The sequence below is a fragment of the Adiantum capillus-veneris genome, chromosome 6 (assembly GCF_014529385.1).
Source record: "Adiantum capillus-veneris isolate H3 chromosome 6, ASM1452938v2, whole genome shotgun sequence".
Classification (NCBI taxonomy): Eukaryota; Viridiplantae; Streptophyta; class Polypodiopsida; order Polypodiales; family Pteridaceae; genus Adiantum; species Adiantum capillus-veneris.
The window spans coordinates 12,261,532-12,333,620 of NC_140936.1; the positions used below are offsets into that span (position 1 = coordinate 12,261,532).

The window sequence follows — 72,089 nt, forward strand, 5'->3', positions numbered from 1 at the left end:
AGACAGTTCTCTTGTGCAGACTGTTCTTAATGCCTTGCCAGATACTTACCAGACTTTTGCTAGTACTTGGAGACTTATGACTCAAGGAATCCTGAAGTTGTCAAGTTTGATGCATTATGCACATTTTTGTTGCAAATTACTGTCACGCAATGTATGCACCAACCATTTTGGCATACCTCTAGCCCGCTCATTTTCAACCCTTTCCTCATCAAGTACATCATGTACATCTACATCAGTAATAGGTTGATCTGTAACTTTTTCAGAAACCCCCATAGGTTGTTTATTTGCCTCATTGGAATTTACATTCGAACGTCCACCACTTACAAGAGGCAAAAAAGTGTCATAAATGTTTTGTGAGCTTACATTACTGTCTCTAGTACATTACAGCAAGGGCTGAACAGAATCTTCAACAAACACAACATCTCATGAAACCAGAATACGCTTTGTTTGTGGATGATACATCCTATAAACTTTGCTTTTAGCAGTATAACCAACAAAAATACATTTAACAGCCTTATCATCCAATTCCCTGCGTTGTGTTTGTGGCACCAAAGCATATGCCAAACAACCAAAAACATGCATGTGCTCAATAGAAGGCTTTCTATCATGCCATGCTTCATATGGAGTAATAGACTGCAAAGCATTCGTAGGACACCTATTTAGTACATAAGTGGCACACATGATGGCCTCAAGCAAAAATGAATGCGGCAAAGCTTGACTTTTGACCATACATTGTGCCATTTCTGTAAGTGACTTGTTCTTCCTCTCAGCAACACCATTTTGCTAAGGCATATAAGGCACTATGCATTGGTGTTTTATCCCATGACTAGACATAAATGCATTAAGTTCATGAGACATATACTCCCCCCCTCGATCGGAACGGAGGGTGTCCATAGTACATTTCGATACATTTTCAGCCATAGCCAGAAATTGTTTGAAGCACATAAAAACTTTGAACTTCTCTTTAAGCGGTTACACCCATGCATGCCTGGAGTAATTGTCAATGAAAGTTCTGTTTTTAAGCTTATACTTATACACAAAAGAACATAACAGTTCAAAAGACAGCTTCCTTTAGACAAAGGTCAAGGATTAGCACAAAAACAACTCAATCTTTGATTCGGTTTTGTACATCATAGTGAGAATGAGGTATCATTCTAGTGATTTGTACATAAGATAGTCAAGAACAACTGATACTAAACTGACAAAAGGCCAAGTTCAACGGCGAGGGACAACAGCAAAGCCAAAAAGATCCTAAGTAAAGATAGAGGCCTCACTTGCATCCATATATACAAGACAACAAATTCTTTAGCCTTGAATATGTTTTATAGGTGTCAAAAAACCCTATCGGTTGTTATCCATGTTCTACATAAAACCTTTTTTAACTTATACCTACCATCCATGGAGTTAAATACACCAAGTATCTATTCTCTTGGAAAATATTACGAGGCTACCACGGTGATATATGGAGGCCATTACCCCTCTTTATCAAGTATAAAGTTTGTTTCTTATTTAAAAAGGTCATTTTAGACTTGAGATTAGAAGGCCATCACCCCTTCTAATACAAGTTGTGTCTTTATAATAGGTTTGTAAAAGTAAGTAGTTACCCCACCCCATTTCCATCATCCCTTCTGATCCAAATGTTTTACCCATTTTTATCCCATGAAGCCTTTTTGTCAAACTACTTTGAGGCTTTAAGATGTTCTTGTTTCCAATGAAATCAAAGGTCAAAAAATGGTTTAATCACTTCTTAGCCAAAAAATCTATGGTTTAAGCACTTCTTAGTCAAAAAATGGTTTACTCACTCTCTATGAAAAACAACTGACTGGTTTTAAGACATATAGTTTAGGGGTTACAAATGTTAAATCATTCCTAGTCAATATCATTAGTACAAGCTAGGTAGTAGAAGATATTATCAACCAAGCATTAGGCAAGTTATGCACCAATAGTCATCAAAGTACGGGCCATTGGTAAGCTAGGTTTGAGATGAAACTCCCCCTTTATAACCTAAAAGAAATAAAGTGAACAGTTTAACAAGTCTAACATTAAAACATTACCAAGTAGGAAAGCCTAACATCCCCACATCAGTCAGGTATTCCAAGCCACAGCAAGTGGCCACTAATAGGTAATCTGAGCCAGCAAGTGGCATTATTTTGAAGCATCCTTTTTGCTAACCACGTACAGTCTAAAGTGGTTTTTGTAATCCAGAAATAGGTCTAATATTTTACATGTGCAAGATCCTCAACCAGGTAATATCCACCCCATTAGTGAGGTCCACTCTCTGTCAACCAAAAGGTATGTCAACCACTAGTGACCCATTAGTTTAGGCAACAGTTTATGCCAAGAAAAACCTATTTTTGAGGTAAAAATCTCCCATTAGAGTCAGTAAAACCGTATGCTAGCATCCAGCATGCATCATTTCCAATAAGCCTTCTTGCCAAACCACTCACAGTTTATAGTGGTTTTTGTAAACAAGTCATCTTTATAGTATGCACAAATATGTGAAAACGTTTTTGTCAGTAGCCAGGTATCACAACTCCATCAAGATACTAAGAGAGTAGATGATCCTAGAAAACCCAAATTGAACCTACCATAGGGTATAGTATTTCAAAGCACAAAAGTGGGAAATCTTAATAACACCATATCAGCTAAGCATTCCGAGCCAGCAGATGGCCGACATCACTTAAGCTACAAGGAACCAAAGAGACAATAAAATTGTATGCTAACAACCAGTAGGCAACATTTCCAAGAAGCCTTCTTGCCAAACCACTTACAAGAATGCCTTGTATCAGTTCATAAATATATAATCAGCTTCAATTTTACAGTAATAGTCAATTCAATCAACCATTTCAGGTTAAGATTGGTGAGTTCTATCCAAGTACAGCCAAAACGTCCCCATGCCTGGTGATATTAAGAGTCAAAAAAGGTTGCATGCAGCAATAAAATCCTTTTATCAAAACTGGACCATATATCTAGCTTGTATAACAGTAAATAATATCCAAGTAAACAATATCCACTGTGCCTATTTATGAGAATGATCAGTAAAAGGAAATGTCCTAACACTAAGTGACTTCATCAACCAGGCTTCTTATGCAATCTCAGGAAATCTTTATAAGATTGGGACAACCTAAACCCTACAGTAAATCTTCAACAGATGATTTACAAAATCCCATGATATTTTATTATGAAACCCTGCAGTAAACAACAAGGATTGATTCATAAAATCACCATAATATTTGATCATGCATGCTCATTTAAAATCGTCAGGCTGAACCTTGCAGCAGATAATCAATGAAATTTTCGCTAATCCGAACCAAGTAAAAACAACTACTCAAGAAAATATAAATCAGCTCCATACATCGGCAACCTCGTCAAATGAAAAAGTGAGTCTATGAGTAATATAGATAACTAAAATTACATCAATCAATGGTCATAGGGAAGGAGCACATATTGCTCAATCAGTCTCAATCACCAAAGATTTTGAACAAAACCTGGTTTACCACAGCTAACTAATGAACGACAGTCAACAGAGATTTAGAAAACCCCTTTTTTGTAGATTTGTAATCATCAAAGTGCTATTTTTCTCATACTCATAAAGTATCAAAAGCTCAACATTGACAAGAACCAAAACCCACATAGTTTGAGGGTAATACCCTATTATTAACAAATCGGCAATAACTCAACAGAAATCAAATATCAAAATAAAACAACAATTTGCATGTATCTTTTAAAAACAGAAATTCGGCACCGACCTGAGATGTGTTATTTTGTTCAACCATCTCCAAAATTTGAAGCTTTAGGAGGGTATATCACATCACCCAACAGTAGTTGTGCAAAACCAGTGCATTAAAAAATTTATCCTCAAGTAACTTACCAAGAAATACACGATGCATATCAAGGTTAAGTGAGGGGAGGAACAACCATCACCTTAGTTTAAATAGTTGAGGGTGGATGGTTGTCCAACTAGAGCCCGACAGAGATTCCCCAAGTTCAATTGACACAATTGGCTCAAAGACCAAGTATGCAGCAATTTTGTGAGGCTTTTAGGAGTTGAAGGCATAGGGAGGAAAGCAAAGGGAGATACAAAAAACTTGAACAAGCAATAGGCAGGGCGGGGTGGGGGTATGCAGAGAGGGCTATCACGCTCGGGAGGGGTGAAACCCATCTAACACCATGTACCTGACTCTGCCAGCAATTAATAGGAGGTTTAAAGGAGTGTACCCGACAGTGCAAGGGTTAAAAACCCATTGACAAAAATACCTTAGAGGTTTGTTCACACACCATTATTAAGTAAAGGTAATGTAGGTGTGTTTAGAGCTAAGTTCTACCAATAGTTATGCCAATGGGTTGTGCCAAAGCCAGGAAGGTACAAAAGAGCTAGAGACTAAATGCATTAAGTGATAGGTCCCTAGGATTAAAAACTTAGGTTATGCAAGGGTGTTTTAGGGTGAGGTCAACCCCAATGTTTAAACAAAGGTTTAGTCCACATTGAAGTGTTTAATGGTTTAGTCATATCCAAAGTAGACCATCTTCATCATTATATTCAATCCAAAAAAAAGGTGCAGAAAGGGTATTAGCCCCAGAGGGGGACTCTAGTATTACAATCTTTAATGGGAGGTCCTTCAATTCATAGGCTCAAGTCTAGATTAATAAAATAGTTAACAAGTTTGAGGCAAATATTTCAAGGTGCAAGATAAGCCAATAGTCTGAAACAAATTGATAGTGGGGTGTGTGTGTGTGTGTGTGTGTGTGTGTGTGTGTGTGTGTGTGTGTGTGTGTGTGTGTGTGTGTGTGTGTGTGGTTGTTTGTTTTAAGCCGATAGAATCCCACAGCTTGTGGGTGATAGAAAACAAATGATCCCAAGCAGACACCATATAGGTCAACTACAATCAATACACTTATTTGATTCTATAGCCAAAACCACCCATTAGAACAGTTTGGGTAAAATATGCAAGGTGTGCACTTCATTAAGACTAATATAACCATATGTTCCATCTAGTGAGTACATGCCAACAAAAGTGGTTGTAGAATAGCAAGCTGATTTAGTTATTTTGTGTAAGTATAGTGACTATAGTTGTTCTAGGGAGCTAGGTTCACCAAACATAGCCAAAAATGTAGTTTGCCAATAGAGACCAAAAAAGTCTTTTTCATATGAACATGTCTTGGGGAGACCATTCAAGCTAAACATGGGTTCAAATGAAAGTTTTGAAAAAAACATTATTTTTTTGCCCTTGACACGTTATTTATAATGTGCCATGGGAAAAGACAAAGGTCAAAGTCAATGCCACCCCACCTTTTCCCCCTTCTTGAGAAAAGGACTCCCTACATCCTCTCTTTACAAGGGCTTGAAACAAGGCTAAAGAAGCATATGAAAAAGTAGCATAATGGATTCCCTCGACCCCTTAACCATACACAAGATCAATCTTTCCTTTAAAAGTAAGGATACTTGCATGGCTCATGCAAAGTCCAATTTTTCCTAATGAGTCATTTCATTTGTCTAGTCTCTGGTTAGACTTTCATGTGTAAAACACTTATGGATCACCCTTTGCACCAGTGTAGTCTTCATCTTATGTGGTGCTGCAATCAATATTTTAGTTAGTTATGGAGCAAGTCAATGTATCTTGCCAGTAACATCTTCATCTCAAGGTGTTTTCTCTACAAGCAATTTCTTGGTAAACTATGTTTGGGCAAGATTATCATGAAAAACTCTCTCAATCTACAAGTTCAAATAGCCATTTAGTATATAAACCCAACAATGCACCCTTCCTTGATACTATACCTTTCTACTCAACAAGCCAAATATGTTTTTCCTTTAGCACTTTCACTCTTAAACAAGATTGCACAAGAAAATTTGGAGAATAAGGAGAAGCCCAAAGGGATGCATGATAAAAAATGGTACTGGTGTGCATGTACAAAGGTAAGGGGTGCCCTAAGGCTATGGGACAATTTCATGATAGTCCTAAGTGTGCTGACACAAATCTCTACCATGTCATGGTAACAAAAACCCAATGAGCGTTGGTTACATGAACATGAACTAATGTAGAGAGAACTACCACCCCCTAGGGATGTGATCAATCCGAAGTGGAGTAAGTCCAAAGCTTCAAATGTCTCATGACGCAAAGCTTTTGTGAAAATATCGAAAGGATGTTCTTCTCCAAAGGCATATAAGTTAAAAATATCCCCTACAAAGAATCTCTCCCTAAGATAATGATAATGAACCTTACTGTCCTTGGTGTGACCAACAAGCACTAACTGCCTCACAATCACGTTGTCTGATTATCATTGATAGACATGGCAAATTGCGATCAAGCACCCAAATCATTTATAAGGTATCTGAGCAAGTTATTCACAATCATAGCCAGCAAATGTGTCTCAATTTCATAGCTAGAAGTGGCCACAATAGATTGCTTCTTGCTCAATCGTGACATGCATGAGTTACCAAGCATAAAGCAAAAACCGCTTTGGATATCGGAGTGTCGTAGCAACCAACCCATCTAAGTATGTAATCTAGCAGTAAAGATCCTCCCCTAGGATAAAACAACCCAAGCTACATACAGCCACTCAAGTAGTAAAAAGATCCACTAAGCTATGCAAAAATCAAATACTAAATAATTTGTTATTAATGTGAAATAATCATGTATCTGCATAAGCAAACCATGAAGCACGTAGCAGATTTTTCCAAGGCACGTCCATCAAAACAAGGTAGAAAGCAGACAATATCCTGCTGCTACAGATAAAGACTAACATCCAAACGCTGATTTCAGTGACCAAAAGAGATTTCTATAGTCAGCTTCAATAAACGAGGCCAATGAAAAGAGAGCGAGAGAGAGAGAGAGAGAGAGAGAGAGAGAGAAGAAGAAGAAGAGACTATGGATTAAAGAGAATAAAATTAAAACATACCTTCTAAAATTTGAAGGGTACTCCGTTGTACACGGGCTGAAACACCCTCGGCATACACCCTCCCTTTTTGCCGAAAGGCAGTGCCAACAAAAAGAGACACATCAAAAGAATTGGATTTGTATGGGGTGATAATTCAGACAATCTACACAACTTTCCATGTTCACTCTTGCACCCAAGTCCATTTTGCCCAACCATTTGACCCTAGATACATCTTGGTGTAGAAAAAAACTAAACCCTTTCCTTTCACTTCACCCTCCGCAACCTTGGCAAGGTTGTAGAACGCGTAACTCTCTTGCCTCAGTGGGGCATGCCCCTTATTTATATTACAATTCAGCTGGGCTGCTCAAACTGAAACAATAGAACCAAGTCTCTGTGATTGTAGCAAATGTCTTCTGAAGACGGCAAAGCCCTTCACTTTCACCAAGGTGACATAATATACCACCAATTCATCAGTATGCTGAGGTAAGCTACCCACATCGCCAACCAAGCGTGATGCTGTTCTTCGACTGACAGAGGTGGGACAAATTAGTTGGACAAAGCTGACTTTTGGAATCCTTGTAACGAGTTCACCTCCAACATCCCTCACCCCAGTTGTGATCGGGCTGGGCATGAGGCTATGCTGCTCTTCGACTGACAGAGGTGGGACAAATTAGTTGGACAAAGCTGACTTGGAATCCTTGTAACGAGTCCACCTCCAACATCCCTCACCCAAGTTGTGATCGGGCTGGGCATGAGGCTAGTAAAAAATTCTCTCTTGTGGTTACCAAGAAATGCTATGCTACAGACTAACTCAGAGAGGAACTTCTTTTGTGGTTAGACTGCCTTGGATGTGTCAAATGTAGGCCCCGCGAAGTCCCCCCTCCTACTCGTGTCTGGTCCTGCACCGCACTCTCTCTCGTCTTGCATATATGAGATTTGAACCGGCCTCCCAGAGTTTTTGAGACCAAATTCCAATGCCCTCTCACTCCTCTACCTATCTTTTCAAGCTCCTCACGCATTCCAGAGCACTCTCTTTCAAGATTGTTTACACGCAGATTCATGTGATCCATGTCAACCTTCAACGCTTGATTGTTGCGGATGGCATTGGCCCACCCCTCTCCTCTCATCGAGGCAGCAGCCGGTGGCATGGTTTCAGATGCTGACTGATGTTGTAAAGGATGAGAACTGTCCGAAATCATGAAACAGCTTGCAATAGCGGTACGAAGCTGTAGCTGCTCAAAGAAAAGAACTTGCACGATGCATCGCAAGGGAAGACGCTCATTCTGTGCTGCATGTGCGCACGCTTCCAAAGAAAGCTTCCGACAGTCCATCAATCGGCACAGTTGTTCTTTCTCTCCCTCTTTCAACCACGGATGTGCCTTTAAAAGCATCCAACAAAGCAATTAAGTCAGAATTGTTACTTCAAAAGGAAGATTGAGCAAGCAAAGCAGGACCAAGAGTTGACACCTTCAAGTAAATATCTATAGCCCTGTAAAGGGCGTCATCAGAAACTCTGGCAAAGTCTGGAAGTGCTTCCGCAAGAGACTGGAATTTAGATGGTTTCAAGTTCACATCTGGAGCGACCTCCCCAAGATAGCTGTCCATTAGCCTTGCGACCATCGCCATGGGGGTCAGTGAGGGGGAGCTTGCAGCCTGACCATCATCATCAGAGTTTGGCGATGACAAGGTCCCACCAGTTGATTGATCAAGCAACAGGAAGTGATCCAAAATTCGTTGAACACAATCGATATCATAGAGAGTCTCCAAATTGTACGTCAAGTTGGGCAACAACAAGTCTTCCAAGTTCACTTGTTCAAGCTGCAGACCGATTCTCCTTTCAATCCTATTTCTACAGTCAGGGCTTGCATTCAGAATAAAAGCACTTCGAAGTAAACCAGAAAGAAACCTTGATGGCACTACCGCCTTTTGCACGGGTAAAAGCCTTTCAATAGTTTCCAAAATAACCCTTTGTTCATCTTCTGACGAAGCCACAGAAAGAGAGAGTGATCCAAATCTGCCACTCCCATCCTTAGTACTCTGACGCTTGTTAAGAGCTGGCAAATACCTCCTTGCCAAATGCATCAATGCACCTGCAACGTTCTCAGGTTTTATACCCCGGTGCTTCATCGCTTCTATGACTCTCTTGTAAAGAGGAAGACTCAGCATTGAAATATCTTCATACCACCAATCAGACCGGGTCCTTTTGGGCCTCGCCCCTGTACTTATGCCATTCCATAAGAGGCTTCCGCCTGGACTCTGCATCACGCTATTGGGCATTGGCAATCCCTGCAGGCTGGGATTCGTGCAGGCCTTCAGTGTTAAAGCAACTACACATCTACTTATAATCCCAAGCTTCTCTGAAGCTGGAAAAACTGTTTCACAGCTTTGTAGAGCCCGAATGCACTCTTTCCAATTGCGAAGGACAATCTGACTTAGAAATCCTTCAGTGACAGCAATCAGGTTTGCCTCACCAAACTCCTCCGTCATCTCAAGATATTCTGCTGCACAGCGTAATGGAACCACATTTGCAGCTGTCAACTCTAATCTAACACTATAACAGAACTTTGCTGCGAGTTCAAATGCATCAGGACCCCCAGGAATTTCTCGAAGGTGCACATGAAGCAGCTCATCCTCCAAACACTCTTCCATCAGACGAGCAAGCTTCCTACTCCTTGAAACTAGCGGAAACTGCCAGCAACAAGCAGCAAAACCGTTTCAAACCATTGTTTTAGAACGGCACAATTTGATCAGAGAACATTTGTGATGTCCAGCATTATTACTCCACCTCAAACCAAATCCTTGCTCGAAGGCTGAGTTAATAAAACAAAACACTCACCTTGTGAAGATGGAATGACATTTGCTCAACATCAATCACAACATCGCTTGGCAGTCCAGAACTGCAGAACCTGTTTTTAAAACCTCGTGTGTTTTAGAATGCAATAAGCGAACTGCATTGCTTAAGCCCTATTGTAGGTAAATTCAAAGAGCATGTAAACAAAGTGGGAAAGATATACATGAACAAAAAGCCAGTATGTCAATATGCATAAATATCCTTTAAAAAACGAACAACAAGAATCATTAACTCTAAAAATGCTAGTTAAATGCTCACATTACAGTTTCGAACTAGGTTTCCTGCACAAATACTTCCACATTATAACAAAAATTATCACATTTACATCATGAAAAAAAGTTGTTCTACATACCTATTTGAATCTTGTTGCCTGACCTAATACAATCATGCACGTAGTGTCACCTGCTGAGACCCTGCGACCTCTCGGCTCGAGGTGATCGACACCGTTGAAGACAATTAAAAAAAATATGCCTGATTGAAAAAATCCAAAGCATTAGCCTTCTTATACTAAAGTTTCGCACTGTTGTGGAATCAAACGAGGCCTTTGTGGTTGACTTTCATGAGAATCCCGGAGAGTTGTTCGTTGTGGGCAAGGATTTTGATTATTTGCAAGGGGCTCTTCTATAGTAAACTCCAACTTCCCTTTCATAAGTTTGTATCCGACCGCAGTATGGTCCATAGGTTCTTGCATTGTTGATACTTGTTTACAAAGAAGTATTCCTATAAAGGTGATGGTAGTCCAATTGTATATTGCTCGCATTAGTCCTCCAAGGGAATCAGCTTGAAGAAAGACATCGGAAGGTAGACATCGAGAAACCTTTGGTTGTAGACTTCCATGGCCTATGTGGCAAGCATTTTCAAGTTTCCCCATTCTGAAAAAATATGGACTTCGAACAAGGAGGTCATATAACTTCGTGCAAAAATAGTCTTGAAAGCCTGCCAAGTCCTTGGAGCATGCAGTTGGGTAGCGATTGAACTCCACAACTGCATAGCATTATCCTTGAGAGATCCCGTAGCTCGAGAAATCTTTGATTCTTCTGTGTAGTTCCCCAAAGCAGCATAGATGTTGTCAAATTGTTGGAGGAACTGCAAGGCTTTCTTCCTATCTTTCACTCTCGAAAAAGTGAAAAAATTTATCGTAGTCCCACCATCCTTGAAATCTAGAGCTCGTCAAGAAGAAATTGCAGGTACTCTATAGAATCCAAAAATGCCACCTTGCTTTGTCTATTGTTGTAAGGACCGGTATGCTTCACACGATTGGAGCTCTGATACCACTGTAACGGGACGGCACCACATGCCAACGGAAAAGAACAGACAGAACAGACTTTAGATGTTGCAAAACAATTGAACTGAGAAAGATGCACTTCACACGAAACACGGAGTAGCAGAGTTCCACACCAAGAGAGCCCAAATTGTGGCCCCCCTTTCAATATTTCCACACCGTTGGAGATACTCTGCATCTCCCGCAGGAAGGATGCCAGAGAGTGAGCCCTTGGTTCGTATGTAAAGGCCCTTGGCCATCAACAGCAGTTTACATGAAAAGCTTAGAGTCTAAAAGCATCTCGTCTCCAAAAGCTAGCGCCTCAAGGGTTGTCCGTACAGCTGCGCCACATCAAAAATTTCAGTAAAACGCAAGACTGTTTGTACAACTGTCATCGTAATTTGCAGACGTCCATACAACTACCACATCATCATGTTTTACGCTAGTTAATACTCTGTGTGTGTGTGTGCGTGCACGTGCTTTATTTTTAGGTCCCATTGGCTGGTGTCCCATAAATTGTTGCAGGTTAGGATTTTAATCCTAGCCCTCCTTGCTATTTGGGCCACTCGACGAGGATCTGTAAGTTGGTAAGAACTTCATCTTCTTCTACTTCTGCTAGGGTTTAGGCCCCTCGGCAAGCCGGGATCTGAAGGTTGGCTAGGGTTAGAGCTAGGGAGACCTAACCCTCTGGGTCTTTGGTGGCTTGACACGTCAACAGTTTGTGACAACTCCACCCACTCTGAGCACCAAAGATAAGATTTTTGAAGCTGATCGGTATACATAGGATCTGGACACTGCTTTTGCCTAGGTAAGGGAGGCTTTGGAGAAGTCTCAAGCACGGCATAACAAGGCAGCAATCTAGCATGGACATAACTTGCCGATGAAGGAAGATGATTGGGTGCTACTCAGGTTTGAGAAACCATGATTACGAAAGCAAAAGGGTAAGAAGAGGCTTTTCCAAAGCCAAGTATGCAATACTATAGACCTTTCCAAATACAGGAAAGATAAATGATGTATCCTTTAGACTGAGTTTACAAGATACTTGGAAGATTCACAATGCATTTCAAGTGAGTCTATTGAGATCTTTCAAAGGTGAAGTGCCAGTGGACAAGGAGCCAAACGAGCACCAAAAGTGGAAGAGACAGAAGAGATACTGAACAGGTCCTTGCTCACAAGGAAAGGAAAGTGAAAGGTAGCCTGACACAACGGTATTTGGTCAAGTTCAAGAATTTTCTGGCTCTTAATGCCGAGTGGATGGAGGAGGAGAACTTAGCAGACACTCCTCAAATACTAGAACTTAACCTTGAGGCTTTTGGTTTAGCAACGACTATTCCAAGAGTTACCGATGAATCAACATGTTAAATCTCGTGCGGTGCAGACTGTACAAGAGGGGAGTTACCCCACTCCTTTGTCACAGGTTACCTATGGGAATAAAGTCACTGATTTCTTTTGAGATTTTAGGGATACCACCAAGCTGAGAGCATGTTACATGTTACATGTGGTCTGTCATGTCTGTATTGTTTGAGTACGTGTCTTAAAGATGAAATGACTGCAACAATTTATCTTAGTCACCCCTGAGGGGTGATGTGAATGTGATAGTAACAAGATATAGTAGATCTAGGCATCTGTGAAAAGATCAGCGTTGTCTGGATGTGATTGCTAAATAAGTTACAATGATCATGATTCTCATCTAAGATCTTAACGGGGATAGTGATCTGAACGCCAGTGTTGTTGTAGCACAGCTCCTATGGCGATGTTGCTCGCATCCGTCCATACCTCAAGGGGTCATCCCAAGAGGCAAGGATGAGACACAGAGCCTCAATCACCGCAACCTTGAGAGCATCAAAAGCCTCAATGGCTACCTCGGGCAAAACAACCCGCTGTCGGCGAGTTTTCACCCCTTTCAACATCAATTATGGGTATGGCACACGTACAAAATTCTTTATATGCGAACTATATGCTTGACACAAACCTAAAAACGACGCACATCATATGCAGTTTTGGGCAAAACCCAATTACGAACCTGATCTACATTTGCGGGGTCCAGCCTGACACCGTCTACAGAAATGATATAGCCCAAGTAAGTAACTTCAGTGAGAAAAAAAATCTGACTTCTTAGTTGCAATGCACAGCTGACACTCATCTAAAAATAAAAACACACGCCAATCATCTCTCCAAAACGACCTACCATGAAACGGTTGGACATACCCACGGCACCTTTCAATCCAAAAGGCATAACAACATACTCCCATTGCCCCCGCTCTGTGCGGAAAGCCATCTTGTAGATGTCGCCCTTGAAGACCCTTACCTGATGGTACCCACTTTTGAGATCGACTTTGTTGAACACCTTCGCGCCATTGAGTCTATTGAGGATACAGTCAATGTGAGGCATGTGAAACTTGTTCTTCACGGTCATCTTGTTGAGTGCCCTGTAATCTACACACAAACGAGACGACCCATCTTTCTCGTAAACAAACAAAAAAGGAGCAGCAAAAGGACTTACACTAGGGCGTATGTGTTAGGTGCAGCGGAATGAATGTTGAACTTTGCTCAAGATGAGTGCTCCGAACTGTGCTCAAGGATTCCTTTTACTTACGGAAGGGAGAGCCTTCCGTTCCTTTAGTGAGAGAGTGCAATGGACACAAACAAAGTGGATGAACACTGTGAATGAAGGTGCTGAGGCTGAGAGATAGAGAGAGAAGAGTACGACACCAGAATGTTGTCAAAACCCTCCTCCGAAGGCCCCACTCTCTATGGCGAGAGCGGTCTACTTATGATTGCACAAATCTCTACAATGCTTGGACTTGCCGACGATGTCGACGACGATGAGGACGACGACGAGACGGGCTGAAATCTGAAAATGCTAAGGGCTGAAATCTGCAAATTCGTATCTGCTGAATTCTGACTCTATGTCGATGACGACGGTACGACGACGACGCGCTGAAAACACAGATGCTGAAATCTGCGTTTTCCGGGCTCAATCTGTAAACCTTGCGAAATCTGACCGTGCGGCGAGGAACTGCTGCGGGAAGGTGAGATTTGCGAGGTTCGGGGGTTCTACTGTGGAGTCTGACTGCTGAAAACTGAAAACGCTGATGCTTGTGGGGATCCGTCGCAAAGATCTGCAAAAACGCTAAAGTGTCTTGCAGATGCAAAAACGCTAGGGCTGAAAATGGTCTTGCTGTGGAGAATCTGCTAATGTGGGGGAGTCTGCTGCTTCTTGCTATCGCCAGGATGTTGTCAAAGCAAAAACGCTGGCTGATCTGAGGTTTTGTCCAAAAACGCTAGCCCATCTGCCAGGGAGCAAAAACGCTAGGGTTCTTGGGGGTTCTGCTGAGAAGTTGCCTGTTGAGCGAGTGCTCCTGCTACCTCTTCTGCCAGAAAGTACTAGCGCTAGGTTTGCTTATATACAAACTTAGCAAAATTACTCTACCTACTTTCCAACAAAAGTCACTTAAAAATAATAAGTGGAAAATGTCAAAAATAGGGAAAATAGGTCTATGCACTGTAAAAATGCTACTGATGGGATCTGACTCGAATCTGATGGTCATGATGTGTGCAATCAAAGGATATGCATCTAATCTAAGTGTCTGGACATGCACGGTCTGCGAACAGACTCACAAAAGTGCCAGATCACTTCCTATTCTAGACTGACTTGACTGAACTGAACCCTGGTCATGCTATAGCTTGTCCACGGACACATAGGGTTAGATATGTCACATGACATCCCCTTCTTTTCAAAGTGAGGTACTGATACCGGGCTGTATGGCGTCGAGGGAGATCGCCAACAACGTCTGGAATCCTAGAAAGGACTCTTCGTCGGCTCCACTCAGATGGGTGGGTCATGCGATACTTGAACTTCATAAAGGTCTGCAACGCTTGCTTCTTTGGGCCGCGCCGAAAGCGACACAAAGTCTTCTGTGGCTCCTTCAATGCTTCAACTTCGTCTATAGTCATGCGTCTACCTTCTTCAAGAATCTCCGAGGCTGAAAATTCCTAAAACCACTTCCAACACAAAAACATGAACATATCCATTCCATGTAAAGTGACTGGAAAACTTCTAGTCTTCTCTAAAGACTGTGCATGCAATGTAGATGAACAAATAGACGGAGTGCCAAACCGTTCACCACACACACGCAAACAATGAGATTGAATCTTGTCTTTCTGATCTAAATCAATCAACAGTGGCAAATCACAATGGACATGCCCATACTTGATGCTCAATCTTTCTTGTGCTCTTTCTGATACTGTGTCATGCCAAGGAAGAAACATGGGATGTGAATTCCTTGGGTGCAAACATTTCATCTTTTCATGAATCATCCGCATACATCCGTGCTCATTCATAAGTGAATCGTGCTCAACGTACAATATGTCATGCCTAGGAAAAGGGATCACATAAAGACGCTAACTAAAATACAGGAAACGATCACGAATGAAACACTCAAACAATGCGTGATGACTAATCATGTGAACACATAGTACTTCCTGTGGGGGTTCTTTGGACCTAGGCTCGAGAGCCAAGATTGGTTCTTCGTGTTTGATCGAATCTTCCTGTGGGGGTTCTGTGGACCTCGACTCGAAAGCCAAGATCGGTTCTTCGTGATTGATCGAATCTGCAACTAGGTTAGCTTCACTAGAAAAAGCATCAACTAAACCATCATCCTTGGGAACAATCACATATTTATCCTACAAATCATCATGCTTGTGTATAATCACATCTTGATCATGCAAATCATCATGCTCGTCATTATGCTTATCATCATGCTTATCATTATCATTCAAATCATCATGCAAATCCTGTGTGTCATGCTTTGGACATGAAGAGACGGAGAGCGTCTCCTTCTCCTAATTCTGTTCAAACGGCGCCTGCACAATTGAAATGAGTCGCAAGAACTCTTTCATGTGTTGGTCGCTCTTGTCTTTTCGTGCTTTGTTCTCGCGATCAAATTCTGCTTGTCTTTCTTTGGCTTCCAAGCGTGCTTGCTCGTGCTCACGCTCTATGGCTGCCACTCTTTCTTCGTATTCACGATCTATGGCTGCCCTCCTTTCTTCGTAGGCCTTTCTTTCTGCTTCTCTTTCTGCTTTTCTTTCTTCGCGTTCTAACTTCCTTTCCATAAACAACTGATTCAACTCCTCCATAAGAGTTAGTGAAATCCTTGGCGTAGATGGGGAAGGGGGAGGGTCAGAAAAACCTCCTGGTGGGGAAAATTCTTCTTCACCTCTCTCATGATCATCACCTCCAAGCGAAGTATCCATTCCCCTTCGAGTGATGACCATCCACTGAAGTCCTGGGTTCTTGTGGGTTCTTGTGGTCTTGGGTTCTTAAGTTCACGAGGAACTTGAGTTCTTGGGGGTCTTGGTTCTTGGGGTTCTTGAGGGTCTTGAGGTTCTTGAGGTTCTTGAGTTCTTGTGGTTCTTCTTTCGCTCGCAATCTGTGTTAGAGAAGGATCTTCTCTTCACCCGAGTTCTGCTCTTTTCCGAGGGGCGCACCCCTTGGCGGCCTTGTGCGGGGAGACTGAACAAGCCCTTCTTTCTTGTCACTCTTCAAAAACACGATTAGGAATCGACACGCCCAAGAGAACTTGGGTTACGTGCGACTGCAACAAGCAAAAAAAATTATGTGGTTCTTTTCTTGAGTGATACAGAACACTGCCAAAGCTTTGATACCAATGTAAGGTGCAGTGGAAGTGAATGTTGAACTTTGCTCAAGATGAGTGCTCCAAACTGTGCTCAAGGATTCCTTTTACTTACGGAAGGGAGAGCCTTCCGTTCCTTTAGTGAAAGAGTGCAATGGACACAAACAAAGTGGATGAACACTGTGAATGAAGGTGCTGAGACTGAGAGATAGACAGAGAAGAATACGACACCAGAATGTTGTCAAAACCCTCCTCCGAAGGCCCCACTCTCTATGGCGAGAGCGGTCTACTTGTGATTGCACAAATCTCTACAATGCTTGGACTTGCCAACGATGTCGACGACGATGAGGACGACGATGAGACGGGCTGAAATCTGAAAATGCTAAGGACTGAAATCTGCAAATTCTTATCTGCTGAATCCTGCTCCTGCTCCTGCTCCCGCTCCCGCTCCCGCTGCCTCTTCTACCAGAAAGTGCTAGCGCTAGGTTTGCTTATATACAAACTTAGCAAAATTGCCCTACCTACTTTCCAACAAAAGTCACTTAAAAAGAATAAGTGAAAAATATCAAAAATAGGGAAAATAGGTCTATGCACTATTAAAATGTTGCTAATGGGATCTGACTGGAATCTGATGGTCATGTTGTGTGCAACCATAGGATATGCATCTAATCTAAGCGTCTGGACATACACGGTTTGCAAACAGACTCACAAAAATGCCAGATCACTTCCTATTCTAGACTGACTTGACTAAACTAAAGCCTGGTCATGTTGTAGCTTGTCCACAGACACATAGGGTCAGATGTGTCACGTGACAGTATGAAACTCTTGGCCACTAACTCGGTGAGTTGCCGCTTGCTTCTTGAGACTTGTTCAAACGGTAGGGAGTCTTATTGACTAGCTGTGTCCTCTGTGGTTGATTTCAGCAGTGCTTTCTTTGACAATCTTTCTTAACATGACCCTTAGTGTGACATTGATAGCATCCTCCTTCTTTGCCATAAGCGGCTTTTGTAAGCTTGTTCTTGGGGTCTACATACTCAAACAAGGCCATTATTTTTTAAACCCTCTTGCATAGGTGATTTGTACACATGTTTCATAAGTGATTTTACACTCGGTGGGCATCCAGAAACCCTAGCATGTAGCCGAGGATAAGGGGAACGGGGTTGGTCCAGTCCCATAGCTACAACAACTGCAGCACACACGGTTGTGGAGGAGTACACAGCTTTCAACGGGGCAGCCCAGCACTTGTCACAAACTGCTGATGTGTAAAGTCACTGAAGAACAGAGCCAACCTAGAGATCCCGGCTCAGAGGCCTAAAGTTTAAACCCTAGAAGCAGCAGCAGAAGATGAAGCGGGACCAACACACACACACACACACAAAAAAAAAAGATACGCAACCAGCTGATGACATGGCAGACCTGTACGGATTTTCGGATTTTGTGCTAACATGCTGACGTTCCTTGAGGTGTCCCTTTATGACGATCGTCCCTCTTCTCTATTTTGTTTTTCCTCTTCATGTGAATGGCTTATGTGAGCCATGGCAGATCTGTACAAATTTCCGTGTTTTACGCTGACTAATGATGTGGCAGAGCTATACAGATTTTTGCTTTTGCACTCGCAGCTTTTGGGCATCTGTTTTTGGGCCAATTGCTTTTGAGTTTGAAAGATTTTCTTGTAACTACTTTTGATGACCAAGGGCCCTTAAATATGAACGAAGGGCTCATTCTCTGCACGCTTCAATACGAGGAGTACCAGCATTGTACTGAGTTGAAGCAATATAAAGAAATACTGAAAGGGGCGCCAAGGTTTGTGGCCAGTGCCCTCTTGGGGTGGAATTCCACCACTCCCCGTCTTGTGTCGTGCATCTCTTTCAGTTCAGTTGTTATTGAAGTGCTTAAAGTTGTTCAGTCTGTTCTTTTCTGTTGGCACGTGGTGCCCGTCTCGTGATAGCACTGCTCTGTGATGCCAGCAAGTCACGTAAGGCAACAAAAGCAACGGCAGGGCAGAAGCCTCACACGAGGTGCTTGAGGATGGACCAATCAGTCAACCTCGGAGATGACAATATCTATGAAACCCCGCCTAAATCGAAAGCGACATTTAGGCGGAGGATTCGAGAGAGCACACTATCGCCAGGTTCTGTGAGAGCAAAGAAACTTTCTAGAGTCAAAGATGACTTAATGTTTGAGAAGGTACAGATGATGATTAAGACGGAGCTGAGCCTTTTGAGGGGTGACATTGAAAAAGAGATGTATGCAAATGCAGAGACTTACAAAACGGCTATGCATGCAGATATGAGGAAAGAATTGGACAAAGAGATGCTTAGTAAGCGTGACGAGATGTACACATCATTGAAGGCCGATATGCAGAGATTTGTGAGGGCAGAAGTGAATGTAATGGAATGTATGTTGCAAAAAAGATTAGAGGATGCACTTGCTGTGTTTGAATCATGGAAATCAAAAATGAAAGAATGCATGAATGAAAAGGATGCATTGATCGAAGCACATAAGGGAGACCTCGCACATTGCAAAAATACCCCCGCAAAGGAGGGAGAAAACCAACCCTAAATGATAAAGGAGCTCGAAAGCATTAAGGAGCAGGTGAAAACTCTACGGGAAGAGGAAGAGCAAAAGGCACGAACAACCTCTTCATGAGCAGAGCACCTATTCAAAACACAAGAAGGTTGATAAAGCTGAAAAGTGGATCAAGTACGCAAAGGAAGGAAAAGATAAGATGCCTAAAGCCACACCGACATCCACTATCATCAATATGACAAATGAGGAGGAGCAAAAGAGAGACCTTCATGTGTGTGTTACAGGTCTCAAAGACACTGGAAAGTAGAAGAAGAAGTGTAAGAGCTCTTGAAGCACATGGGTATTATTGAACCCACACAACAAGTGCTTGGAGAGTTGGCAAGAAGGGAAGTGATGAAAAAGGAAGGCCAAAGGAAAGAGCACTCATTATACGTTTCCCTACGTTGGAAGCTAGGAAGGAATTCCTGAAGAAGAGACTAACACTCAAGCAAACTGGGATATTTTTGGGTGATGACCTCATTCTAACATAGGTAGCACACATGCAAGAGCTGATGCCAGAGATCAAGGTGGCGAGGGAGAAAGGGAAAATTGTTTTCTTCACGGGAGGGAGAGTAGTGTTGGAAAAACGCACCGCATGACAGTGCAAGACCTATGAGACCAGCCTTAAAATGGGCAGCATAGAATTGTAATGGATCAATGAAGCAAGATGTAGACCCATTTGAGGATAGCTTTAAGGGAAGAGACATTATTTTTTACTCGGAAACGCATCAGACTCTTGGCAGCACATTACCTAAAGTGACGCGATACCATTGGGAGACTAGTTGTAGGCAGGATGTGAGATCAATGCATAGAGGATAGGGGTCAGAAGGCGTGGCAGTCCTATTTAGGGAGGAGCTTCAACCCGTCTTTCGTACTGTTTGGAGAGATGCGCACGCTAGATATATGTGGGTCAGAGTGAGAGCGGAGACAGGGAGGCTACTCTACATTGCAATATGCTATTTTGCCCCCAGCACATCTCATTATGCATCACCTAGGGGGCAGTCACCCTACATGATATTGGATGAGTACATATGGGAGTTCTCTAGGGATGGAGATGTCATTCTTCTGGGAGACTTTAATGCAAGGATGGGCCAATCTCAGATAGCTTTCTACGATACCTCAGAGAAAAATGTTGAGAGAACTGGACGTCAGTAATATGGGATTGGCGAGGTGTTCGCAAGATGAAGAGCACACTGGATATGGGGGGGTATCTGATAGCTTTGGGGACCATTGACTGGCCATCTTGAATGGCCTCTAGAGATTTCCAACGTCGAGTGGGTTCACTTGTTTTCCTCATAGACATGGGGCTAGCACAGTGGATTATGTTTTGGCTCAACCCATTTTGATACCCTCTATTCAAGACTTTAGAGTCGGGCCCAAGCCTATCGGGGTAGCAAAATCATGCCCTCCTCGCGTTTACCGTCTCATTCCAGTTCAGCACAGGTCGACTGGCACAAACATCTACGCATACCCGATACACTTTTACTTCAGAGACTGATTCTGATTACATAGATGGTATCTACAGACCCTTATGCACAGAGGATCCGGGGAGACCTCTAGGGGAGCTCACTTAAATATTAACAGACACTACAAGATGCAACACTAGAGGCATACCCACACACTGAGCCTAGGCAGCGACGACGTTTTGAAAGCATACCCCAGAATAGCTGGTATAATGAGGAGTGCAGAGAGCCCGACTTCTAAGGGAGGTACTTCTAGGAGTCATTACTCACAGGCAGTCACGGATTGCTTCTCAGCATTTGGTGCGCCGGAAGAAGAGAGCGTTTCTAGCTTAACTAGAGCAAGATTTATTCAGTTGTTTTTGAGCGAGGATTCAGGCGAGGCATGGCGATTGTCACAAACTACTGACATGTCAAGTCACTGAAGAGCAAAGCCAACCTTCACATCACGGCCGAGGGGCCTAAACCCTAAGAAGAACAAGCAGCAGCAGAAGAAGAAGTCCTAACTTATGGGACCCCGTTCGATGGAGCCCAAGTGACATAAAGGCATATAAATAAAGCAAGACCCACACACACACAGAGCGTTGTGTGGAGCTGATGATGTGGCAACAACTGTACGGATCTCCGCAATCTGCACCGGTCTGATGACGTGGCAACTATACGGAAAACCCGAATTTTGTGCTCACATGATGACATGGCAGACTATACGGATTTCCACGTTTAGCGTTGACTGCTGACGTGGCAGTTGTACGAATTTCCGTGATTTACGCTGTCAGCTTTTGGGCATTGCTTTTGGACCAGATGCTTTTGAGTTTGAAGGCTTTTCATGTAAACTGCTTGTGGGCCTAGGGCCTTTAAATATGAAGCCATGGGCTCATTCTCTGGCATGCTTCCTGGAGAAGGTCCAGAGTCTGGAGTACCGACTTGTACTGTGTTGATGCAATATAAAGAAATACCGAAAGGGGCGCCAAGGTTTGGGGCCAATACTCTCTAGGGTGGGATTCCGCCACTCCATGTTGTGTGTCGTCTCTCTCCCCCAGTTCAGTTGTTATTGAAGTGCTAAAATCTGTTCAATCTGTTCTTTTCTATTGGCACGTGGTGCCGGTCTTGTGACGACTCTTCCATGAGCACTCTCCCTCACCAATCATCACTTCTACAAAGGCATGGGGTCACTATGCATCATCCCTCTACACAGTCTCGGGGCAACCACCTCTTCTAGATCCGCCAGAGCCATGCCACACACATGTGCTTTCTTTGCCCCTGAGATGGTAAAGAAAGCCATTGACAGGATGAAGACCAAGAGAGCATATGATCACGATGGCCTGGTAGCATAGCATTTTATACATGCCACGGATCTGCTTGCAGAGCTTCTAGTAGTGATGTTCAACCATGCCATGTACAAGGGCCTACCTGATACTTCGAGTTTGCACACTATCGTACCTATCTTCAAGCCAGGATACCCTATGGAGCCTGGGAACTATCGCACTATCATGATTGGCCACATATTGTGTAACAAACTTGGACACTCCAAGTCAAGATTCTACCGCGACACAACAGAGATTCACTTCAAAACAGTTCACAATTGATTCGACACAGCCTGGCGAAGTTCCCTGCCTAGAGATATTGGCCCCAAAGACTGGCGCCCCTTTCAATATTTCTTTTTGTATTAATCTGTGTTCAAAGTACAAGGGAGTGGAAGGGTTCTCACTCTCAGACTCTACGTCCAGGTGCTCTGAGTTGTGAGACCTTGCCCACCAATTTAAAGGTTACAAGGGATGCCCAAAAGCAGAGCCCCAAAAGCTGCCACTTTTAAAATAATCTTAGAATTAAGCAATTGGACAAAAAACTTCTCAAAATTGCTTGCGTAGAACTCTCTTGCGCAAAAGCAGCTTCATTACAGCCCTACCCGCAAATCACAGAATTCCGTACGCTCTGCCACGTCAGCATGTCAGCGGAAAATGCGCCGCAAATTCCGGAAGGCCATACTGCTACCACGTGGCACTGCTGCCGGGTCTGTTGCCAGCCGAGGAGGGTGTGTGTGTAAGCTCTGATGCCCCACTGTAGGGCCAGCCAGATCACCAGTTTGTGACATACCCCCCTCTTGAAAGCATTTAATCGCCCTCGATTACGCCTGCAAAACAGAAAGAAACCATAAACTATCTTAGCAGACACTGACTGTTAGTACGAACGCACTAGGAACACACATCTCGCACATGTACCAATTGACAGTCACATCATATGACAAATCACATTCAACAATCATTCCAATCTCAGACCATGATTAATCGGTAACGTATTTAGCAATCGCATCTAGATCCCGTCAGGACCTCCCAGAGGCCTGATTGACTAATCCTTATTGCAATCATGTCTATGGAGATTTATCACACCAAAATGCTACAGTCATTTCGTCTATCAGTTTCTTGCACTTAAACAAGTCAAGCACAAATCGGTATCATTTTCATTATCGGGAATTCCGATTCATAAAGTCATACAACAGAATATTGTCAGCTCAGTAGTATCCTTGAAACCCAAAGGCACATCAATGACTATATCAAATCAAGGTATCGGGGCAATCTGTCGACAAAGGGTGGAACCTTCCAAAACAAACTCGTGAATCGGGGATGTCACGAGGACGTGGCAACTATTAACTATGTCACGAGGACATGGAAACTGCTAACCTTAGTTGTTGGTTTCTTTCCAATGATTTTTGTTTTATTTTTGAGACCCTCTTTTTGAAGTTGCAAATGGTCGGACATTGTATGGCCAATGTGAACGGTAGTTTCACACGCAGACAGGAAGTTGGTCGGCACTAGAATTCGTATAGTAAGAGGATGTCTAGGCTCAGTGCAAGATCATGTAGGTCCACCCGTCGCACTTAGCAAGTTGGTGGATACTAGGAAGCGAACTCAATAAAGGCATAAAGTCAAGGTGGGATCACCAACAGAAAGTATCCGACAGTTGGGCCACATTGCACTTTTGGATGCGGTCCCAATGAGGATAGATGGTCAGATGACCAATGGGAGCCCAACGGAAGCATCTCCTAAAATTTAGGGAACTACTATTTTGGGCTGTGAAATGTGTTCGCGTCATTACCTTCGGTATGACCAAGGAAACAGTTTATAACTTTGTCGCGAAGTCAACTCGACAACCAGTCGGGAGATTTTTAGGCGGCAACCCCAAAACGGGAAAATGCCTGTAAACGCGCCAAGTGGCACAATTTCATGCACTTTCCTCTTGCATCAAGAAGTGGCACTGAATTTGTAGCGGGGAGACTCATTTTTCAGCTTTTGTCACAGGTTAAGAGCTACAGAGTGCTTTGTTTCCCTCTCATGTATAGTGTGGTGGTAGGAGTGATGCCCTACACACTACACACTGCTCTCTCTCTCCCCCCTAGGTGCAGTTATGTGATGCCCCACAAGAGGGCTCTTCATTTGACTGATGTACAGTTGTGTGGGTTCATGCTTTTGTGCTGAGGCAAGTGCCTCCTGGAGCAGGAACAGGGGTAGCTAATTGCTACTCCAAAGCAGGCACCGGTGAGGGTCATAACCTCACCTTGCATTTTCAGCGATGTGTATGCGCTGTAAATTGACTGTTTTTCAGCCATACGGACGCCAGAACCATTGGGAATAGTGTTTGGGGGCTGAAAACAGGGCAAAAACCAGTAAATACAACGTGCTGAATTTACTGTTTTTGGGCAGGAATCAGAGGGTATATGCCAGTAAAAGTGAGTTCTAGCAGGGGAATTGGTTTTGCACAAGTTTTGGGGTTGTTATGCTGCCGAAATTTGGCCAAAACAAATGGTATCTAGCTGGATACAGGTGAAGGATTCCGAGGACTCTTCTTTGTAACTTACCCTCCTAAAGTATAAAGAAATACCGAAAGGGGCACCAATTTTGGGGGCTACAGTTGTCGGCGTCTACTCGGAGCATTCTAGCTTCAGAGCCGTATGTGTGCGTAAGTGTTAATTCCCGTCGCAGGTTCCCTTTGCAAAGTGCTTTGTGTGTGTGTCTAAAGTAAAGTAAAGAATTTCGGGTGAAAGCCAAAGCCTGCCACCCCACGAGCCGATTTCAAGGGATCTCTGTCAGAGACAATTGTCTCTTGCATGCCATGTAATCTGAATATCTGGGCAATGAACAGTCTCGCTAAGTGATCCGGCTTGACTATCTTCTTCACTGGAATGAAATGAGCTTGCTTGCTAAATCTGTCAATAACAGTCCAGATACCATCGTGCCCACTCTGTGTCTTCAGGAGATCAAAAATGAAATCCATCGCAATACTTTCCCAGGGGCTAGTGGGTATGGGTAAAGGCTGTAACAATCCCTGTGCTTTATGTATGTCAAACTTGACCTTCTAGCATACCAAGCAATTGCATACAGAATCGTCCACGTCCTTCTTGAGTCTCGGCCAAAAGATGTATCTCTCCACACCTTTCAAGGTGGTAGCAATGCCGCAGTGACCCGTAAATGGTGGACAGTGGCATTCGGTTAAAACCTTTTCCCTCAACAGCTGTGTAACGCACAACATCGTTTTCTTCATCAAGTAGCCATCCCAAATGGAATATCCCGCTACTACCTCCCCATTCTGTATTCGACCAAATACATCTGCAAAATCTGGATCTATGGCATACTAATCGACCATATCCTCGAAGCTTCTATGGCGTATCGTGGAAATAGCCAGAACCAATGGCTTCTGGGACAAAGCATCTGCCACCAAATTCTTCTGTCCCTGCACATTTTCAATCTGGAAGTGAAACTGTGACAAGATGTTTGCCCACCGCATCTGCTTTTCCGATAGCTGCTTCTGTGACAAGAAGTAGCGTAAACTCTGATAATCTGTGAAGACCGTAAAATCGGCTCCGAGTAGGTAATGTCGCCACTGAGTAACAGCATGGATAACCGCCAAAAGCTCTCATATATATGTGCTGTCATTCTGGCCTTGAGAACAATCGGCTCTCGTAGGCAATGACATGGCCTTCTTGCATTAAGACCGCACCCAGACTATGACCACAAGCATCACAATATACCTCGAATGACTTCTACAAAAAAAGCAAAGTGAAAACTGGTCCCGTAGTCAATTTCTCTTTCAATGTCTGAAAGGCAATCACCTTTGTGGGTCCCCACGAGAAAGGGACTCCTTTTTGTGTCAAGATATGCAAAGGGGAAGCAACCTCTGCAAACTTTCTAATGAACCACCGGTAGTAACAACATAAGCCCAAGAAGCTTCTAACTTCATGGACATTGTTCAAATCGGGCCAATCACAGATTGTCTCAATCTTGGCCGGGTCCATCTGTCACCAACGTGTGACTACTATCTATCATTTTTGTTGATTTCTTTCTTATTATCTATTTACTTTCACTTTTGGGAAACACCCCTCGGGAAATCTAACTGCCCTGCATTGCATAGCTAGTGTGGAACTGTCCAGAGGGAGTCCAGGCCTGAGGGCAAGAGAGCACTAAGGTTGGACAAGGACTATGGTTAGCAAAGTGGGGTCATTGACTAGCCAAAGTGGAATCCTTTGCTACAGAGGCTACATTTCAGTTCTGGACGTGGCCGCAGTGTACAAAGAGGGTCGGATGACCTAGAAAGATACAATGGCAACATCTCCTAAAATTTAGGGAACTGCTATTTTGGGACCTGAAAATGTGTTGACGTCATTACCTCCGGAATGACAAAGGGAACATTTTCTTACTCTGCCGTGAAGTCAACTGGGCAGCCGGTTGGGAGATTTTTAGGCGGCAACCCCGAAACGGGAAAATGCTTATAAATGTGCCAAGTGGCACAATTCTGTGCACTTTCCTCATGCAGAAAATTGGGCGCTGATTTTTAAGCTGGGAGAGGCTCATTTTCAGTTTTTGTCACAGGTTAAGAGCTGTGGAGTGCTTGCTTTCCCTCCTATGTACAGTGCGGTGCCAGGAGTGATGCCCTGCACGCTACGCACTGCCCTCTCTCTCCCCTTTGGCAGTATGTTATGCCCGACTAGTGGGCTCTTCATTTGACCAATGTACAGTTGTGTGGGTTCATGCACGATTGCCGAGGCAAGAGCCTCTTGCACAGGTACTGGATTAGCTAGCGACTAATCCCCCCGCAGGTACAGGTGAATTCGGAGAGGTTTCACGCCAGAAATCTCGTCCAATTCAAAGGGCAAGTAGCCCTACAGGTGCGGGAGCTCGAGGACTTGCTACGGATGTGACCGGCACGCAAAACGGACCCCGAAACAGTAAATTACAGCCTGCTGTGTATTTTTGCAGGTTTAGGGTTTTGGTCCTAAAAGGACCCTAATACCCCCAGGAGGTTCGGGGACGCAAGGGGACCGCTGTACAGGTGATTTGGCGCATTTTCAGGGCTGAAAACAGAGAATTCAGCGTGCTGCAGATTCTCGCCAAGTTTTGCAAAGTGCCCGTATGCGTCGGGAAAGTCAGTCAATGCGTGGGAATACTGACTGTGAAGTGTCCTAGTACAGTTATGCTGCCGAAATCGGGCTGGAACAGTGGAAATTCAGCCGAGTTTGTGCAGGGCAGCTTGTAAGGATTCACAACGTTTATTCCCTCTTTTGAAGAATAAAGAAATACCGAAAGGGGCGCCTAAGTTAGGGGCCAATCCGGTGTCGGTCTACTCATACAGGTGCAATCTAGCAGCCTGTATCCCTTTCCCCCGTGTTGTGTCTTGAAAGTGCAAGTAAAATAGACGACTAATAATGGGTGAAAGCTAAATCAAGGTTTGAAGTAAAGTCTACCGCCCTTTTTGGATTGAACACGCCGGTTACATGGTTCCATCGACGGGATTAAATCACTTTTTCCCATAGAAGTGAGCCTTGGTCAAATTGGGCTTGAAGACACAGGGGATCATAGACCAGACACAAGAAATTGCAATTATGGCTAACAGACCATATGATGTGACTGAAGAGGTTTCCTCTTCACAGGGTCAACAGACACATGAAGTGGGTGAGTCCTCAAGACCACCACAGACAGATGACGATATATTCAGGACCCAGTTGGCTACTGCTGTGGCTATGTTCACACAAGTAATGCAGAACCCGAGGTTTTTAGCCTTTCTGCAACCTCCTGTTCTGTCTCAGCAAGTTGGGTCACTGGATCATATTCAAAAGCCTGTTAAGGCTCGAGCACAGGTGATTCATACCGCACAGTCAATGGAAACACCTGTACACTTGACGAAGAACATGCAGTCTCCACAACCTATGCCTAAGGTGCAAGAACAGGTGGCTGAGATGCCAGTCTTTCAAGCTGTACCAGTTCAGCCCGCCACCTTTCAGTAGCCTATAGCTGGTTCTAATGGGTAGGGAAGCAACCTTCAGGGTAGGCAACAAGTCTTCCCACCACCTTCAGTACACCCTGGCTATTTTGGAGGTGGATCGGTATTCCAGAGCATGGCTGGTCATGCACCTGGAAATCAGTTTTACACGCCAAGAACAGTGTTCGGGGGTGCTCAAACAATGATACCTAACCCCATGTATGGTGTCACGGACATGCTACCAGGGTTTTAGAGCACTCAGGGCCAATTTGGGATGCCATAGGCAAATTTTGGTATGGCTGGAATTACAAATCAGCAGCCAAATATGGCATTTCCAGGTCAACTTAATTGCGGCCAGGGAACACAAATGAACCCTAACAGTGTTCCCATGTTTCAGTCACTTCCATATGACAATTTGACGCCGCTGGAGAGGCCAACTCCGTACAAAGAAGGTGGCAAAGGTGTGTCTTTCACGACCTTTACAGGGTTTGATGACAGGAGGAAGGCTCTCTCATTCCTCCAGCGGTTTGACAAGGCCTATGCAGGGGGAAACTTTACAGAGGCTTCAAAGGTCCGCAAGGCAACCACTTTCTTGACAGGGAATGCGTGACAATGGTGGACAACTTCATTGCTTAAGGGCAAGCTCCGTCCACATGGATTTATTTCAAGCAGATTTTTGCAGCAGCATGGTTATCTGATGACTTTGAAGCAAATGTCATGACAGAATGGCACCAGCTTAATGCTGCCACTTGCAGAAATCTGGATGATTACAATCGGAAGTTTTGGAAAGCTCTACTTCCAGTAACTTCCTATAGGTTTGTGCCATTGACAGAACAGATTGAAAAATATTGTTGTGGCCTACCTAAAGGATTGAGAAAGTACTGTACGAAGACAAAAGTCACTACTTTGACGCAACTCATCAAGGTAGCAAACACTAGCAATGGTTTGCTCAAGGGAGAAGATTGTGAATTAAACACTGGCGTCAAGGCAGGATCAGGCAAGAAAAATTCAGCCACGAAGCACGTTCCCAATGAGGCTCCTAAAGGGACTCAGGAGTCAGCCAACGCAGGGAAAGATAAAGCTACAGTTGAATCAGAAAAGGGACCAGCGAAGAAATGGAAAAGACGTTTTCCTCGCAAGTCTGAAGAGCAAAAGAAGGTCCTGAGGACAGAGAACAAATGCTTTATTTGTGAGCAGCCTGGCCACATTGCTTACAATTGTCCTACAAAGAAAAGGCCAGCTGATTCTGATGACAAGGAAGACAAGAAAGGAAAGAAGCCCATGGCTGGTCTAGTGCCAGATATGGTGGGCGACAAGCCAAATTCAGATGCAAGTGAGCTTTGCAGAGCATGGGGAAAGGTCAGGGATCAAACAGTGCTTATCTTCTTTGATCCAGGTGCCAAAGCCAACTTCATTTCCCCAGAATTGGCTTCAAAGTTGGGAATCAGACTGAAGAGATGGGGTATACAGCAGAAGCAGGTTTGGCATGTCCTGGCCATACAGAGGCTGCGACACCCATCATCGGAAAGTTGCGCCTACATATCCAGTCCTATGTAGATACTGAAGAATTTTACATCATGCCACTAGACGGATGTGATGTGTTGCTAGATATTCCTTGGTTGTTTCGTGTACAGGGAATCATGGATGCCTGCAACAAAAAGATCATTGTACAAAGCAGGGGAAAGACTCACATTCTGGATGTAAAGCTTAAAGGGGAGTCTATTCCCACTGTATCAGCTTCTGCTATTACTTCTGTAATGAAAAAGCATCTTTCTGCGTACTTGGTTTTTGCACGTGAAGTGTCAGATTGTGATGAATCAAATTTATCTGTGCTAGATAAAGAAAGGTCAATGTTTTTACAACAGTATAGTGACTGTTTTTCTGATTCATTACCGTCTCAATTACCGCCAGAGAGACCCGAGGACCATGCGATAGATTTAGTGCCAGGCAGTAGCCCACCAAATAAGCCTCCGTACAGGGTTAGTGCGGCTCAGCAGAAAGAGATAATGGGCCAAGTACAGGAGTTGTTAGAAAAGGGGCTGATTCAGCCCAGTTCATCTCCATTCTGTTCTCCAGTGTTGTTGGTGCAGAAAAAGGATGGCTCATGGCGTATGTGCATCGACTACCATGCACTGAACAAGAATACCATCAAGAATAGGTTCCCTATACCTAGAATTGATGATATTATGGACAAATTAGAAGGAGCAGCTATGTTTAGCAGGATAGATCTAAAGAGTGGGTACCATCAGATCCGCATTAGATCAGAGGATGTGCACAAGACTGCTTTTAGAACGACGTTTGGCCTTTACGAATTTTTAGTGATGCCCTTTGGTCTCACAAATGCTCCTGCTACGTTCAATAGGATGATGGACAGAATTTTCCGTCCACACCAGCAGTTTGTTGGTACATTCTTTGATGACATGATAGTCTACTCAAAGAATGAAGAGGAGCATAGGCATCACTTGGCCATTGTGTTCGAAGAGCTACGCAGTCATAGGTTGCTCATCAATGCAAAGAAAAGTGAGTTTTTTCTGGAAGAGATTCACTTTCTGGGACACATTGTCTCAAAGAATGGTGTCAGAATGGATCCTGCAAAAGTTGAAGCGATCAAGTCATGGCCAAATTTGAAGACGGTGCACGATGTCCGAAGCTTCTTGGGACTATGCTCCTATTACAGAAGGTTTATCCGAAATTTCGCTGAGATTGCTTCACCTTTACATGCTCTTCAAAAGAAGGCAGTCACCTTTAGATGGACACAAAAAGAGATTTCAGCTTTTAATCTCTTAAAGGAAAAGATGACTTCAGATCCAGTCATTGTGTTGCCAGCTCTTAGGAAGTCATTTGTGGTCCAGTGCGACGCCTGTGGTAGTAGCATTGGTGCAGTGCTAATGCAAGATGGCAGGGTAGTAGCCTATGAGAGCACAATTTTGCAAGGGCCAGAGATGACCATGCAGGTCTATGAGAAAGAGTTACTGGCTGTGATTCATGCACTCCTAAGTTGGAAACACTACCTGCTAGGTGCAGATTTCGTTGTCCAAACGGACCATCAGACCTTGCGGTACTTCTTGACACAAACAAAGTTATCTGAGAAGCATATGCGATGGGCAAATATCTTGTCAATGTTCCATTTTCAGATTGTGCATGTGGAAGGCAAGAAGAACGTTGTGGCTGATGCCTTGTCAAGGAAGCCACAAATTTCAGCTGTGTCAATTCCTTATCATCATGAACTTGATGATATGAGAGAACAGTATGCAAATGATGAAGATTTTGCAAGGGTCTTCGAGCAGCTAATGGATGGACAACGTCATGAACACTATCTTCTCAAAGATGGGTTCATGATGATGCATGGCAGATTGTGTGTCACAAAGCCATTGTGACGCAAAGTGATGCAAGAGAGTCATGTCCCACCGTATGCAGGGCATCGTGGTATCGATGCTACAGTTAAAGCGGTTGAGACATTCTTCTACTGGCCTAAATTGAGAAGAGATGTGGATGCCTTTGTGCGCGAATGCCTAATATGCCAAAAGGTCAAGTTTGACAGGCAAAAGGCACCAGGGTTATTGCAACCACTACCTATTCCAGATAAACCATGGGAAAGTATTGCTATGGATTTTATCTTTGATCTTCCGAGAACGCAGACAGGAAACAATGGTATTTGGACCATTATTTGCAGATTCAGCAAACAGGCTCATTTTATTCCTGTCAGAAAGAAGATAAAGCCAGATCAGATGGCACGCTTGTTTATGAGCAATATTTTCAAGTATCATGGCATGCCACAGTCGATTGTTAGCGACCGTGATCCACGCATGACAAGTTTGTTCTGGAGAGGCTTGTTTGAGAATATGGGCACCACGCTCAAATTCTCTTCGTCATTTCATCCTCAAACAGATGGGCAGTCAGAAGAGGCAAATTCTACTGTCCTAGATCTGCTGAAGTGCTATGTGTCAGAGCATAAAGGAAAGTGGGAGCAGTATTTGCCATTGGTGGAGTATGCATACAATAATACAGTGCATTCATCAACTGGCAAGGCACCCTTTGAGATAGTTGAAGGTGGCAAGAAAGTTCCTCCCATACTGCATACAAAGGACAAGATATTTGAAGCAGATAAGTATGTTCAGGACATGGATGAAATGTACAAGAAGGTCAAAGTGGCCTTGGAAAAGACTCGGGCAAAGCAAAAGAAAGTAGCTGATCGTCACCGTCGTGAAGTGGTATATTCACTTGGTGATTGGGTGCTTTTACGCTTTGAAAAGGCCAGGTTAAAGAAGATGAAGGGCAAGGAAAGACTGTTTCCAAAGCTCAGCATGCGTTACTATGGGCCTTTTCAAGTATGCGACATAATCAGTGATGTTGCATATAGGCTGAAATTGCCTGACAATTGGAAGATTCACAATGCGTTTCATGTGAGTCTTCTCAGACCCTATGTGAGTGATGTGCCAGAAGATATGCCAGCTGAAGATCAGACGGAAGTCGAGGAACTTGACGAGATCTTGGTCCCGGAACAGATTTTGGCACACAAAGAAAGGAAAGTGAAAGGCAAGGTTGCTAGGCGTTACTTGGTAAAGTTCAGAAACTATCCACCAATGGATGCTAAGTGGATGGAAGAAGGTGAACTTGCAGAGTCACCAACTGTGTTATCACTTTACCTTGAAGCCTTCGGTTTGCAACCTACCTTGACCCCATGAGTTTCAGAGCTACATGGATTGTCAGTGTGACAATGGCTTCTGAAACAAATGATGTACATGGTATTTAAAGTGAGCTCAAATGAAATACCTGTTACATGAATGTTAGAGCTGTACAGATTGTCAGTTTGGCAATTGCTCTTATGGAATGTCCAAAAGTTTGGTTAGTGCTATAGAAGTGAGTATTTCTTGTCAGTTTGTCAAGGATACAGTAATTGCTTCTATTAAAGAGTACATGTGTAACTGCATTCTTAAACTGTCGGTTTGGGTATGCTTGAAAGTGTTACGGGATCCAACGTGTACTATAAGACAGTGGCAAAATGTGCAGCTACCATTTTGTCATTGGAAAGTTAGTGACTCAAAGCAATGGCAGAGTGCGAAGCTACCACTATGTCATTGGGACAGGGTTCACACACAGGCAATACATGAGTCGACGAGGTGTTGAATACACCAGGGTTGACAATGAGCATGTATGTGTCGTATATGTGTCGACAGGTGTTGACAGTAAGCATGTACGACATAGATGCAAACGAGGACGTTTGAGATTTCAAGAGGGGGGTATGTCACCAACGTGTGACTACTATCTATCCTTTTTGTTGATTTCTTTCTTATTATCTATTTACTTTCACTTTTTGGAAACACCCCTCGGGAAATCTAACTGCCCTGCATTGCATAGCTAGTGTGGAACTGTCCATAGGGAGTCCAGGCCTGAGGGCAAGAGAGCACTAAGGTTGGACAAGGACTATGGTTAGCAAAGTGGAGTCATTGACTAGCCAAAGTGGAATCCTTTGCTACAGAGGCTACATTTCAGTTATGGATGTGGCCGCAGTGTACAAAGAGGGTCGGATGACCTAGAAAGATACGATGGCAGCATCTCCTAAAATTTAGGGAACTGCTATTTTGGGACCTGAAAATGTGTTGACGTCATTACCTCCGGAATGACAAAGGGAACATTTTCTTACTCTGCCGTGAAGTCAACTGGGCAGCCGGTTGGGAGATTTTTAGGCGGCAACCCCGAAACGGGAAAATGCTTATAAATGTGCCAAGTGGCACAATTCTGTGCACTTTCCTCATGCAGAAAATTGGGCGCTGATTTTTAAGCTGGGAGAGGCTCATTTTCAGTTTTTGTCACAGGTTAAGAGCTATGGAGTGCTTGCTTTCCCTCCTATGTACAGTGCGGTGCCAGGAGTGATGCCCTGCACGCTACGCACTGCCCTCTCTCTCCCCTTTGGCAGTATGTTATGCCCCACTAGTGGGCTCTTCATTTGACCAATGTACAGTTGTGTGGGTTCATGCGCGATTGCCGAGGCAAGAGCCTCTTGCACAGGTACTGGATTAGCTAGCGGCTAATCCCCCCGCAGGTACAGGTGAATTCGGAGAGGTTTCATGCCAGAAATCTCGTCCGATTCAAAGGGCAAGTAGCCCTACAGGTGCGGGAGCTCGAGGACTTGCTACGGATGCGACCGGCACGCGAAACGGAGCCTGAAACAGTAAATTACAGCCTGCTGTGTATTTTTGCAGGTTTAGGGTTTTGGCCCTAATCGGACCCTAATACCCCCAGGAGGTTCGGGGACGCAAGGGGACCGCTGTACAGGTGATCTGGCGCATTTTCAGGGCTGAAAACAGAGAATTCAGCATGCTGCAGATTCTCGCCAAGTTTTGCAAAGTGCCCGTATGCGTCGGGAAAGTCAGTCAATGCGTGGGAATACTGACTGTGAAGCGTCCTAGTACAGTTATGCTGCCGAAATCGGGCTGGAACAATGGAAATTCAGCCGAGTTTGTGCGGGGCAGCTTGTAGGGATTCACAACGTTTATTCCCTCTTTTGAAGAATAAAGAAATACCAAAAGGGGCGCATAAGTTAGGGGCCAATCTGGTGTCGGTCTACTCATACAGGTGCAATCTAGCAGCCTGTATCCCTTTCCCCCGTGTTGTGTCTTGAAAGTGCAGGTAAAATAGACGACTAATAATGGGTGAAAGCTAAATCAAGGTTTGAAGTAAAGTCTACCGCCCTTTTTAGATTGAACAGGCCGGTTACACCATCTGCACTCCTGCTGCTGAGATGATGTGTCCCAAGAAGTGTATCTCTGGTAGGAAAAATTCACTCTTCTTTGCATTGATCACCAACTTGTGATCCCGCAATGCCTGAAAGACCTGTAGAGCAGATGTTCTCTATGTTCTGCCTCATCCTTGGAGAAGACAATAATGTCATCAAAGAAAGTGCCCACAGAAGATCTGTACTCTCTAAAAATCATGTCCATCATTCAGTTAAAGGTCGTTGGAGCACTGGTGACGCGATTCGGATCTAATGATATCCGCTCTTCAAATAGATCCTGCTGAAACAAGAGGATCCCTGTAGTTGGTCTAGAATATCATCGATCCTAGGAATCGAAAATCTGTTCTTGATGGTGATTTTGTTGAGAGCTCTATAGTCAATGCACATTCTCCAAGATTCATCTTTCTTCAACACCAACAACACCGAAGAGCAGTAAGTTGAAGTACTCGGCTGGATAAGACCCTTTTCCAAGAGGTCTTTCACTTGGTTCATAATCTCTTCATTCTGGGCTCGGCTCACACGGTAAGGTGGCCGGTTCGGTGGTGTGCTTCAAATATCGGATCAATGGTATGATCCTCAGGACAAGCTGGTGGCACCTCGCCTGGCAGGCCCTCAGAAAAGCAATCGGCATGAGTCTGGAGAAAATCTTGGCGTTCTTTTTCTAGATCAGACATATTTGTCCTATGATGATCATTAAACTCTTTCAAAAAGATCGAGTAATTAAACAGACTGGATTTCATTAATTTCGAAACAGCCAAAGATGATACAATAGGGACAGACTCGCCCTTACGTTTCACATCAAGTACAATGATTCGGCCCGTTTCAGTAGTCAATGTCGCTTTCTTCGCTCGATAATCGACCACGGCGTTGTTCTTATGGTACCAAGGGACTCCCAGGAGAACATCACAACCTTCTAAGAGCATTATGTAGGTCCTCGTGCCCCAAACAACCCTGACAATGCAACCGAAGTTTGCCAATGACAGGTGTAATGGCCACGTCCCTGTCGGGTGCCGCTAGAACTACCTCTGGTTGTGGTCCCATCCAATCGGGTGTAATCTCGAGCCGTGCCACCAATTCAGGTGAAATGAAGTTGGCCTTGGGTCCTCCATCAAAGAAAAACAAATTTTCTTGATCTTTCACTTTGCCCCAAGCTCGGGAAAGTTCTGTACTCTCATCAATCATGCTTGGGTCAGTACCCATGCAATCTGGAACCCGTCTTGCCTTCATCTTGCTTTTTCGTCCACGTTCCTCAGCTGCTTTCGAACTCTCTAGCCTTTCTTCATCTTGTTCTTTCTGTGCCTTTTTAGGGCACTTCGCGGAGATGTGCCAAGGTTCCCCGCATCCAAAACACTTCCCTCTTTGATGTAGTTGGCTCTCTCCCGAAGAGTGAGCCGGGTCGTGCATCCTTATCTTTCTGTTCTTGGGGGCTCTTCTTCTTTCTACTTTCATTTTTAGAAGTCTGTTCGGTTCTCTGCGTCATGATCTCATCTGTGGGGTAAGTCAGACTACCTGAATGTATGGCAAAACCCCGTTTCGTATGACTCATCAGTTCTTGAATAGAATCTGACTTTTGTTCTAAGCAATGATCTCAGATCTCTGTAGGAAGTCCGCAGCTAAACCGCTCAATCTGTTCTTTAAACGAGATCTTCTTGAATGAAGAAGCGGGTAGAAAAGAGCTCAAAAATCTCTCGCAATATGCGTCCAAAGTATCTTTCTTGATCATCCGGAGATGATTCCAAGCAATTCGTATGTCGTGTTCATACTCCCGAGTCAACCAAGAAGAAATAAAAAGACTTAAATTTCAGCCATTTAATTGGCGCTTTCTTGTTCAATAGAAGAGTGGACCACAATGTTCGAGCATTTCCCTTGAAGTAAGAGGTAGCCCTACGAATCTTGGAGTGCTCTGAGTAATGCCCTCCAAAGAAAGCTATATCAAACTATTGTATAAAGGCCAAAGCCCTCGAACCATCTCGGAATTCAGAAAAAGTGTCAAATTTAATTGCCTGTCCACCTTCTTTAAATTCTCGAACTTTCTTGCTTTTATCCTCCAGAAAGTCATACCGGTTGGCTTTATAGAAATTCTTCTTTGCATAAAATCTGTGATCGTCGGGGTCGAAAATATCCGAAGACGAGTCCTCTGTAGAACTGTCAGAAACTAGGCGAAACTTAGGCTTCTTTGCCTTTTTCTTGCCCTTCCCGAAGTTTTGCTTTTTGCTTCGCTTTTTCCCTTTCCTGTCTTCTTTGCTCAAGTCAGAAGAGCTAGAAGAACTGTCAGAAGAAGAAGGAGAAGAAGAAGAATTGGATACTCCTTCAAATCGCACATGCTTCTTCTGCTTTCTTGCCGAGGCAAAAGAAGATTGATGACCCAAATAACCCGGGAAGTCAGTTCCTTTCTTCTGCTTTTTGTCGAGCTTTTTGGCTTTGTTGTTCGCGTCAAAAAGCTGGGTAATCCGTGTATCAACCACCTCTTCCAATTCTTGCTTTGTAAACATCCTCGGAGTAGAAGGTTTCTTGAGTGCCGGTTTGAGGGGTGGTTTTGTGGCCTTCCACCATCGGGAGTGCACTTCCTCAAAGGATGTCTGAGTCAAAAAATTTGCAAATTTCAAATCCTTTGCAAGATCGATCATCATCTTTGTCGCATCGTCAACCAATTGTCGACGTTCCATCTCTTCAATCTTCGCCTGAGTAGGCCGAGGTGGGCCGTACTCTTCGTGAGAATCTTCTTCTTGATCTCTTCCCGCATCCCCAGATGCAGAGGAAGTCGACTGTTCATTGTTGGAATCCATAAGTGCCACGAGAAAAGGATCTGATTTCCCAGTAGAAGAGAAATCGGCCGCGCTCTAATACCACTGTAACAAACTTGGACACTCCAAGTCAAGATTCTACCGCGACACAGCAGAGATTCACTTCAAAACAATTCACAATTGATTCGACACGGCCCGGCGCAGTTCCATGCCTAGAGATATTGGCCCCAAAGACTGGCGCCCCTTTCGGTATTTCTTTTTGTATTAATGTGTGTTCAAAGTACAAGGGAGGGGGAGGGTTCTCACTCTCAGACTCTACGTCTAGATACTCTGAGTTGTGAGACCCTGCCCACCAATTTAAAGGTTACAAGGGATGCCCAAAACCAGAGCCCCAAAAGCTGCCACTTTTAAAATCATCTTAAAATAAAGCAATTGGACAAAAAGCTTCTCAAAATTGCTTGCGTAGAATTCTCTTGCGCAAAAGCAGCTTCCGTAAAACCTGCCCGCAAATCACGGGATTCCGTACGCTCTGCCACGTCAGCCTGTCAGTGGAAAATGCGCCGCAAATTCTGGAAGGCCATACTGCTGCCACGTGGCACTACCGATGGGTCTGCTGCCAGCCCGGGAGGGGGGGGGTGTAAACTCTACTGCCCCACTGTAGGGCCAGCCAAGTCACCAGCTTGTGACACATTGGCACGCTTGTACGCATCCATCTTTGAGCAGCAGTTGAGTAGATGGGTAGAGAGAGAGGATGTACGGGCAGCAGGACATGCGAATTTTAGGAGAGGTTTCTCTACTCTTGACCACCATAATCTGACACTCAAAGCCATTATTGATAAGGGGAGATCACATAGGAGATGGCTCTATTGTTGCTTTGTGGATTTCCGCAAAGCCTTCGATACACTGCCTAGAGCTAGATTAATGCGCAGACTGCAGGAGATGGGGGTACCCAAAGAGTTGATTTGGGGGATCATGACTCTATACAAGTCAGTAGTGGGGCATGTACGCACTCCAGAGAGGATTTCGGACTTGGTTCACTCCACAATTGGGGTGAAACATGGCTGCCCGCTATCTCCTACACTATTTGTATGTGGATGAGGTTACCGACTACATTGAGAGGGGTGGTGATAGAGGAGCACAATTGGCATGGATCACACAATTGTTATATGTTGATGATATTGTGTTGATTTTTGACTCCCCCGAGGGGATGCAACGTCATTTAGATGCTTTGTACACATTTGCCCACAATAGTGGATTGTATGTTAACCAGGGGAAAACCAAGGTTATGGTGTTTAACACCACACCACAATGGGTCAGAGGTCAGCACCCACTTTTACATGTGGCCAAGGGACGGTCGAGTATACACATGCATACACCTATCTTGGGGTAGTCTTCAATGGACCGGTATTTTCATTGAGGAGAGCAGCAGAAACTAGATTGACAAGAGCTTATGCAGCCTTGGGAGGATTGGAGAAGATGTGTTCGCAGGTTCAGTTTCAGTAACCTCCAACAAAGATGTGGCTTTTTGACACTCTAGTGGCTTCAGCTATGCCTTATGGGGTTCAGATTTGGGGACCCTCAGTGGACCACCATGGCAGATCTAGTAGCACCGATGGATGGAGATGTATGGAGAGGCCTCTAGTCTCTAGAATCTCTCGGCTGATTCGGGCTAAGGCCTTGTCAAGTGCAGCGGAAGTGTTAAGGAATTAGCTCGGATCTAGTACTCCGCACAAACACAAGGGACACTTTACTTCACTTGAAAGAACTGAACTGGACTGAATGAAAGAGAGACACGAGAGAGAGAGAGAGAGAGAGAGAGAGAGAGAGAGAGAGAGAGAGAGGACACGATATGTCGGGTCCCAAACCCTCAAGGACCCCCTTGCTCTGTTGCCACAGCAAGTACTTTCTTTATTCTTGCACAATGTTGATACAATGACTAAATGTTGAGATGTTGATGCCAATGGGTACTGATGCTACTGATGTTGGGTACTATTGAGATATTGAAGGGTACTGTGAGTACTGGGGTACTGCGGGTATTGAAGGTATTGATGGGTATTAAGGGGTATTGCGGGTACTGCAAGTATTGATGGGTTTTGTGTCGAGGACGATGACAATGACAACGATGGTGAGGTACTAATGGATTCTATGTCAACGAATGGGCATGCTTCACAGTAAACTTCAGAGCCCACTTATACCAGAGGTATATTAGTGTATGAAGGCTTCCCTGAGACTTGGAGTATGTCTAGACTCTACGATTGTGCCTATTTTCAAGTCAGGAGATCCCATGATTCCCGGGAATTATCGCACCATCATTGTCAGGTGCAGCGGAAGAGAATAAGGACTTTGCTCGTATCTAGTACTCCGCACACAAACACAAGGGACAATTTACTTCACTTGAAAGAACTGAACTGAACTGAAAGAAAGAGAGACGACAAGAGAGAGAAAAGAGACGACACAGGGATGTCGGGTCCGAACCCTTAAGGGCCCCCTTGCTCTGTTGCCAAAGCAAGTACTTTCTTTATTCTTACACAATGTTGATACAATGACTAAATGCTGAGATGTTGATGCTAATGGGTACTGATGCTACTGATGATGGGTACTGGGTACTGAGGTACTGAAGGGGTACTAAGGTATTGAGGTTTTATGTCGAAGACGAGAAGGTCGACGACGAGGTCTATGTCGAAGACAAGAAGTCGACGACGAGGTACTAAGGGTCTTTGTCGACGACGATGAAGTCGACGACGGTACTGTGTCGAAGACGGTGAAGTCGACAACGGTTCTGTGTCGATGACGGTGAAGTTGACAACGGTTCTGTGTCGAAGACGGTGATGTCGACGACGGGGTCTATGTCGAAGACGGTGATGTCGACGACGAGTACTGTTGGTTTATGTCGTCGAGGATGATGTCGACGACGACGACGATGGTGACTGTGACAATGACGACCATGGTGTCGTCGTCAAGTCCGGGACTGCGATGACGATGATGATGACGAAGGTGTCGTCGTCAAGATAGGGATCTGCGATGACGATGGCGATGGTGTCGTCGTCAAGATAGGGACTTCGACGACGATGACGATGGTGGCGACGACGATGGTGTCGGACGACGACGGCATCAAGGCTGAAAACTGAAAACGTTGGGCTATCTACTGAAATCTGAAAACGCCAAGCTGATCAGGGTCTTCTTCTTCTTGAGAAAACGCTAGGGCTCCTGCTGAGGTGTTGGCTCCTGCTGGGTGTCTGCCTCCTTGTGTCCCTGCTTCTTTTGCTTCTATTGAGTGCCCAATGGGTTTCTTTTATAGATCTTTAGCAATTTGCCCTACCTACTTTTCCAACAAACTTACAAAAAGAATTCCAAAAGTCACTTTTAATAAAATGACTTATAATAGGTGGTTCACACGGTAAAATGCCTGCATGATGAAATGATTGTTCTTGTGCAAGAGAGGGTACACAAGTGTGACTGGCCTGGACATGCACGTCCTGCTAGAGGCTTACAAAGGTGCCAGGCTCAGTCCTAAGCTAAGACTCTTTCTAGGTTATGGTAGAAGCGTGTCCACGTGGCGCAAGTGAAGTGCGCACGTGACAATCATGGTTGGTCACACATTAGCTAGGCTGTATGCATCCGTTCTTGAGCAGGAGCTGAGCAGATGGGCAGAGCAAGAGGGCATAAGAGCACTAGGGCAAGCAGGTTTCAAGAGAGGTTTGTTTCTCCACTCTTGACCAGATCCTAACACTGAGGAGAGTAGACACCATGACAAGAGGATCTATTGTAGCTTTGTGGATTTCCACAAAGCTTTTGACACAGTGCCGAGAGCCACACTTATACGCAGATTACAGGACATGGGTGTGCCTACTGAGCTGATATGGGGTATTGTGGCTTCTATATAGGACAGTGATGGGGCGGGTACACACCACTGAAGGAATGTCTGACATGGTCCACTCCACTATTGGAGTAAAGCACGGATGCCCCCTATCCCCGACTCTTTTTGGGATGTATGTGGATGAGTTTTCGGACTATGTAGAGCGCCAGGGAGACAGGGGGGCTCAGCTAGCAGGGAAATGGATTCCATTGTTACTATATGTTGATGATATTGTGCTGATTTCTGACTCTCCAAAGGGGATGCAACGTCATTTGGATGCTCTGCATACATTTGCTCGTGACAGTGGATTGTCTGTCAACCTCGGGAAAACCAAGGTTATGGTGTTCAACACCACACCACAGTGGGTCAGGAGGTCAACACCCACATTTACGTATGGCCAGGAGACTGTGGAGTAACACAGATGCATATACTTATCTAGGGGTAGTCTTCGGTGGACCGGTGTTTTCACTAAGGAGAGCATCAGAGACTAGACTGACGAAAGCATATGCAGCTTTGCGAGGACTGGAGAGGATGTGTTTGCAGGTTCAGTTTCAGGAACCACAAACAAAGCTCTCGCTTTTTCACACTCTGGTGACTCCAGCTATGCTTTATGGAGTTCATGTATGGGGACCCTCAGTAGACCACCATGGAGATCTGGCAACACAGATAGATGGAGATGTATGGAGAGGCCTCTGGTCTCTATGATCGCTCGGATGATCCGAGCTAAGGCCTCAGTGCCGCATGAGATTATCCGAGCCGAGCTAGCCGCCCCCCCCCCCCTTGTGGTGGAGGCATTGACTAGATCAGTATCCTTTATGCACGGTCTATGGGATCTCAAATACACTCGGCTTACCCCGGAGTCATCTCGACAATTAGCTCTACAAGGCGATAAAGCATGTTGGTATGGACAGATGACAACATGGTTTCAGTCACATGGTTTCACCATGGATAGATTGCCTCCATTTCAATACTCCCTGTGGATGCACCCTCCCTGTCTCTCACAGGACAGAGATCACCAGACTCATACGTCAGAATCAGATTCAGCTAGATACCAGGAGCACATGGATACAGCCGACACAGGAGTTGGGCACGAAGATGGCCTTCTATAGAGAGCATCTTCTCCAACTCACGAAGGACGGTTTTGTGACTAGGCCTGCATACATGGATACGCGCTTATCTCATGGGATAAGATGCGCTATTGGGCAGATACGCACATCCTCACATCAGCTCCAGATCGAGACTAGCCGTTTTCGAGGGGTGCCAACAAAGGCTAGGATATGTCACGTATGTAACTTAGAGCCAAAGACAAGGTTGCACTATATATGTCATTGCCCGCGTACTCTGAGATACGCGGCCGCTGCCACTGCCTGTGCAAAGAAGGTTTCGGACCTTTTTCTAGAGTCATGAGATACAAGGATCAGAGATGTCTCGGATTGTTCCTGCTAGAGCTGCGCAAACTTAGGGGGAGCTTGCTGAGGACATCAGGGGAAAGACAGTCTCAAAGACAATCACAGATTTCTTTACACCAGCCAGGGGAGAGCCAGAGGAGCAATCATTACAACAGATCTCACAGCCCACTCATACTAGAGGTACACTGCTTGACCAAGCCACTGAGCTAGGCAGATCAAGACGCCCACGACCTCGGGGGGTCTCCCACCACCGACGAAGGCTGCAACAGAAGATACAGATTACTCTAGCTCGACATGCAAGACGCCCAACCAGAGTACTGACCATAGAGGAGGTTGTTGATGAGATCCGACAGCGATCGATGAGAGATTTTATCTGAACCCCCCCCCCCCCCCCCGTATCTCGTCTCAATCCCGAATCAACTTCAGATTTATTTCCTTCCTCGTTAGTGTTTTAGTTTTAGTGTTAGTTCTCTATAACTTTGTAATTTCCGTACTCAGACATGATATCAGATTCACCAATTGTAACTTTTTGGTCTCATAGGTCATTTTGGCCTTTTGAATACGTTAATATAACATTTCATCTCTCTCTCTCTCTCTCTCTCTCTCTCTCTCTCTCTCTCTCTCTCTCTCTCTCTCTCTCTCTCTCTCTCTCGTTATTTGTACCTGCACTCCCAAGCCGCCATGGCTACACCTCGCTACCATCCACCCTAGCCTCGTTCTCTCGTCAAATAGATCTTTGAGGTCTCTTGGAATAGTTTCCTACAACGTTAAAATTCTCTTCTTCTTCTTCTACATTTGGTTTCAGAGCCTCCTCGAGGGCCTGTGCTCGAAGAGCTTCGCGGGGACCGCTGCCTGCAAAGGGGAAAAGAAGGTCATGGACCTGCATGAATTTGGTGTTAACTACCATCAGCAGGTTCGCCATGGTCTGAAGCACAACTTTCGACACTGGACGACCTTCCAGTGCGGCCTCTACTAGCTACGCTGAAGCAGGTCGACAGCAACGCTGTCTGCAGATACAAAATTCGACATCGTTCATTCATTCTTCTTCTTCCTTTTCATCCTTTCACACTCAATTAATCGTTTTAGGTCTTTGGTCTTTTTCCTTCAATCAAGAGGGCCTTCACACCTATAAAGGCTGCAATCTCGAGCGAGATCTCCATCATCAATTGCATTTCAAAACACTGTATTAAGACACAGTGGCAAACGCTATAAAGTGTTGAAAACTCGACAAATTTGAAGTCCGTAGCAATTGCAGCCGACAGCAAGTATAGTGTAAGCAAGCCAAGGCTAAACGACAAGCATTTCAAAACACTCTCGCCTTAGCTGCAAATCAGTGAGCCACCTAGGATACTTTTCATAACGGCCTTGTCAACAACGGTGGTTATATACTTCAAGGATCTTGACAAGCATAACATGATAATAAAGGTTCCTCTGAATATATGGACGAACATAGCAAATAAACAGCTATCTAGTACTAGAGAACTAGATAGGACAAAGAATAGCTCGATGGAGATTGATCAAATGCTACACACTAAACTGAAAAGAAAGCTAGAAATAGTGATTCTTTCAACTGTTTTGCTTCAAGCACTCAGTACACCAACGACACAGCATACAAAATTATTTTTCCTTGTTAAGTGTCATAGGTTTATTTTTAATTTGATATGTTGTTAACATCAATGTCAAAAGCCTTGTCATGCCAAATGAACATGTACAGGTTAGACACTGCCACACATACAAAGTGGTAAGACCTCCCAAAATAATACCACTTTTTGCTCAAGTCCTATTTTTGTCCCACTTCTCGTGAGGTTATTGGGTACACCCTAAACCTAAGGTTTGGCAGTGAACCAAGAACTCCATTTGTCGGTAGCTTAACAGCAGCACCACATTATCTGTACATGCACTCCCCAAGCCGCCATGGCTACACCTCGCTACCATCCAACCTAGCCTTGTTCTCTACAATATGTGTGCCAACATAAACTAGGAGTTGCTATGCTTAATATGCCAAACACTATCGCATTACAAATATCCATAACATGTGTTGAGTGCACCTACAACAACTGCAACCTGTGGCCCTCAAAATAATCCAACTTGCAACTGTAAACTCATGTGTTTCCTTTAAGTAGCTCCCTTTCAATTACTACAAATATGCTTTTTGTTTTATTTTTTGTTAAGAAAAACTAGAATTAACACTCGATAGGTTCTGGTCGTTTGAATTGCATCCAGAAAATAAAGTGGAAACATAGCCTTTAATGGTTCTCTTCCAGCTTTTCCTACCTCCCAACCCAATCAGCAGCCATTTCCAGAGAAATTTGAATGCCATGAGAGCTTCTGTCCCAAAACTAATTAAATTCCAAGCACTGATAATGGTGCAAGCTCTTACATGTTACAAGACCTTGCCAACCAATTGCCGGATAGAATCTTCAAACAAGGATCAAATCACATGAGCGTGAGCACAAACAGGACATAAAAGGCCCATTTCTACAGCAAGTTACAAAAGAGCAAATTTGTGATGATAGAGGAGTCTATGACCAACGGGAAGCACAATGAGGATGATCAATGAGAAACACGGTGAGGGATGGGAGGCACACAATGTTTGACCAAACTATGTAACCGCCACCTAAAAATCGCTGGAGAGTACCTATAAAAGGTGTGTTTTGTGTGCATGTACGCACTCATGTATCTGTTGAAGTTGTGATTGAATGTGTTATAAAGATGCAACCTGGACCATTTGGCAATTCTGGCAGAACGACGAGTGAAAAACTCGATATCAATAGCCTTGCATTCCCTTAAGAGGCAAGGAGGCAGTTAAAAAGAGTTCTCCACAGAAGGTGAAATATTGGAGTTTTGGCTGAGAAGGGAAGGTGATCTTACCATTCTTGCCCTTTACGCTGAAATCCATCAGGTTTAAAGCCCACCTTGAGGCATGCCATCGCTTTGCTCGAAAGGTCTCTTTTACTACCCTTTCTTGCTCTCTCGTCGAGACCCAGGACGCCAGAAATGCAATACAAAGGGGCTCAGCCGATTAAGCTTCCTTCCAGTAGTTTGCGGGATGAGGCGCCATAGAAAGCTCTGTGTGTGTGTGTGTGTGTGTGTGTGTGTGAGAGAGAGAGAGAGAGAGAGAGAGAGGGGGGGGGGGGGGGGGGGGGGGGGGGGGGGGAAATGCTGCTCCACTAACCCGACAAGCTGCGCAGAGAGAGAGAGAGAGAGAGAGAGAGAGAGAGGGGCGACACAAAGGTTCAAACAACACGCACCGGCACAATATAGCCTACACCCACTAAAAACATACACAGCTGAGTCTTGACAAGGAGGGGGGAAATTCTGTTCGGAAGCGGCGGGGAGACTCGGAGAGAGAGAAGATGGAGGTGAACTATTTGAGACAGCCCCAAGACATTTAAAGTTATATAGTAGGTGACAAACTGATAAAGTAGGAGCCAAATGATCACTTGAAAGTTGAACGCCACTCTCTCCTACAACACCCATACAAAATGCAAAAACCGCTCTTGAGAAGTCACTTTATCAAAGAGGCCCCATGTCCACTTTGTGCTCATTGCTACCCCAACTTTGCCAATCTCATATCCACTTTGTGCTACCCCAACTCTCTCAACTTTGCCACCTCTCAAGTCACCACCATTCCCTCTCTAGACTCAATCTTAACTCTAGAAGGGGTCTAGGAGATTTGGAGCAGATTCCCACGGGCGGGGGTAGAATCCCCGCTCCTCGTCATCAAACTTGGAGGGGTAGAATGCTCCCCGTGCAAAACTAGCCTTAGAAGTCATAGCCACTCAAAGCTAAAAGTGAACTAACTTAGTTAAACTAAATGTGAGCAATGAGTAAACTACAATACATTGAGACTTAGCATCTAAGGGCTATATTAAGAGCCGAACCAATTTCTTGTCGTGGGTAACTAGCAATCAAAGTTGTGATTCTTGCCAAACTTTTGTTTCGTAACTCTTTGTAAACAAAATTTTCAAGTTGTCCAAATTCACAAGTAATCAGATTGATTCACATTTAGATCCAATTGTACCAAGTTGAATTGCGGCTGATGATTGATGTCAACGATAGGTCCCTCCCAAAGATCTTGTGTCATTGAGCTTCCTCGGCCTTTCACCCCTTCAAGATGTAAAGGCCTCTTCTATAGAGCTCCTCCGTTTTACCATCTATATATGGTGGTGCTTGAGAGGTGCACACATGCTTGCCTATGCACGCCATCTTCCCACCTACCTAAGATGTCCTCTAGATATACAATATAGGTATATTATATTCTTGTGAAATATTTTGTCCTCTCTCTCTCTCTCTCTCTCTCTCTCTCACACACACACACACACACACACACACACACACACACACGGAGCTAGAAAATTTAAAGAACCTTGACCTTAAAGTTCCATCCAACTTCAAATGGTGTGAATGTGGTATGCATACCTTGTCTTAACACTAGTTTAGTACCAAAATACAACACTTCGTGTCCTTTTTTCAAGGTTTTCAATAAAATGTCGTGTCAATCTTTAAAAGAAAATTAGGGCCTTTTATACAATAATCATAGAGTTGTTTAAAATTTCCTTCTTACACTTTTGAGCTTATTATGATAGATAATTGAGCCCATAAAAAGCCCTCGTGCAAAACTACATGTAATGAATAGAAAGGATAGGTACAATAAGCTTAGAGAAAAATGCCAAGGCTTAGGAAAAATTGCAGGTATCTTACTTATACTAGTTCCACATGTTTGTCTATGTTTAACTCAATAAAAACTTATTTTAATGTTGTATTAAATTATATTAATTTATGTGGGTCCAATACACAGGTTTTATGCATGGGATTATAAATAAAGCAATACATTTTATTTGTGTTATTTGAAGAGTCATTGTGGTATATAGACATGCACACTATCCAAGTAATAATACATTAACAAAAAACTATAGTTGTTTATGTGAGCTTTAAGTAAGACATATTTTGTATCTCAAAATTGTACTTACTAAACAATTTGTTTTTTAACCTAAGAGATATAAACTACAAAAACTTATGGTTGTTTACATGAGGTATAAGTAGGATATATTCTTGTATCTCAAAACTTTGAAACTTGTTGTCAATTTCAACAAAGCATAGCTAATTCCTCAACTATAGGACTAAAATACGCCAAAATTGTGGATATTGGATCCCCATGTGTGAGTGCATGTAGGAAGGGGGAAGGAGAAGAGGAGAGAGGAGACTAGTTTAGGGAAAACACACATTCAAGCATTACTGTGTGTATCCTTTATTCTTTTGTATATATAAGGAATACATGGGTTAGTAAGTTACTGAGGGTAAGAAGTGTCCACGTGGCCAACCACATGGCCTTTACCCAACAATCTCCCATTTAAAGGCCAATGTGGTTGTAAGTGGCGACTAAAGCTAGTACGTACAAGCGTGAAGCACAACAGCTTCACCCTTGTACAAATATGTTCACCCTACATTCACTAGCATGATGCAATGTGCCAACCGCTTCATAGCTAGGCTCTTCGTAAGAGCATCTGTTGGGTTGTCATCAGTGTGAACCTTGACAAGCTCCAAGTGCTTATCCGTCGATGCATCCCAAATGAGATGATACCTCGCCTCAATGTGTTTCGACTTGGAATGAAACACCGGATTCCTTGCCAAAGCAATGGTACTCTAACTATCACAGTGCTAAACTAGAACCTGTTGAATGTCTAAATTCCCACTAAATGTGCCAACCATGTAGCTTCCTTGTTGGCATCTAAGACTACAACATACTTAGCTTCTATAGTGGAAGAAGACGTACAATCTTGGAGAGATGATCGCCAAGAAATGGCTCCTCTTGCAAATATGAAAATGTCGCCAAACGTAGATCCCTTATTGTCTCTACAACTTGCATAATCTGCATCCGTGTAACCGATAATAGTTGCGACATTGTTACTGAAGCATAAACACTTGAGTGTTGTATCCTTCAAGTATCTGAGGATGTGATTCATTGCTATCCAATGCTGCTTGCCAAGATTAGCCATATATTGACTAACCACTCCCACTGCAAATACAATGTCTGGTCTCATAGCTACCATAGCATACATACGATTGTGGCACACTTGCCATTTTTTCTCTCTCAACATCTGACTTGGGAGAGTCTTCCTTGCATTTCAAATATGACGGTAGTGGGGTACTCAGTGCCTTCCCTCCTTGCATATTGAAACGTTGCAAGACCTTGTGGATATAGGATTCTTGAGATAACTCAAGAATGCCTCTTTTCCTATCTCTCTTGATACACATACCAAGAAATGATTTGCTTTACCCAAATCCTTCATAGGAAAGTTTTTGTTCAACATTTGCTTTAATTTGGCAATCTCCTTAGTAAATTTTCCTACTATGAGTATTTCATCTACATATAAAATGAGAATGACCATAGAACCATCACCGAATTTCTTTGTATACAAGCAGTGATCCTCTTGACTCCTTCTAAAACCATGGTACCGCATAAAAGTGTCAATTTTTTTATACCACTACCTTGAACCCTACTTTAAGCTTTAAAGTGATTTCTAGGTCCTCCTTGCTAGGTTGTCAAAACCTTCAAATTGCTTCATGTAAATATCCTCTTCTAGATCCCCGTAAAGAAAGGTTGTCTTCACATCCATTTAGAAAAGTTTCATATCCTCAATGGCTACTAGGCCAAGTATTGTACGCAATGTCATCATCTTGACCTCAGGCAAGAAGATTTCTTCAAAATTAGCTCCCTTTTGCTCCTTGAATCCCTTAGCAACCAATCGAGCCTTGTACTTAGTTTGCGTGTCATAAGATGTAAACTTTTTCTTGTAAACCCATTTTCAAGGTAAGGTCTACTTGCCTTCTGGAAATTCAACAAAATCCCATATCTCGTTATTGACAATCGAGTTGTACCCAGATTGCATGGCATGTTCCCACTTGACCTTGTCATCCATTTGCATGACTTCTTTGTAACAAGATGACTCACTGTAGTCAATTTGCATGACATAGTCCACAACCTTGGCTCAAACTGCTCGGGTGGATATGAGGATCTAGTAGATCGTCTCAAAACCTGGCTATTGCTCTGCCTTGTCAATTGGAGCATTGCTAGTGGAGGCACACTACTAGACTTTTGAGTTTTCATAGACTCAAAGGGAATGTCCTCAAATGTGACTTTTCTATGCTTAACCTCTTTAATAGGTTTCTTGTGCATCTTTGACTCATTGAAGATATGTGAACTACGAGTTACTTTGCGAGATTAGGAGTGCCAGAGACAATAAATATCCCATCTCTCCATCCGCACCATAACCAAGGAAAATGCACGTGTGACTTTAGGTCTAGCTTTTCTGAAGCTCTTTGGACACATCTGCATATGCCTCGCATCCAAAGACATGCAAATGATCATAATGTGGTTTCTTTTTGGACCACAACTCCTGTAGAATCTGGTAATTCAATGGTGTATCAGGTGATCGATTGATGATATGTGTTGTTGTCAGTAGTATTGCTTTTGCCCAAAAGCCTTGAGTCAGATTCTCCATAGAAAGCATGGTTGTGACTCGCTCTTGAATTGTATGATTCATCCTTTCTACAACTCCATTCTATTTAGGTGTATAAGGTGTAGTAAGATGTCTTTTAATACCTCTTTTGTTTTAGAAATTCTTGAGCTCCTTGGAGACGTATTCTCCACCATTATTAGTCCTCAAGCTTTTGATCTTCTTGCCATATTGATTTTATACCAATGCTAAGAATTACTAGAAAGTAGAGAAGACATGATCCTTATGTCGCAAAGGATAAACCTAACCTTCCTAGTGGAATCGTCTATAAAAGTCACAAAGTAGCTAGCTCCCCGTAGAGACTTGAGCGGCATAAGACTACAAAAGTTGATGTGAACAAGCTCTGGTGGTTGCAGGCGCTTCCTATTAAATGATGATGAGGTGGTCCTAGTTTGTTTACCATAAATGCAATGCTTACACATAGAAAAGTCAAAATAACTTAACACATGTAAGTAACCAAAATAAGTTATTGTTTTCATTTCCTTTTGTTCCATATGGCCTAGCCGGCTATGCCACGACTCAATAGACGGTAGCTCTTGGCTACGGATATACAATCCTCTTTTATACACAAAACACACATAGAGTAAAGCATTCCACGTTTTTGACCCCTAAGAATCACAAGATTTCCCTTTCAAATTGACCATGAACCATTTGGTGGTGGTGTAACCCAAGTTGTCAAGCTGACCAGAAGATATCAAAATTTTCTCTAACTTGGGAACATGTCTAGCATTCTTGATTATGAATTATGTGTCACGATGCATGACTAGCTTGGTGTCTCCAACACCATCTATCTCAAGCTCATTGAAAGGGCAAGATTAATGCGTGTGCTTGTCTCCACCCAACCGTGCTATCTTATAGCCTCCCTCTAGTGTACACATTGTCCGGTCGTGCCAATGGCCTTGCCCATAGTACCCATGTCCTTAAAATACCCTCCCTTGGAGAATCGGTAATGTATCTCTGTTTTAAAGAAATCACACTTGCTTTGCTTGGCATATAGATGGTGAGCTCGTAGCAGTTTGAACACTAATCATAAGTGTTCTATGTGTTCATCTTTAGTCTTATTATAAATGAGACTGTCATCAAGGAAAACCACAACAAATTTTTTAAGATAGGGACGTAAGACACTATCCATGAGTATCATAAATGTAGTTGGAGCATTGGTTGGACCAAAAGGCATAACCAAAAACTTAAAATGCTCGAACTGTGTTCTAAAGGTAGTTTTAGAGATTTCTTTCAAAAGGATACGCACCTGGTGGTAACTTGAACGAAGATCTATCTTTGTATAGTATCTTGCCCCATGGAATTGATCAAACAACTCATCCACTCGAGACAGAGGATACTTGTTCTTGATGGTTATGGCGTTTAATCCGCAATAATCTACGCAAATGCACATATTACCGTCTTTCTTTTTTACCAATAGAATTGGTGATGCCCAAGGCGAAGTACTAGGTCGAATGAAACCACGGGCGAGGTAGTCAGCCAATTGACTCTCAACCTGCTTGGTCTCACTAGCACTCATACGATAAGGTGGTTTACTCACCGGTTTAGTACCCGGGAGGACATCTATGCCATGTTGCACATCATGTGTAGGGGGTAAACCCGGCGGTAAATCACTTGAGAAGACATCACTACACTTCGTGAGTAAGTCAGCTTTTTCCGTGCAAAAGGAGAAAGTAAACTAGAGTTATGCTAGGATGGAGAATCTTGTAATTTCTGTAATGTTTGTTTTACAACAGTTGCACTGTGCTCAATAAAATTAAAATTGAGAGCACTTTGCTCTTGAGAATTGTTGACACTTTTCTTATCATTAAAGTTCATTGCACTTTGCATACCATAGCTAGAATTCACAGCACTTTGCTCTTGAGAATTCACAAAACTTGGAGACAAGTAGTAACACAAAAAGACTTCATCTATTAAATCTGCTTTTTGTAAAATAGAAAGCTCAGCTGTACATATAAGAGGTGCAGATGGTATGTTTTTCTCACCAAGAAAAAGCACATGTTTACCATTGGCCACAAAGGATAGGGAGTTGTGTTCATGTGTGCAATGTGTTTCCTAGACCATGTAGCCACTCCCGTCCTAAAACTATATGAGCACGGTCCATGTTCATAACTTGAAAGTCAAGGGTCATCATATGATCTTGAACAATAAGCTCAACCCCTTGAACTACCGTGTCCCATACTTCTTTATCATTTCCAAACATTTGTTCTACCACATACTTGTGGAAGCAGGGAGTCTATGTAAGCTTTAATTTCTTGACTAGCTTATAATTTAGGAAGTTATGAGTTGCACCATCATCCACTAAAATACGAACATGTTGTCCGTTAATAGTGCCATGCATGAGAATCAACTCATGGGGGCCAAAGGTGGGATGCCACATTGAAGCAGGCACACAACACTTGTGCTTTTCTTCCATATAAAGAACCTCTACAGGACAATATTTAGGAGATGAATCTAATGTGAGGTGTTGCACCGTGTGCATGGCCTTTTCTTGCCTTGCAAAGAGGACAATTCTTCTTGTTATGTTGGTCCAAAACACATATGAAACACAAAGCGTGTTTCATTTCACGCTCAAAATCAGCAGCACTAAGAGACCATGTGGAGTATCTCATGATTGCTTAGGCTTCTTTGCCTTTTCTGGACGTGGAGAGGTAGATTGTCTCTTATTCCTCTTGGAGCGTGTGGGAGATCTACCTCGCCATTGGCTCTTAGCCACATTGCTCTTAGCAAAATTATGCTTAGAGTAGGGGACATTTCCCTTCCTCTCTTGGCCATCATCATATCTTTGAGCATGACCGATGGCTTCTTTCAAAAATTTTGGATGTTGGGTCTTGACATGAAGATGATAGTCTTTGTCAAGACCCCTATTAAAACCTCGCATCTTTTGGAATTCATCTAGACCTTCTAGTTTTAATATGATTTTTTGATACTTGGAAAGATACTGAGTGAGAGAGAGGCCAGACATCCGGCATGCATCCCATGCTAACCAATTCTTATCCTCTTCATTGGAGTCCAAAAACTCTTTGGAGAAAGAATTTTGAAATGCAGCCCAAGACGGAGGACGAACATCTATTGGAAATGTCATCCACCACTTATAGACCTTGCCTTTAAGAGATAGACTTGTTTCCACAGCTATCTTTATATCCGGGGTGTGTCTCAACCTATGAATATCACTCCATTTGTGTAAGAACATATTGATCGCATCCTTGTTGCGATCACGCTCTTCCTCGTGAAACTCGGGAATGGTGATATTCTTAAGTAATACATTGCTACCTTCTGCATCTTCTGAAGCACTTGTTTCTTGGACTCCTTGAGTTGTGAGACCTTGGTTTCCTTGAACCGTGCCACTTGTGGCTCCTTGAGCCGTCTATGAATTCATAAATTTCACAAGTAGCTCAGTAAGATTTGCAACATTTGCATTGAGTGCAAAGAGATTGCGTTCAAGTACACTTTGGCGATTTTCCAAAGTCTTGAAAGCAGCCATATCTACAAGGCCATGATCTCCTAGATTATCATCGTCATGCATATTAGTGTCGGTAGCACCATGGTGCCCTGATTTTGATGTACGTGCTCAAAATCAAAAGTGTGCATAGGTGGGATATCCTCACTGACCATGGTAAACACACACTAATATAAAGAAAGAAAAAAAACCTCAACTTGTACCTTGTAAATCTTGAAGTCTTTGTGTTTTTTATGCTCGGTGATTTGCATTGCATGCGAACCTCACCTTGCAGAAATTGTAGCGCTTCACATGTCGTTCGTCATAAGAACACCTTTGTTGATTCTTCACAAAAACTCGTCGTTTTTTTGTGAAGGCTGATGTGAAGCTTCCTCCTTGAAGAAAAATGAATTTTGGAGAAAAACTTGCCTTCCTCCAAGAAGTGAAAAGGAAGGGTGAAACTACTTCCTTGAAGTTTGAAGCTTTCCTTTCCCTTCTAGCTTTTTTTATCAACACAAGTATGCTATCTTTCCTTGCTATAGACAACAAGGCTCAATAGCTTGGAAGGTGGAGTGTTTGCCTCTTATCCTCATGGGGTGGGTTCAACCCTCCTTCATGCAAGGGTTTAGAGGGCCTTCCTATGCGCGCAACCAATGGAGCCTCGGTGTCGTAGAGTTGTTGGTCGAGTTTGCCTTGGTCGCCCGTTGTAGAGGGCATAGGTGGGACAATTGTAGATTGTCGGGGAGGGAGACACGCGTTGCATGCACATGCAACCCACTTTTCCCCTTTCCCAAGATTAGCTCGAATACCAGTGAAAGGGCGAGAGTAATGTGTGTACTAGTCTCCACTCAACCGTGCTATCTTATAGCCTCCCCCTAGCGTACACACTGTCCGACCGTGCTTGTGGCCTTACCCGTAGGACCCATGTCCTTACACTCATAAGCATCACCAAGCTTCACTTTGCCACAAAAATGTACACACGTAGAGAACCATTCTCTATGAGGTGTATTGGCTCCATAATCTATTACCCAATTTTGATCAAAGCTAGCATCTTGTATGATAAGAGCATCTACACTAAGATTTGTTGTAAATACAAGTACATCTTCTGAGACTTTTTCTTGTCTCTCTACCATGAGCAACAATCTTTCTTCACGTGTCCTTTCTTATGGCAATGGTAGCAATTGACATTGCGCAAAGAACCTATAGATTTGCTTCAAGAATTCCCACAATCCTTACTTTTGGCACGATTATGAGTGCGACCTCTTTGACCTTTGCTATTGGCAACATGTGCACCACCTTGCTTTGTAAGCTCCTTGGACTTCCTGCATATCTTTTCACTGAGTAGAGAAACCACAACATTGTATGTCAACCTTCCCTCACGTGCAGAGTTGCTAATTGTTGTGCAAAATATATCCCATGAAGAGGGTAGAGAGCACAATAAGAAGATAGACATTACTTCATCGTCAAACTCCAATTTTTGAGATGTTAATTGACTAAAAAGTATATTGAACACATTCAAGTGCTCAAAACTTGTTTCAACTTCTTTCATGCAAAGCTCAAAAAGCTTCTTCATCAAGTACACTTTGTAACTTACACTTTTTCTCTCACATTTGCTGCATAGCTTATTCCACAAGGATTTAGCAGTAGCTTCACCCACTATTGTGAAATAGACAAACTTGGCTAAGTGTAAGTAAATAGTGAACCTGACTTTCACATCAAGCATCTTTCACTACGCTTCTGTATAGCCATCTTCCTACACACTCAAAGATCAACTCTAATTGACCTTTTTGGGTCAACACCTTGGATTTGTTGTTTCCATATAGAGATATTTGTGTTGTCAAACTTTTTGATATTATGAATGTTCTTCTCAGTAAAAGAGATCGTTTTTGCAAGACTTGCGAACTATAAAGATAAGACCAAAAGTTATGGCAAGAATGTTGGGGTATAAAGCCCAATGTGGTCGCCCAGGTAAGTGGGCGGGCCGCCAGGTATGTACACATATTCTTTTGTTAAAACCTAATAAGAACTCACTATGCTCTACACATTACAGTAGAGAGAGTTCACCATATCGTCGTGCTCTTCTTCTCGCACTCTCTCTCGCGTCGCACTTTCGCTCGTACTCCTTTAACTGGTATCAGAGCTCAAATCGAGGCTCGGGGCAGCACTGCAGGAGGCTAGAGTCACCAGCTCAGATTGGAGTGAAATTCGACAGGCGAAGACACGGCCCCAAATCCTGTGGGAATAAGCCCGAAGGGCTTGGTGTTCTCAGAATTTCATTATGAGGTCATCTCGGCCACCGTTCGGCTTCGACAAAGGTCTACGTAGGCCATTTTCGACTACGTGGTCTCGGCGGGTGCAGATCCGACTCTGCAAATTTGGGGTTTTCGGCCTACGACTGCAGGTGCTGAGGATATCGACACTCCCAGAGTGTTGATTTGTGGCTGTCTACACATCGAAGGACGGCTCACAGTTCTTGGAGGCGTGTCACATACGACACGGACGCATCTACACACAGACTGTAGGCGACATCCACTAGTTCATCAGGTAGCTTGTGTTTGTTGCTTGATATTCCAGATTTCATCCTGACATTGCAAGTACTTCCACATGGGATGTATTGTCAGAGATGATGTATGTTTGTGGAGGGTTTGCTGGCTGTGAGTCACGCAGCAAACAACCGCCGCAACGGTTACAGCATATAGTGGGAAATTTGTGGATGTATGACTTTGTGGGAAGTCTATGTACTGTCAGATTTACTGCAACCTTTGTTGAGGGTCGAGTGAGGTTTTATTGAGCTGGGGGATTCTCGAATGTTGAGATCCTTTCGGTGATACATGTCTTGGAGCGATCCCTCGAGCACCCTTAGATAGGCAGCTAGGATGTATTGACTGTGAGTTAGACAGTTGGGATTGCATCTTTGCTTTACTGCCGTTGAGGCATTGTCACAGTCTATGCTTACAGGACAGTGACAGGACAGTGAGAGACAGTACAGGTGCAGGACAGGTTTACCCGCAGCTTACAGTGTCAGAGAGACAGTGTTTTTTGAGCTGTTTTTTGGTCTGTTTTTGAGTACACCATAGCCATTTTACAAAGGAGACTCTGCCGAAATTTATGCAGAATCTGAAGCTTTCTTGGTTCATTTGACAGGTTGATATTGGTTCAGAGGTCAGTTTACAGGGGAAACTCTGCCGAATTTTTCCCAGGAAAGTAAACCATTGTGAAGCGTAGCTATGGCTGGATCATAGGACACTGCTCTTTACAATATCAAGAAGCTGGATGGAACCAATTTCCCATTGTGGAAGAAGCAGATTTGGCACGTGTTGGTACAAAAGAAGCAGATAAAACCTATAAAGCTCAAGGGGATAAAACCAGAAGATATGGACGAAGATGAATGGAGCGAAATGGATGAATTGGCACTTTCTACCATTATGCTGACTTTGGCAGAAAGCGTTTACTTCAATGTAGCAGACGAGATGTCGGCTTATCAAGCATGGTTAAAGCTGAGTGATCTTTATGAGAAGCAGAGTGCAGCTTCACAGGTATACTGGCTTAAGATGCTTGTTGACTTGAAGATGAAAGAAGGGACACCTATGTCCAATCATCTGAATGAATTCAACACAATCTACAGTCAGTTGTCAGCTCAAGGTGTTAAGTTTGATGAACCTGTTAGAGCTATGTTCCTGTTGATCACATTGCCGGAAAGTTGGGACACTTTTCGCACAACTTTGAGTAATTCTGCACCTCCAGATGGTTTGAACATAGCAGGTGTAGAAGGAAGTCTGCTTACTGAAGAAACCAATAGAAAGACAATGGACAAAAGCAAAGGAACAGCCTTAGTTGTCAGGGGAAGGACCAAAGAAAAGTACAAAGGTGGAAAGAGGAATCAGTCTCGTAGCAAGTCCCGCAGTGCTAAAGGCAAGAGTGACATAGAATGCTACCATTGTGGCAAGAAGGGTCACATGAAAAGAGACTGCAGAGAATGGAAAGCAGAAAAAGGCAAAGAGAAAGCTGAAGACCATGGTGAGAAGAACAAGTCCTCAGTGAAGATTCAAGAAATAAATGTGACAAACATTGTTGCAGAGGATGACAGTCTAGTGTCAGGAGACATCTACTTCTTGAAGAATACAATGGACTCAGCTCTTCTTACAGCATCTGATGGAAATGCACTGAGTGACTGGATTATAGACTCAGGGGCATCACTTCATGTGTCTCCAAACAAGGAGTGGTTTACCTCTTATGTGACCACTAAAGATCATGTTCGGCTAGGCAATGGGCAGACATGTGAGATCTTAAGTGTTGGAGATGTTCAATTGAAGTTTCAGAATGGCTCTTCTTTCACGCTGAAGAATGTGAGACATGTTCCCGCAATTACAAAGAGCTTGATCAGCACAGGTTTACTTGATGATGCTGGCTACGTCACCACTTTTGGACAGAACATGTGGAAGATATCCAAGGGTTCTATGACAGTAGCACATGGAGTAAATTCTGGAGGACTTTACATGATTTATGTATCAAATGTCTCTAAAAATGTAATCAATGTAACCGAGCAGCCGAACGTTTCTTTGTGGCATAGCCGGTTAGGACATATGTCCAAGAAGGGAATGGAAATCTTGTCTCGTTCTGGTTATTTGCCTGGCTTTTCATTTAATGATTTTGAATTCTGTGAACATTGTCTGTATGGTAAGCAAACACAGCAGCCACATAAGCATAGAAGCAGTAGAAGAGATACACAGTTGGCACTTGTTCATAGTGATTTGTGTGGACCTATGCCTAACCTATCTCTAGGGGGAGCTTCTTACTTTATGACATTTATAGATGATTACTCGAGGAAAGTATGGGTTTACTTTCTCAAGCACAAGGATGAAGCGTTTAGTGTTTTCAAAACGTTTGTGACACTTGTGGAGAATCAGAGTGGCAAGAAGCTTAAATGCTTACGCACTGAAAATGGTGGAGAGTATGTTTCAAAGGCCTTTCAGGACTTTTGTGAGTCAAAAGGTATAAAACGTGAACTTACTGCTCCTTACAATCCTCCTCAAAATGGTGTTGCTGAGAGGATGAATAGGACCATACAAGAGAAGGTCAGAAGTATGTTGTCTAATGCACAGCTGCCAAATGGGTTTTGGGCTGAAGCTGTATCAACAGCTTTTCATCTTCTAAATAGATCTCCTAGCAAGGTTTTGCAGAAGGATTCAGTGCCAGAGATGGTATGGTCAGGCAAGGTGCCCTCATACAAGCATCTCAGAGTCTTTGGCTGTGAGGCATATACTCACGTTGCAAAGGAATTTAGGAACAAACTTGAGCCAAAGAGTAGAAAGTGCATCTTTCTAGGCTATGGTAATTCTGGTGAGATGGGGTACAGACTTTGGGATCCCGAATCCAGAAAGGTTATCCGCAGCAATGATGCTCACTTTAATGAAGCCAAATATCATTCTAAACCAGATAAAGTTGAGGAGATTAGAAGAGTTGTCTTCCAAGAAGATGGACTTGCACGTGCAAGACAAAATGTTAGGGCTCAAGAGGAGCAAGGACAGGATAGATTGGAACCACAGGTTGTGGCTGAGCCTGAGCCACCTATTGTGCGTAGATCTGGACGTGTCACGCAACCTCCTGATAGGTTTGTTCCATCTATGAACTATGTCATGTTGACTAATTGCAATGAGCCTTCATGTTACAAGGAAGCAGTGCAAATGAAGGACTCCGGGAATTGGCAATTGGCCATGCAGTCAGAGATGACAGCTCTGCATAAAAACCAGACATGGAAGCTAGTTAAATTACCACGGGGCAAAAAGGCTCTACCTTGTAAATGGGTTTACAGGTATAAGATCACCGCTCATGATAGTCAGCCAAAGTACAAAGCAAGGCTTGTTGCCAAGGGCTTTAAGCAAGAACAAGGCATTGACTTTGATGAAGTCTTCTCTCAGGTGGTCAAAATGACTACATTGAGATGCTTTCTTGCATTGGTTGCCATATTAGATTTGGTGTTGCACCAAATGGATGTCAAGACAACGTTCTTGCATGGTGATTTAGATGTGGAAATTTACATGCAGCAGCCAGAAGGGTTTGTTGAGAAAGGCAAGGAAGATTGGGTATGCCAGTTGTTAAAGAGTCTTTATGGCTTAAAACAATCACCGAGGGCATGGTACCATAAATTCCACAAGTTTATGCTTTCTCAAGGCTACAAACGTAGTGAGTTGGATCACTGTCTATATACAAAGAAGGCTAAGGATGGTAGTTGGTTGATCCTTATTTTGTATGTGGATGACATGTTGATTGCTGGCAAGCACTTGGAAGAAATTTCAGCTTTGAAGTCAAAGATGGCAAAATCGTTTGACATGAAAGACATGAGTGAGACAAGTCATATACTTGGTATGCGCATTGAGAGAGACAGGTCAAAGAAGTTGATTTGGTTATCTCAAACAGAGTATATTGACAAGGTTTTGCAACGTTTCAATATGGAGAAGGGAAAGGCATCGAGTGTTCCATTGCCACCATATGTGAAACTTAGCAAACAAGATTGTCCTGTGTCTGAGGAAGAACAGGCTGAAATGGATAAGATTCCATATGCGTCTGCAATGGGTAGTTTGATGTATGCAATGATTGCTACTCGCCCAGACATTGCATTTGCAGTGGGAGTAGTAAGTCGATACATGTCAAACCCAGGCAAGAAACATTGGGAGGCAGTGAAAGGAATATTGAGATACCTGAAAGCTACAAAGAGTATGCGTATATGCTATGGGAGTCAGGAGCTAAGTGTAGAGGGTTTTACAGACTCAGATTATGCAGGTGACTTAGACAACCGAAGGTCTACGTCAGGGTATGTCTTTACATTGGCTGGTGGAGCAGTATCATGGCGTTCTAGATTACAAGATTGTGTTACTCAGTCTACTACAGAGGCTGAATATGTTGCAGCATCAGAGGCATGCAAAGAATCAATTTGGCTTAATCGACTAGTAACAGATTTGGGAATCAAAGGAGAGATGCCTGTGTTATATTGTGATAGTCAAAGTGCGATACAATTGGCTCGCAATCCACTTTATCACTCAAAGACAAAGCATGTGGATGTGAAGTATCATTTCATCAGGGAAATGCTCGAGGATAAGCAACTTCAGCTTGTCAAAGTTCACACCACAGAAAATCCTGCTGATCTACTTACAAAAGGACTTCCCTCAGAGAGCTTTGCGCATTTTCGCAAGCAGTTAGGTGTAGGGTAGTACAACACTTCTCTACATCTGTTGTATATTAGCTTCTCTCACACTTAAAGTACCACATTGGACTTTAAGTGGGAGGTTGTTGGGGTATAAAGCCCAATGTGGTCGCCCAGGTAAGTGGGCGGGCCGCCAGGTATGTACACATATTCTTTTGTTAAAACCTAATAAGAACTCACTATGCTCTACACATTACAGTAGAGCGAGTTCACCATATCGTTGTGCTCTTCTTCTCGCACTCTCTCTCGCGTCACACTTCCGCTCGTACTCCTTCAAAGAAAACCTGGTGAGATTTTGGCAGATACTCCTTTGTAATAAGGGTGAAATCTCAAGCCAAATAGTGCTAGAAATTTCATAAAGTGCATACAGACTTGCAGGAAAATTTTGACAGTGCCTCCTTTGTTTGGGGATTGAAAACTCAATCCAAGTGACTCATAAAAAGAATAAAATCAACTCAACAAAGTGAATATAGGCATAAATTTTCAAGTGTCAGTGAGACTAACGACTGCCATACATGGCGTCAAGCAAAATATCCGATCAAATACATAATCTATGGTGAGGGTACCATAATAGGGAACTCCAACGACTTGTATTACCAAAGGTATCTCAACATTCAAGAATACCCCAGCTCAAAAAAACCTCCCGTAGGACCCTCCAATAGGCTAAGCAAACACAAAGACTAGCCACAATTTCAGATAGGGCTCTTCTGGTTCGAGTCATAGAAACGACCGTGAAACTGCCTGTAAACACAAAAAAAAATGGGTCCACATGGTGTAGAGTGGACAATATCCACAACTCAATGTACATGAGTATGGAAATCACACACAAACAGGCGCCAGAAACTATTGCATGTAGTAAACAAAACCTTGATGGGGATATCTGCTCTCAAAAGAGGTCAATAGCATTGTATGTGCTCAAGAAAATACCCATCTATCAATGCATAGCATCCTGCAGCAAAATTGTTGCCAAAATGAATGCCAAGAATGCCTCGAAGGCGTTGTTCTTGTGGGTGTCTGAAAACCTAGAGATATAGATGCATGCGGGCTCAAAATCCCCCCTATATACCTGATGTGAGAAAATATGTGTGTCGGTGTAGACTAGGGATCTGATGCTGATTTTTGTCGTTAGAGATAGAAATGCCAAAAACGCTAATGCTTGAAGCCAAAACTAGAACAAAAAACGTGGTTGATGTGCTTGATGCCGATGACGGGTGTCACTCCTCTATGAAAGAGGTACCTCACCCGATCATGTCGCATAATGTAATCATCCCAGGGGAACGTCGATGCTCAGTGAAAATGGTCATTCGCAAGAATGTGTGTCCATAGGAATCGCCATGTCAATGGTGTCGGGCAGAGCCGATGCCGAGGGATGCCCGAGCTTACTCGTCATCGTTGATGTTGAGAGCTAGCACCAAAAAACAAAGCTCTTTGTGTGTGTGTGTGTGTGTGTAAATGCCAAGAAACCACGCTCAAAGTGACGGTATTTCAGCCCACTATAATACTTCAGTAGTGAGCATGACAATTTTTGGTTATGTGAGGTTGCAATGTGTGTGAGAAACTTCAAGTCGATGGTGGGGGGGGGGGGGGGGGGGTAGTGTGTGTACAAACTCTTACACAATTTCATTTAAAAACAGATTGGTTGGCTCCATTTTTGCTCGATCTGGAGACTATTTTACTTTGATGCTTTTGACATTGGAAACTGCTCCCCAAGTGCTCGCTCAATTCTTTGCATTGCTTGATTGTGCTCTTGACCTGCCACACAGTTGCCCAAATGTTGCAAATGCCCCAATTTTCTTATTCAATTTTGAAGGGCTGCCCTGCTTTCAAAACCTCATGCAATGTGTGTGCGTACGTGCGCGCGCGTGTGTGTGTGTATGTGTGAAGGAAAACCAAAACCAGTGCTACTTGATGCACTTCCTTTACTTGCATGGGGTCAATTCTTTGATTTGTAAATTGCACTACTTTTTCTTCGATTCTTGCTTGCATGCTCGATTGACACGACTCGACTTGGCTCCCCAGGCTCTACTCTTACTTGCTTGATTCTGAGCTACTCGCTACCCGGCTTCAAAGCTACTGTCCTCACCCGTCGACTATGGGCTTCAAATCTGCTGTCCCCACAGGACTATGGGCTGCCCAATTCTTTGCTACTCCCCCCTAATTTCCTTGCTTGATCAATTGCCTACTGGGATCTCATTTTCTACATATGCCCGATTTCTTCTCAAGAGTTGAGTTGCACACGTTGGGATGGGAAGGGGTAAGCCGGTGGGCTCAGGATCTTGCTTTGATACCAATTGTGGGGATTGGATCCCCATGTGCAAGTGTGTGCAAGAATGGGAAAGGAGAAGAGGAGAGGAGATCAGCTTGGGGGGAACACACAGTCAAGCCTTAGTGTGTGTATCCTTTATTATTTTTTAAATAAAAAGATTACATGAGTTAGTGAGTGACCAATAATTTTTGGAAAGGTCTTTTTGAAAATCTAGGAACTAGATTGAACTTCTCTTCGGCCTATCACCCACAAATGGATGCCAAAGTGAGATAGCCAATCTTACGATACTCGATCTACTAAAGAATTATGTTACCGAAGTAGATCAACGCTCACAATGGGAAAAGTACTTACCTCTTGTAAAATATGCCTACAATAATACTGTACATACTTCTACGGGAAAAGCACCTTTTGAAATAATTGAGGGAAGACCTAAAAGTCCCTTGCTACTTAAAGTACATGGGAAGATCTTCGCTACCAATGAGTATAGTCGTGACCTACAAGAATCTTTTCAAAAGATTAAGGAGGCTATATCCATATCTCAACAAAGGCAAAAAGCTGTCGTTGACAAGCACAAAAGGCCCTTAACGTTCAAAGAAAATGATTGGGTCTTACTTAAGTTTCCCAAGGGTTGATTAAGGCAAATGACGGGAAAAAATCCTACGGGCCATCAAAAGTATTATGCTAAGCTAGAAAAAAGATACTATGGTCATTTCCAAATCTTGAAGCCCATTAATGAGATGGCTTATCAACTCAAGTTGCCCAACCATTGGCTTATACACAATGCTTTTCATGTGAGCCTACTTAAGCCCTACAAAGGAGAGCCACCAAGTGAACCAATTATTGAAGACCCTCTCAAAATCGAAGACCAAGAAGAGGTGCTACAACCTGAAGCTATCCTTCGGCATGAAGACAAGATACTATGACATGGTAAGATTATCCGACGGTATCTTATTAAGTTCAAAAATTATCCTTTTGAAGATGCTAGATGGATGCAAGGAATACAGCTTAAGGATAGTATGAACCTTGTCAATGCTTTTCACAATGCTACATTAGGGTAAGAAAATGTACAAATTTCTTTTAAATGACCAATGTTTATGTCTTATAAGACTAATTCTCTTTTTTATTGTGCACAAATGTAAGTAGTATGCATACTTAGAATCATATTTGTGATGACGACGTCTCTCAAACACCAAGTAGAATTTGTCACTCTACTTGGGAGAATGAAATGGACTAAAGAGCAGACATGCTTGCGGCAGCTATGTCTCCCAGGCACCAAATGGATTAGTCATCCATCTTGTAAAGATGTTGTAGGGTAAAAAGGGATCCTATACCCGTTAAGCAAGATCGACTAATGATTAAGGCTTTATCTCTTCGACCTCATAGTCGAGGATGACTATGATTTCAAGAGAGAAGTAATGTCATAAAATCTAATATCTAACCAACCCAAATGATTTTCTCATATTAAATTGATCATTTAATCTGGGAGAATAAACGGGAACAAGAGCTGGAATATAGACATGTGCTTTCATATCTATCTCAACAAGGGGCCAAGGGTAAAGGGGTCCAAATGAGAGATGGTCTATCAAAGAGCAAGGCTAGCTAATGGAGCTTAAAGACCTTAGGGTTGGGTTCATTAAAGACCACCAAAGGTTAGTGTTTAAAAGTCCTTTGACCTTAGGTAAGCTAGGGCTGTGATCTTGACGTTGGAACCTGGCCCAAGCTTGAGGTGCTTGTTGTGCTTGATGACTAAGGTGCTTGAGGTGCTTGTCGTGCTTGATGACTGAGGTGCTTGTCGTGATTGCTGATTGAGATGCTTGAGGTGCTTGTCGTGCTTGCCGACTAGGGAGCTCGAGGTGCTTGTGGGAACACTACCCAAGCTTGAGGTGCTTTGTCATGCTTGCTGACTAAGGTGCTTGAGAGTAAGGTGTTCAAAAAGTCCACAACTGTCCCTACAAGGAGGGGTGCGAACCCTACAAGAGGGGGGTAGAGAGAGAACACACACACCCTCACACAAGGCAAGCTTGGTACAAAGAAAGCAAATGGGACACTTGTCAAGTTCCTCCTCATGTTGCCCTCATGGTGTGCCTAAAGCCTATTGGTTGGACTCCTAAGGAGTCCAATGACAAATTAGTTAATTTAATTAATTGTTTTTGCATTTATCAATTCCTCTCTCTCAAAGGGAAAAGGGGGACACTTGTCCCAAGAGTAGCATGATTGCTTGATATGTCTCTTGCTTGTAATTGGCTAGGCCTGAAGGGGTCCAATGAGCTTCAAGCATGAACTACAAGGGGGGGTTGACCAAGGAAGCTAGGGCATACTTGGGGGGTATACTATCCCACACACACACTCACACACACTCTCATTGTGTGAAGTGCAAAGTGCAAGAGCTCCATCTCCCTCTCCACGCTAGTAGAGAAGTTGAGAGCCTACACCAACACTCTTGGCTATGGAATGCAAATCCAACCAAGAGCCATGCTTCAATTCTTAATCTTGCCATCTTCTCCATCTTCATTACTATGCTATTATGTATGCTAGCTAGAAGAGTGATGATAAGTGAGGAACTACTTCTTTCTCCTATGGAATGTTTCTTCTTCCTCTTCCCTACCCTCATTCCCCGCTAGCTCTCTCCACCTTCAAAGGTGTTTGAGGCCTTGGGATAGTTAATGCTTTTTGCAAATTTATGTTATGTTCATGATGCATGAAGCTTTCCATCTTCATTGCATCACCTAGGTCACAAGGAACACAAAGATTGTATTGTACCAAGTCTCTCTTGATGGGAGAATCTATAATACAAATTCCTATTGGAGGGGGGACCAACTCCACATAAATTCAGTCCTCAAATGTTGTCATGCTCTCTAAATTCTCTCTCTTGAAAAAGTATTGCTCATGCCAAGTTAACTAAGTACTATTTTTATGTTGCTACCATCAATTAAGTATCTCTATGCTCACAAAGATAATCTCACAAAAATGCTTTCTCTAATTTTCTTAACTCCGCTACTCTCAAAGTTCAAAGGCCATTTCCATTACATCCATCTGAACAACTTCCTGTCCTAAATGGCTACTAATTAAAGCACAAGATGCAATGTAGTCATCTTGACTATTGGAGAGAAAATCTCATCAAAATCCATGTCTTTCTTTTGCTTGAATCCCTTAGCAACCAATCTAGACTTCTACTTAGGCTCGGATTCTTATACTTAGCCTTATACTTGGGCTCCGAATCTTCTACCATGTACTTCTTTTACACCAATTTGCAAGGCAAGGCTAGTTTTCCCCCTATAAAATTTTTCAGTTCCCAATTTTCATTAGCCATAATCAAATTGTACTTAGATTGCATTTCATGCTCCCACTTTATGCTACCTAGGGCTTCTTGGCCAAGGGCCGGCTTTACAAGGCTCATACCAAATGATAGACTTTACAATTCAAATTTGCATGTACAGAATCGTCAAATATCTGATTAAGGTCACATGAATTCTCATAATTACAAGGCTTTAAAAAAAAATGATGATGGATATTGAAACTTTTAGAGATCATGAAGCAGGGGTCAACTAGGAGGGCACCCGTCTGGTTCGACTACCAATATTCTCCCCTTCCTATTCTTTGCATGCCCTCTTGCAAACTCTATTGTGGTCTGCATCTTGATTGCCTTCATGTTGTCCTTGTTTTTGGCTTTGGCACCTACTTGTTGTCATTGTGAATGTGGGAATTCTTAGTAATCCAATGTGCTCTTCTCCAATGTTCGGGTGAGTAGCCTAAATGTTTTTGCCCTTGCTTCAATTTCCACTTTTGCTGCTAACTCCTTGAAGGGATTACTCATGAGTGTGCTTTGATAGGCTACATGGCGGGCACACGGATTTTTGGTCATGGTGTTGAAATTTGTAGAGTCGATCTTGAAGAACCCTGTCATGAATGCCTCCTCGAATGTCTGCATGTATTGAGAGGGTAGGAACATGACTTAAGCGTACATCCCCATGATTACATTGCGGCTTGAAATCTCTATTTTCAGGTTCCAGCACAAGCCTTTGGTGCCTCTAGGAACACTTGCCATGGGTGTTTTGCTGATTCGATGTCTTCATAGGCTGAGATGCAGATTGTGAGCATTCTTGCAATCTTCACCAGCATCCAACACGTCAAATTTGGAATATCCCTCATCTATGTGATGACCCCTTGGAATGTGTTCACCATGTACTTTTCTAAGGGAGGGAAGTTGTTGGCCGGCTTGGTGAGGACATGATGAGCCAGTTTCTTTGCCATGTGTAGAAGCTATCCCAAGGCCGTTGATTCTAGCACTTTAAGCTCATATTGCATGCAATCTTTGTGTGATGGGTCTTGCACTTCTGAAATCCACCTTTGTATCTCATCCCGTGCATTTGTCTTGTCTTCCGGGGCTTCAAAATCATGTAACCCGCCCTCCGTAGAAGTGCTTGGCAGATTTACCAGGGGAAGGCCCATGCTTGTGTGCTCTTTCCCCATTGCAGGTGGTGGAATAGTCGCTACTATTGTCTAAGCTTGGATGGCATTGATGGCCATATCCTTCTTTTGTGGTTCTATGGCATGTGCTGCTGTTTGGGCGGCCAATCCTTCTTGTGCTTCGTCCAATTGCTCCTGAAGTTGCATGATTTCTTTGTCTTTTTGGCTTTGAATGGATCAATGTCTTGCATTCAGGATCTGACGGTCATACCTTTCTTGGCCCGGTTCTTCTTTGGGTGTTTTCAAGTCTTGCAAGGTTGATGCCAGAGCCAATGAAGTAGAAATGGGGGTTGGTGCGTCTAGCATTGCCAAAAGTTGTGTCAAGGTGTTTTTGACCACACCATAAGATTCTCCAAGATTTGCATTCTTTTGGTGTTCTCTTTTGAGTTCCTCTTCCAGCCGTTGTTGATCAATTTGTAGTTGGGTGTTCACCTCGTTGAAATTTTGATCTTCTTTGTAATAGTAGGCAGCATTTTGTTTTTCCTTGTCTAGCTCGGCCTGTAGCTTTGATTGTCTGCCTTGAAGCTCCTCAAATTGGTGTTGTAGCCATTAACTTGCACCTTTTTCTTTTGCAGCTTCAACTTTGGCCTCTTCCAAATCCAAATCTCAGAGGCTATTAGTAACCTTTTTGAAAGTGGAATTGTAGCTTGATATGCTCTAAATGCTCATCAATGTCAAAAGATCGGATGAGCTTATCTCCATCCTCGATTATTGCCCTTGTGCGAGGAGACATCAGTCTTCTTTCTGATGTATCCGATTTGCTAGAGGTGCCACCTTCTAGATCCCTGACCTTCGGCACTTCCCTAGTCTTCTCCTGCTCTTACTTTTGATTTCTAGGGAAAGTCTGCTCCATATTTTCCGGTTATTCCGCCTTGTTTTCTTTTTCTTTATCTTTGAAAGTGGATTGCACCCACGTCAATTTCTTAGGCTGTGTATTTTGGTTTGTTTCTTTGTCGGTGGATTCTTGAGCAGGAGGAGGGGTGGTTGGCTTGGTGGAGAGGGGTGGTATAGATTTTGTGTGAGTTTTGAAAGCTTCCACACCCGTCTCCTCCCTTGGTTGTTGTTTATCTCCCATGTCCTTGTTCTTAGATTGAGAGGAGTCATCCGATGATTTGAGTTCATCAATTTTCTACTTCTTTGACTCCTCTTAAGCTCATTGTGGATATGTTGTTGCATGGTGCCAATGAGCTCCACATTAATCGTGGTTGTCATCCTCTTGTACTACTTTATCTTTTCTAGCCTTTTTGCCTTTTGTTTCTCCAATGGTCTATCTTGATCATCTTATCCTTCATCATCTGCATCTGCTTCTAGACTTTTCTTTTCCTTGGTTGCCTTCATAGTTCTTCTCTTAGCATTTGAGCTTCTTCCATGGATCTTTGCGTCTAAGAGATAGGGATTTGTTCTCTTTGTTACGTTGACTTCTGTTTGACTCACACTCAATGGAGAGTAAACTCTTCCCCCTCTTTGTCATCTTCTTCATCCTCAAAGGTATGAAATTCTGAAGGTGTGACTCTATTTCTTGGTTTGACTTCCCCTCTAAGGTGGACATCTGACTCTGTTTCTTTACTATAATATTTTTTTTCTTTGAGAACTTTGTCCTCTTGATTTCTTTGCTCCTTGAGCCATAGAGGGTTGTGCTACTAGTTTGATTGCATGCTTTGATTTATGCGGGAGATCCAATTGCGACTCAGCTTGTGGCAACTTGCTATCATTCCAAGTGCTTGGTAGGCGATTTTGGTTAGCACTGGCCCTCTGTTTATGTAAGTTTTGTTCTTTTCACTGCTTTTGAGGTTGGTTTCGACTAGATTTTTGAGTATGTAAGTTTCCAAGTCACATCAAGTCATTATTTTCTCTGAAAGTCCTATGGCCATTACTATTGCAATGTTCATGTTTGGTCGGTGTACCTTGGCGGCTTTTCGACCTTGAGATGCTAGGACATTAATCGCTATGGCAACTCCGTCTCTGAGTATACCAAGTCCTTGTAAGTGGACTTGTGCCCTTACTGCTTGACAAACGCTTTGTCATTATCTATGGCTTTGGTCTTGAGAAACAAAGTTATGATTTCCATGTGGAAAATGTAGTGCTTGGTTGATCATGTCGGAGGTAATCCTAACTTTCACTGCTTCTCTGTCATTGTCTGCCAAAGTAGCCTCTCCATTGTATTGAATTGAGGACATGAGCTCATGTGCTCTCTAAAATTAAAGATATGAATGACATGTTGAAAGCAGCAAAGGAAAGCATTCGTAGTACACAAGATCGTACTAATACATATGCTGATAAAGGAAGAAGAAAAGTACCTTTGCAGAAGGTACTTTTGCAGAAGGTGACTTTGTATTCCTCAAGGTTCTTGCAAAGTTCGAAACCATGAAAACAAGAAAGTGTGACCAAAATTTCTCCTAGATATTGTGGTCCCTTTAAAGTTCTTAAAAGAATTGGGGATGTTGCATATAAACTTGAGTTACCCGAGAGTTCTCAAATTCAGGGACCAATGTTTTTTCTCTCATTTTTGTTTTGTGCAAGTGTAATTGAAGTTGCTAATGAAGTATTTTTCATTCATTTGAGTTACTTAACCTTTGTGTTGCACCATTTGATTGAATGACGGTGCTCTATTTTGTGCATAATATTAGGAATGGAGTAGGTGTTACGGGTTGTGTGTAATAGTTGTTGGAATTAGGGTTGCAGAGAAACACGCACAGCTTGGAGAAGACGAAGGAAGCTCAAGGCACACAATAGAGAGTATGTTACTTAGTGTGCAATGGAAAGATAGATAGCCCTAGAGTGATGGGCGTATATACAATGCTCGGGGGAAAAAACCTCCTAAAGAGGGAAAAAATGCCCCGGCGGTCCTAGTGTGTTCACACACATCACTACCACATGTATATGGTAACAAATCCCCCTTGGAGTGATGCGGTGAACGAGAGCTGGCACATGAGTAAAGGGAAGTGCCATGCCCTGAGGACACGATCAGTCCACAAAGGGGAGTAAGCCCAAAGCTTTGCGGAAAGCTTCAAGCTTCTCACGAGACAATGCCTTTGTGAAAAGATATGCAAGGTTGTCCTGTGTTGGCACATAAGCCAAGATGATCTCTCCTGCTGAGAGCCTCTCCCTGACATAGTGGTAATGCACCTCAATGTGCTTTGTGCGAGCATGAAAAACTGGGTTCCTCGCAACTGCCAATGCGCTCTGACTGTCAGTATAGATAGTGTTGGCAGTGTCCTGTCCAACACCCAAATCAGCCATAAGGCGTCTGAGCCATACACACTCAACCATAGCTGTGAAGACTGCCCTGTACTCAGCCTCACAACTCGAAGTGGCCACAGTAGGTTGCTTCTTGCTCAACCATGATATACATGAACTGCCAAGCATGAAACAAATACCACTTGTGGACACTCGCATGTCAAAACAACCAGCCCAATCTAAGTCCGAAAAAGCATGTAAGTCTGGCGGCAATGATCCCCCCTTGGGATAAAACAATCCAAGATGTAAAGTGCCACTAAGGTAGCGGAAAATTCTCTTGACAGCCTGCCAATGCTTAGACCCTGGGCTATGCATAAATCGGCTAACCTGTGAGACTGCAAACTGAATATCTGGCCTCGTGTTGCATACATAAATGAGGCAGCCAACAATAGTTTGGTAAAGAGTGACATCAACAGCAGGATCGCCAGCATCATGTAGACTCAACTTCAAACCTGTTTCCATGGGAGTGGCAATAGGTTTGCAATCCTCAAGTCCAAACTTACATAGCAATGTCTCTATGTAACTTTTCTGACACAAGGCAATACCACCATCACACTGCTTAAACTGTATACCCAAGTAATGATGCAATAGCCCCAAATCTTTCATCTTGAAAGTAGCATTCAAATCAGCCTTAAATTCAGCAATGTGTCTCTCATTTGGTCCAATTATCAGCAAATCATCACATAAAGAACCACAATGAGAAGTACATCACCCTCACGCTTTACATACAATGTGCTTTCTGTTGGACTGTTACGAAAGCCTTGTTTGACTAAATGAGTGTTAGCTTTCTCATACCAAGCACGAGGAGATTGCTTCAACCCATACAAAGCCTTGTTACATTTGCACACTTTGTCCTCTTGTCCTTTTATGACAAAACCGCGAGGCTGCGTTACATAAAATTCCTCAAATATGTCACCATTCAAGAAAGCAGTAACAATGTCTGATTGATGTACATCCCAACCAAAATGAGCTGCCAATGCACATAGAAAACGTACAGTAGTCATACAACAAGTGGGAGAAAAAGTCTCTTCATAATCTATGCCTTTTTGCTGTGCATAACCCTTTGCAACAAGTCGAGCCTTATGGCGATCGATCTCACCAGCCGGTTTGCGTTTCAACTTGTAAACCCACTTCGTACCAATGGCCTTTTTGCCAGGAGGAAAATCACATAAAGTCCATGTGTCATTCTCTATAAGTGCATCATATTCTGATTGCATGGGAGCCATCAAATTTTCTGAATTCTGTGCTTCATCAAAAGACAGAGGCTCCTCAACATCATGTAAGCTAGACACAGCCAAAGCATAACAATCTGAT

At 43.3% G+C, this 72,089-nt stretch overlaps 1 protein-coding gene across 1 annotated transcript; it reads right to left on the bottom strand.

The window, feature by feature from the left end:
- Window positions 1–6,852: 6,852 nt before the first annotated feature.
- Window positions 6,853–46,049, bottom strand: LOC147455159 (BTB/POZ domain-containing protein At1g30440-like). The gene is made up of 5 exons (XM_086513998.1): window positions 45,517–46,049; window positions 9,713–9,782; window positions 8,344–9,564; window positions 7,871–8,255; window positions 6,853–7,527 (listed from the first exon to the last, which is right to left on the bottom strand). The coding sequence occupies exons 1-5, from the start codon at window positions 45,573–45,575 to the stop codon at window positions 7,241–7,243; spliced, it is 2,022 nt and encodes a 673-aa protein (XP_086370124.1). The 5' UTR covers window positions 45,576–46,049; the 3' UTR covers window positions 6,853–7,240.
- Between the last annotated feature and the right edge of the window lie 26,040 nt (window positions 46,050–72,089).

Coding starts and splice junctions, on each gene's coding strand:
- LOC147455159 (XM_086513998.1), bottom strand. CDS start 45,575: ATGGCATGCCTCAAGGTGGGCTTTAAACCTGATGGATTTCAGCGTAAA. Junction 9,783..45,516: donor CAGCGTAAAGGGCAAGAATG/GTAAGATCACCT, acceptor TTTTAAAAACAG/GTTCTGCAGTTCTGGACTGC. Junction 8,256..8,343: donor CTATAGATATTTACTTGAAG/GTGTCAACTCTT, acceptor ATGCTTTTAAAG/GCACATCCGTGGTTGAAAGA.